The 69,508-nt window shown below is 46.1% G+C and overlaps 4 protein-coding genes and 1 long non-coding RNA gene across 9 annotated transcripts in view; 3 read left to right on the forward strand and 2 right to left on the reverse strand.

The window, feature by feature from the left end:
• The first annotated feature begins 4,789 nt into the window (after positions 1-4,789).
• LOC310903524 (uncharacterized protein) lies at positions 4,790-18,531 on the forward strand. The gene is made up of 5 exons (XM_083846949.1): positions 4,790-4,946; positions 13,499-13,966; positions 15,019-15,345; positions 15,510-15,676; positions 16,334-18,531. The coding sequence occupies exons 1-5, from the start codon at positions 4,880-4,882 to the stop codon at positions 16,376-16,378; spliced, it is 1,074 nt and encodes a 357-aa protein (XP_083703075.1). The 5' UTR covers positions 4,790-4,879; the 3' UTR covers positions 16,379-18,531.
• A 244-nt stretch (positions 18,532-18,775) lies between these two features.
• Positions 18,776-30,984, reverse strand: LOC310903537. Its single transcript, XR_014587603.1, has 2 exons — positions 19,846-30,984; positions 18,776-19,728 (listed from the first exon to the last, which is right to left on the reverse strand). It is a non-coding gene; the product is annotated as an uncharacterized lncRNA (long non-coding RNA).
• Positions 30,985-31,751: 767 nt separating this feature from the next.
• Positions 31,752-38,248, forward strand: MMACHC (metabolism of cobalamin associated C). The gene is made up of 4 exons (XM_083846974.1): positions 31,752-31,977; positions 34,779-34,973; positions 35,306-35,458; positions 35,898-38,248. The coding sequence occupies exons 1-4, from the start codon at positions 31,906-31,908 to the stop codon at positions 36,192-36,194; spliced, it is 717 nt and encodes a 238-aa protein (XP_083703100.1). The 5' UTR covers positions 31,752-31,905; the 3' UTR covers positions 36,195-38,248.
• A 6,936-nt stretch (positions 38,249-45,184) lies between these two features.
• Positions 45,185-51,437, reverse strand: PRDX1 (peroxiredoxin 1). Its single transcript, XM_083846975.1, has 6 exons — positions 51,252-51,437; positions 48,505-48,621; positions 47,843-47,996; positions 47,444-47,566; positions 46,489-46,619; positions 45,185-45,566 (listed from the first exon to the last, which is right to left on the reverse strand). Exons 2-6 carry the CDS (start codon positions 48,608-48,610, stop codon positions 45,481-45,483), a joined length of 600 nt encoding a protein of 199 aa, XP_083703101.1. The 5' UTR covers positions 48,611-48,621; positions 51,252-51,437; the 3' UTR covers positions 45,185-45,480.
• A 3,686-nt stretch (positions 51,438-55,123) lies between these two features.
• AKR1A1 (aldo-keto reductase family 1 member A1) overlaps positions 55,124-69,508 on the forward strand; it is a 21,263-nt gene continuing 6,878 nt past the window's right edge. The window contains exons 1-5 of one of the 5 annotated variants that reach the window (XM_083846955.1): positions 55,124-55,420; positions 55,912-55,967; positions 58,860-58,955; positions 65,667-65,786; positions 67,451-67,602. In XM_083846955.1, the coding sequence (XP_083703081.1) occupies positions 58,866-58,955; positions 65,667-65,786; positions 67,451-67,602 (362 nt within the window). In that variant the 5' untranslated portion in view covers positions 55,124-55,420; positions 55,912-55,967; positions 58,860-58,865. Of the gene's footprint in view, positions 55,421-55,911; positions 55,968-56,671; positions 56,782-58,430; positions 58,471-58,591; positions 58,741-58,859; positions 58,956-65,666; positions 65,787-67,450; positions 67,603-69,508 lie in introns of those variants that run through there. The other 4 variants (XM_083846956.1, XM_083846957.1, XM_083846958.1 and 1 more) reach the window with 4 other exon arrangements.

Here is a 69,508-nt window from a genome sequence, read left to right on the forward strand (position 1 = left end):
CAGGGCAGGAAGCTCAGCTCCGAGCAGGTATTCCTCTCTCCTCCCCCTGCCCTGGGCTGGCTGCCCCACGCGGAGATCAACTATGCCAAAAAGCAGCTCTGTGGCTTGCAGTTTGCTCCACTGCTTTCTCGGTCTGACTCTTCCTCAGACAGATCACTTTGGCCTTATAAATATAACCGGTTTGGCAAAAGAACAGCCAAGGATTTTACTGCCACTCACAGGGTGGCAATAAAAACAGGCATCAGAGGTGGATGAGAGCATGGGAGGGGGAATTCCCTTCCACTGGGCTTTGGAAATGCCCCGGAGGCAGAGAAGTTTGGGAGGTTTCTCCTTCCCAAGGAGAAAGATGTTGCAATGAAGCCACACAAGTTTGCTTCCACAGCAGCAGAGCAGGTGTTGTCCCCAGCAGGGAGGTTTTGTGGGGGGCAAAATGAAAGAAGTATCAAGCAAAGGGGACTGCCTTTCTGCCTTCCCAGAGGAACAAGGTAGTGGGTAACTTCACAGCACTGTGATGAGAGCAGGCATTTTAGTGACTTAACCCATGAAGCATTTTATGTGATGAAGCCCCTCAAGGAATAACATCCTCTTTAGACACCAGCAGAAATCTGAAGTCATTTCATGGGAGCCAGATGAGAGAGTCCCAGAGGGACTGCCTGGAATTTGCCCCTTGCCTAATGTCAACACTGTCCCTTTTCCTGCCCTGTGCTAGGCGGACATTTCATGGGACAGCCGCAAGTAACGAACCCCGTAGGCTCACAGTCACACACCAAACCCCTGAGATTTCAAAAAGCATCCCAACCGGCTGCCCTGCAGGAGCATCCTCCCACCCTTCCCTGCCTTGCAGATGGCCTTTGCAGACCGAGGCGAGGCTCATTCATGGATGAGAGGGCATTTCCCACCGCTCCGAGCAGGGCAGCGTGCGGCAGGGGATGTGTTTGGACCATGCACTCCTCGCCGTGTCCCAGCCATCCTCATGGCTGCAGGGAGGGCTCTGTGGGGATGCTTGCACGCTGTCCTCTGCACGAGGGTTTAAATGTGTGGTAAAGAAGAGTACAGTGATGCTGTCCCACCGCCCATGAGGACAAGGCAACCAGCACATCCTCATGTACAAAGCCGTGCTGCAGCATCCCCTGTCAGAGCATCCTCCACTCTTCTCTTCCATGAGGCTGCCAGCACAGGAGGCTGACAGCAGCACAAGGAACCGAAGAGAGCTCGTTTTGGGACAGATGGGTACTCCCTGCTAGGCAGATGCCGTGCTGTGACCGGTGCCGCAGCCTTGTCCTCCCAGCCTGCTCGTCGTGGCCATCTGCTGCCTTGGCTGGGGCTCAGGGCCCGTCACGTTGCGGCAGTGCCGTAGCAGGGCTCCAGCCAAGCTGCCGGTGGTGCTGAGGTTATGGAGTGGCGCTGAGCTGGATGGCCACAAGGACGTGCAAACAACGGGGCGGGGGGACAAGACTGACCCCGAGCCTGGGAGAGCCCCTCAGACCTTGCAAAAATACAGGCTTAAATTCTAGGTTGCTCTGTGGTGGGGTCCCAAAGAGACCACAAAGGCCCGGTAAGCACCGAGGGCAGGGCAGAGCTCTTCAGTTCATCACCCCCGGCCCCCTGGGCTCAGGCACCTCCTTGTTCCCCCTGCCTGAGCTTCCTGCAGAGCTCCACAATGTGCATGCATCCAGACCCCTGCTCAGCTCCCTTAGATGCCGCTCAGCTCAGCAAGCCCCGAGCCAGCAAAGTCCCACTGTTTATCGTTCCTCTCCCCAAACAGTTCTCTATCTCTGGAGCTTTGCTCTCCGATCTACTTTTTTGTACCCATTTTGCTTTCCCCTTCTTCCTCTGCCGGGGTGCGGAGCAGCGCAGGGCCATCGGAGAGGAGATGAGTCAGGACAGATGCGCAGGGGAAGGACAAAAAGCTCCCAGCCTTGAAGTCAGGTTCACTGCCTGTGTCACTGTTATTAAAAATAGATGAATGGCAGCGCTCTGTGCAGCGGAGGAGTGGCAGAGGAGATGTACTCTCCTGGGCTGCCGAGCAAATGCTCCTTCTGTCTGCCTGCGAGTCACCCAGCAGCATCTTCTGCTCTGGCAAATTTTTTTTTTTTTTTCTCTGACTCATGAGATTTAATTTTCCTTTGATTAAAAAAAAGCGGTTTTAATGTTTCAGGCTTGGAGAGGAGGAGTGACTCACCTTGGCTTCTCTCTTCTGCACCAGGCAGTCAGCTCCCAGCGAGCTGAAACCCGCTCCCTTAAGGGTCGTTTCCCTTTGGGAGCAGCCCCTCTCAGCCCCGCAGCACTTCTGGAGCGGGGAGCAGCCGTCCGGGGCTGCTGCTCCAGTCCCTCTACCCCAGCCCAACACCAATCATGCCCAACCATCCCCAAAAAGCAGGTTTGCCAGGTGACACAGGGCAAGGCCAGCACAAGATGTGCACCATTAGTGCCCCACAGAGACCCAGCCCCAGCACCGAGCTGGTGCCTCTCTCCCAGGCCAGCATCTCTCCTCCTCCTCCTCCCCGTGCCCTTTCCTCCCCCCAGCCCCTTTGCTCCCACTATTTTGTACTCACTTATTTTCTGTTACCCTCTTCTTCCTATTGAATGAAGATAATCAGAGTTACCATCCCTGGCCTGCTCCCTGCTTTGGCTGCCAGCCGGAAGCAAAAGGACAGGAGCTAAATGAAGCCTCTGCAAAGAGAGTGAGACGGGGGCAGAAATCAGTGCCGCGGGTTTTGAGCGTGAAACTTTCATTCAGGAAATATTCCAAGTCCTCAGCTCTCTTTGCTACTCAGACCTGGCTGCTCTACGTGCTGATCAGTTTTGCACGAGTGTCTTTGATCCTTGAGAACATCCCAGGGGACTAACCCTGAGCAAACCACAGCCCCTGCGTGATCCACGCGCAGAGGACTGCCACCCGCCGTCTAAGGGGAATATTTCTCTCCGTTCATGAGAAATCGGCAGTGCTCCAGCAGGACATTACAAAGTGCTCCCTCGTTTTGTTCCCCTCTCTGCGGTGGGGAAAGCATCACGCCGACACTGACACATTTCTCGCTCCCAGCCGCCCCATCCCTGCTATGGGGAGCCCAAGGTGTCTCATTAATGTGTTAATCATAACCCTAATGAGGAGTGCCGAGATCAGCTAAAGTAATAGCGTTGGCCTGCAGGGGGGCTCATCTGCACGGGTTTATCGTGCTGCTCACCAACCCCTTTGGGGAACGCCAGCCCAACGCTCTCCTTGTCACCCAGCTGTTGAAAATCCCCCGTGTCACATACACACGCTTAATTAAAGCGGAGGGACCCGCAACCTTGACGACTGAGAGCCGCTGTCTAGAAGCCAGCTGAGACAGGTATAGCTTCGGTGTCTCCGGAGAGAGACCAGAGAAGCGACGTGAGTCAGAAGCACGCGGGCGTTGGACGTGTGCGTGGGTCGCATCCAGCCGAGGTCCCCGGGGTGCGCACCGCGAGGAGCGGAGGTGCCCCGGCCCCGCACACGGGGCTGGGTGGTGCCCGGTGCCCGGCAGCAGAAGGCTCCTGCAACTTTCCCAAATGTTGTAAATGCGCTTCAAATAATTCCCCTTAAGGACTGGGAAGTTTGTAAAGGCCCGATTACTTCTGCCTTAACGGGATGCCAGAAAACAGCGCGTCTACTTTGGGTGGCAGTAAGAGGTTAGAAATACATTTCCAAGAAGTGGGGGGAGATTTCATGGGCTTTTTGAAAGAGCCCATAGAAGACCGCGATCAGCACTGCTCTGGCACGGTCAGATCGCCCCCGCTCTCTTCTGCCTGCCCCCAAAATGGAGGCAGAGCTACTGAGAAGCCGTGTTGGAGGGGGAAGGTGACCGCTGGTGGAACAAAATGACCTATTTCCACCTTCCTCTCCTGCACCACAGTGCTGCAGGCACATATACCCAGGTGGGGGAAGGGACCCAAAGCCCCCCTCGAGCAAGGCAGCCCAAGAAAGGGTCAGCAAGGACTGTGCCGTGGCCAAAAGGCACCTTCCCAAATCAGAGGAGCCCAAAACCTTCCTTACTGGTTTCTGTGAGTGCTGACGGGCAGGACGGGAGGGCTCACACCAGCTGGGGCTGGAGGGGAAGCAGAGTGGCCGAGGGATTTGCAGGGGGATTTTTGGTCCTTCCAGAAAACAGCCCAGGTTGCAGGGCGCCTCGCCACAGCCGGCTTCGTACTGGGGCTGCTTCTTCAGAAATGCCAACCAGACGAACGCGGTCAGACTTGCCAAAGGAAGGAAAGGCCGACCCAGCCGCTGTCTGGGTTTGCGCTCAGGCTGGGATTTCCTTCACCCAGCAAGTATCTGGGGAAAGGGCCTGGCCTTTGCAGTGCCCAGACGGGGCTGGCCAGACCCCAAGAGGCCGGGTGGGACAGGGCTGCGGGATGCCCCGAGGAACCAGTCGTGGCACCCCCACTGCCCACCCAGGGCAGCATCCAGGGACACCTGGGGCACCCCGCTCCCAGCCCAGGCACCCCAAAGTGGCACAGGGACCCCAGGGGGACGCTGCCTGTTGTGCTTGGCCATCAACAACGCATGGGGCAGAAACGGGGGTGTTGGGCTCAACCGGGGGGTACCAGAGGGGATGAGGAACCAGAGTGGGGGATGCTGAGGAGGGACCGGACCGGGGGTACCTGGACCGCACCGGGGGCGGGGGGGGGAACACGGGACAAGGCAGGGGATGCCCGGGACGGGGACGCCCGGGCTCGGGGGTGCCAAGACCCAAACGGGGCCGGTTCAAGCATGGGGTTGGTGTCAGCATCCCCCCTCCCCGCACACCCACCACCGGGGCCGCCCCGCTTACCGGCCCGCCCCGCCCCGGCCCCGCCGCCGGTCCCGCCCCGCTCCCGCCCCGGTGCCGCCGGCGGAGGCAGCGCGGCTCGGCCCAGCATGGAGGGGACGCGGGGCGCCCTGCTCCGCCTCGCCGCCGCCTGCTGCCTGCTCTGCGCCCTGCCAGGTACCGGGGGCGGCCACCGGGATGGGGGGGGGGGGGAGAAATAAAGGGGGAGGATGACGGGGGTCCCGCCGGGCTCGCAGCACCGGGGGGTGCTGGGGGGCGCCGTCGGGGCTGGGGGCTCCGCCGCCCGCAGCCGGGACCCTGCGGGGCGCGCCCCGAAATTTGGGCAAACCCCGAGCGCTGGGGGGAGGGGGGGCGAGGAGGGGGTGCCCGGGGGGGGTCGCCCCGAGGAGCCGAGCTCCGGTCCCCGGCCCGAGCCTCGGAGCCGGCACCGAGGGGACCGGGCACAAAGCGGGAGGGGAGGTGGCCGCGACCCCCGGAGCCGCATGGGGGGAGCCCCGCCGGTAGCCCGGGGAGCCCCCTCCCGGTAGCCCCGTCCCCACGTGGGCTCGCAGCGTCGCGCTGGCGGCCACGCGGCGGGGCAGGAGCCGTCGCCATCCCCTGGCCGTGGCAGTGACAAAGCGGGCGGGGGGGGGGGGGGCTCGGCGAGCAAGCGTGGTCCCTGTGCTTTGCTGCTAAGAGAAAAGGAAAAAGAAAAAAAAACTCAGCCAGACCCCGATCGGGTCACAGCGCGGCGAAGGGCAGCGGTTGGGGATGAAGGGAGACGCTATTTTTATTTTTTTTTTGATGCATTTCTGCCTCTAATAACCAGCCGGCTGGTACGAGCCCCCCCGTGGGTGCCCGGCACTGGGAGCGGCTGAGGTTTTGAGCAGGAGCTCAGGCTGAGGTTTCGCGCCCCGGATGCGGTTTGTCTGGGTTTGAGGCTGAGCACGGTGAAGCGGTCCCAAACCGGACCCCGTTATGTTGGCAAAGCCCTGGGTAATGCCGTGCTGCCCGTGCGAGGGCGGCCGTGCCGTTACGGGGTGCAGCACTGCAGGAGCTCGGGGCTGCTGCTGCCTGAGCTGGCCCCGTCTCGCACGCCGGGGTACCCCAGGGAGCTGCCTTCCTCTGCTGGCTCGTAGGAGCCCTCTTGCTGCAACGTCCAAGACTCGAAGTGCTGGGACGTGCCAGAATTAACATTGCGCTGGACTTTTCCTGGGTTGTTTCGTGCCTAATATCCCAATCCCAGTGTCCCTTGGTGGCTTCAGGAAATGGCACCTATGCGGCTGGCCTGGCCCTCGTCTTCGCAGCTTTTGGAACTGCTAGCTAGTCCCAGCCCCAGCTTGGGAGAGCAAATATTTTGTGAAATAGATGGCACGGAAGAGCTGCCTCCAGTAACGAAAACCACATGGCAAGCTCAGTCCTCAACGAGACAGCAGAGAATCCCAACAGGACAGTGATGGTGGAAAGGGGTCACCCTGAGGTTGGCCCCAAGGCCAGCAGCCACCCCACAAACCTGCCCAAAACCAGGCACCCAGACGGGTCTCTGCCCTGCTCCCAGTGCCGATCCTCTTTGCCCCCCTCTGGCCGCGTTTGCCGTGGGGCCAGGCAGGGGCTGGTGCTGCCGTGTCCCCTGTGCTCTGCCCACCCCAGCTCTCAATGCAGCCTTTCTTTGCTGCCTGCGGAAATCCACTTCCTCCGGCACCATTAGCCTTAAAAATAAACCCCTGGCGTAGCTTTGGGCTGGGCATTTTGCTGCCTCCCCTCTTCACGCTGAGCTGCCTCGCAAGCGGAGGGGACAGCGCAGGGCTGTGGGCAGCACAAGTGGAGGGAGCCCCGCTTGTGGGTGCCTGGGGTTGTGCGTGCAGGCAACGTGCCCCGCAGACGTGCCATGGGTGCCATTTACACACGCGCTCTCTCCTCCCCATTCATCAGGACCCTGATGGCACATGCTTGAAGCACTCGCCTCCTTCAGCTCCCTTGGCCCCATCCCTCCACGGCAAGGGGAGCCAGGAAGAGCCGAAGGACGGACACAGTCACTACTGGGGTTTCTGTGGGGCTGCCACGCGGTGATGCCGTGCTCTGCAGGGCAGCTCTCATAAGGTCTGGGGCCCAAGCAGCCCTGCAGGCTCTCCTCCAGCTCATAGCACGCTGTCTAGGCTCCCTGCTGACATGGGGCTGCTATTAAGGCAACCGGCTAATTAATTTTCTCCTAATGACATGAGTGCTTCCTCCACTGCAGCTGTGGCTCCTGAAGTAATCAGGGCTGGGGCCGGCTGATGCCAGATCTCCCTGCTGTTGCTGTGTTTATTGGGGTCTGCAGCCCCAGACGAGGGCAGGCGTTGGGTGCTGGCCGTGCTCCCAGCAGTCCTGGGCAAAGGCATCTTCATCGCAGCTCAGTCCTCGTCCTCGGGTACGGAGCAACCAGCGTGGGAGCCTCCCGGACACCTTCCTGCCAAGCAGGGTGCTCTGTAGCTGCATGCGGCCAGTGGAAAATAACTGGCTGGGGAGATGGTGGTGGCCAGGCAAAGCCACGACTTGCACCTCCCCGGCACAGGCTCCGGCACTGCTGCATGCCCTGGGCATGTCTGTGCCGTGGGTTTTTTGTTTTTTTTTTTTTTTTGGCTTTTCCTGGTATTGAAGAACTCGCGCTTGGCATTTTTGTCGCTGTTCCCAGGTCTGCTCATCTCTGCTCTCGCAGCTCTCCCTCTGCCCATCTCTGCCGTGCCACCGTGGTCCGGTGCCCCCATCCCAAATGCGGTGCCACCACGCTCCTGCCTCCCCTTTTTGCTCCCCAGGGGCTCACACCTCAGGCCCGGCATCTGCAGATGCCCTGGGGAAGCATCCTCCTGCCTGCCCAGGCAGGTTGGGCGCTGAGCTGTCCTTCCCCGGCGCCGCACTCGCTCAGCACCCTGTATCTAATCTGAGCCCCGTCTCGTGCTCAGCTCGAGGCCGTCTGCCTATCGGGCTGGAAGGAGCTTCTCGGTCAGGAGACCTGGTTTCTATTCCTGTCCCTTACACCACAGCCCTCGTTTTGCAACGCGCCTGGCCTGGCCAGCTTCCAGAGCCGCGCTGGGCGCTCAGCACCTCTAGCTGAGCTCCCTCGGTTCTGCTGCCTGCGCAACGGGGCATGGCACGGCACGGCTCAGCTCGCAGGGGCCCTGTGGGTGGTGTGAATTAACTTGTGATGTGCAAGGGCGCCTCTGCGGTCCCCAGGTGGGCTGCAAGGACGGATCCGTCCCTGTGCCCCACGCCTGGACTCCCTGCGGCACCCAGAGCCTGTTCAGCCCCTCTCTGCTGCGACACAGACAGGGACAGTCCCGGCATCAGCCCTGGTAGGGATCCTGCTGGAACCTGCTGCAAATTCAGCCTGGTGGCATCCCACCTCCACCAAGGTCCTGCGGGGGATCAGACTGGGACCGAGTGTACAAAGCAGCTGCCCTTTGCTCCGAGTCTGTGTCCGTGAGCCTCGTGTTGCCATGGGGAGGGTGTTTGCTCTGCGGCATCCCTGGGCGCATCCGGCACCCACCCGAAGGGCTCCCGACACCTCCGCCACCCGGGTTCCTTAATTCTGGGCTCTGAGGTCAGGCTGGGCTGCTATCTGATCAGCAGACGCTCCGGTTCTGCTTTTAAATGAAATTAAGAGCCTTGGTTTTAAATCCCACTTATATGGCTTTATGTGCATTTGTGCTTAAGCTCCTTTTCCTTGAAGAGGTTGTTTAATTACCCTTGGTTGGTAACCATCAAGATGTAATAACTGGCAACAAAAGATAATTTCTGCACTTAATGGAGTACTTTGCTAAGCAAGAAGATATAATTGCTTAAATACATATAGGTTACAGCTTAGGCTGTTACTCTTTAAATATTATCTTAATTTTGCATTTTACTATATCGTTTGTGACCTGAGCTGTTACGCTTAAATGGAAACTGGATTCAGTTAGTGCACAAAAATAGCGTTTTGGAAGGTTTTGGGTGCCTTCTCTGTGAATCAGAGTAGTGGTTTGACAGTCATTCCGTAGGAAGCTGATTCAAGTGAGTGCCATCCGCAGTGACAGCCTGCGTGGGGGGATAGATACATCAGCACCAGGGAGCCCTGCTCCGATCGGCACTTTTAGTCAAATCCTGGGTGGATTCTTTCTCTTCTTTGCTCTCGGCTCTTGTCTGTGTCTCCGTGGGCCCCTTCCAGCGGTGACTGCGGGCTGCACCCCGGTGCTCTGCCCTCTCAAGCCCCTGCAACCAGCCTGCCACTGGCTTCCCTACCCTACGCGACTCCTACATCTCACCCTGGGCTCGCTCTAAGAGGGATTTTAGAAACGGTGGTAAAGCCTGTGAATTGGAGCTGGATTTATGTTGACCCTTGGGGAGCTCAGGCTGCTGTTTCTGGCTGAGAGGAGGGTGCAGAAGACACCTCTGAGACTTGGACAGGTTTGTGGACACGCTTGTCCACAGGCTGGTCCAGCTGTGGTCCCCACTCTGTCTCGCTGCCCTGTTTTATTCTGAGAGACAAATACAGGGTGGGGTGGCTGCCGTGGCAGAGGTGAGACCTGGCTGGACGGAGGAGACATCCCCGCTCTGCGCGCTGCCCTGAGAGCAGCAGTGCCCTGTCCTGGTTGTATGTGCTCGTACAAACCTTCCTCGGCCCCTCGCTTGGCCCCAGCCCCGAAGCTCGGGCAGGGAGTGCAAAGCAGGAACAGCCCCGTCTCCTGCAGAGCTGGCTTCCTTCACTCTGGCATATTTATACCACGTCTGCTGCAGAGCTGGTGGGAGCACGGCTGATGTGTGGAGGTCCGTCAGTGTTGTCGTTGCAGCCCTGGAGAGGGGCTGGAGCCGGGGGCTGATGCTCAGAGCCCTCCCTTCCCTTGCAAAGCAGGGAGAGTTTCCCACCCCTCTCCAAGACAGGGGCTTCTTGGCTGGCTGCAGCCCTCCTCCCTCAGGGCCTCTCTCTTCCTTCGCCCCTCTCGGTTCCCAGACAGAGGTCACTGCAGTCAGCACTATCTGATGGGAGCTGCCGCTCCGTTTCCACCAGCCCTGCCCCGATGTGGTCTGAGATCGCTGGTTCTCACCAAACACACTGAGCCTGGTGGTGAGCACAGACCCAGGGGCAGGACAGCCAGAGGCCAGCCAGCCAGCTCTGTGTTAGCAGGAACTGCAGCATGACCGACGCAAACCTCCCCGTGGTTCCCCATCAGGGAAACAGAGATGCTGGTATTATCGGAGCTCGCGCAGCTGGTCTGGCTTCTTCACTCGCAGTGCGGCTGTTGTTGCTTCGTTATGATCCGAGGGTGACTGCGCCTTCACCAGCTGTCTTGGTGTGCTGCAACTGTGGGGCCTTGGAGGATCCCAGGGAGGGTGAAGTGTCTGCACTAACTCCTTCCCTTCCCATCTGAGAGAAGGGCCTGGTTCCCTCGTCCGCAGGAGGTGATGAGGACGATGCCGTAGGCAATGCAGCCGCAGCCTCCCTGGCATCTGGTGCAGGAAGCAGAGCTCCTCCAGGAAGATGCCAGAGTAACGAGCTCTGACCTGCATCCCTGTAAGTAGCTAATAAACATCTGAAATCATCATCACTTAGCGACTGGAGCAGCAGCCACGCTGCTGGAGCTGGGGATTTTCAGAATTAGAGGGCACCGAGGATCCAGAGCGGAGCAGTGGTTGGATCCCGGAGGATCACAGCTGGCGTGGAGTTTGCTGGGTCTCATCCAGCGCAGCCAGCCTCTGTGGCTTCGCAGCAGAGCCGTGCTCTGCCCCGCTGCACTGCACGCTTTGCGCCAGAGCTGGGGGGGAGTGGGTTGCAGTTGGTGCCTGTTTCCATGATAAAACTGGGGGAATCGAAGCTGGGACATCAAACCAACAACGTCGCAAATCTTGATGCAAAACCCTGGAGGGGTATTTTTAATTTAAAACAAAACTAAAGAAAAACACACTGGTGCTTGTGCTCTTTAGCATCCACGTGCTGACAAGCTCCGAATTGCAGGTAACAGGTACTTCCCCTGGTGTTTGGCTTGGTGGCTTGTGCTGGCTTTGGATGTGCCCTTACTCTTAGAAGCTGATAGACAGTGACGGCGATCTTTTGTCTGTCTGTCCCTGAGTGACCAGGATTTACTCCCTGTCTTTTGTCTGTTTGTCCATATTATGGCTTTTGCCTTGTTCACTATCTTCTCACAGTCATCTCCTAATGGCTTGAGTTTTTGTGTTAGCTTGGTTTAGGCTCTCCTTTTTTTTCAGGCTCTCCTTTGTTTCCTGAACTGGGTGTGCTGATTTGTGCTGGGCTCGGTGACATGCTAATCCAGGTGCCATCAACTCCTGCGGTGCTCAAAGGCCCCCGAGGGCATCCCTGCTGCCCAAGCTGTTCCCATTCCTGTTCCATACCTGCCAATTTTAACATTTCTACCGCAATTCTCTGCAAACTGGGTTTTACATGTTGTCGTGTTACAGCGCACCCATTCAGGCTGCTGCTATAGCACAAACCTTCCTGAAAGGGTCCCGCTACGTTCCTGTTGGATGCGGGGCCGGAGCAGTGTGTGCTACTGGGCACCACTTCCCTGGCAGTCACGGGCACCGGGCAATTCCGTGAGAAGGAGCCGTGTGGCTCCTTGTGGAGAAAAGTTTAGGGAAATATTCCTCCCATCAGCATTTCTTGTCACAGACAGCAGGGAGCTGTGTTACAGCAGGACCAGGGTAGTGTTGTTAGCAGGATGAGGGGAGCTGCTTGGCCCCACAAACCCTCCTGCCCCGCAGCACCTCCCGGCAGGGATGCCAGCTCCTGCACAGGGCCCAGACTCATCCTCCTTCCCCCTGCTTTTCCTTTCCGAGCCAGAAAAGCAGCACAGCCATTTCAGAGTTGCTAGCTCTTGTCCAAGACAGCTCTCCCCAGATCCTTCCTCTGCATGACCCCGATCGCAGCTTGCCCACCCCGTGGGAGGCTGGCCCAGGCACAGGCCAGCGATTCAAAGCAGCATGTAGCCAGGCTCGCTGCTGGCCGGGCACCTGGCCACCGCCTTTCCTGTTTACTCCGCAGCAACAGCACAGCTCTGTGTGCGCCTCGCCGCCCGGGAGCAGGTAGCCACGTGTTTACTGAGCATCTGCCTCTGCCCGGCCAAGGGCCTTCAGCGCTGCCCAGCCCGGGCTCCAGAGCTGCTGGGATCTCGCCTAGTTGGCAGCTCACCGAATAAGCAGTGCTGGCTTTCGGGCTGGAAATTGTCACATGAAGAGCTGTGATCCCGGGGCATGCGGTGCCCAGCTCTTTTCTTTCCAGGTGTTACTATGTCCTATACCTTCCTCCATTTCAGAGAGCAGCTCGCTTTGTTTAGGAGCGTGTTCTGCATGGCCACAGCCAACAGGCAACACCAAAGGGAGCGTCACTTACACCTTTGGCCCTTCATGTTCAAGTTGCCCCAACTGGGGCTCCTCTCGAGAGCCTGTTCTCCGAATGTGCCGAGCGGGGCCGAGCTCCTCGTGCTTCCCCCACGGGAGCCCTCATGGGACTGGGGCCCGGGCCGGGGAAGCGCAGCTCTGTCAGGCTGCTCCTAGGTTTTGAATTCTCCAGCTGGTTGGGGTACTGCGAAAGCCTCTCTCTCTCGAGATGCATTGTGTCTTTTTTTAGGGCCTGTTAAGTGCTGGAGCTGGAGAAGAGCTCTGATAACTGTGTCTGTTCTGAAGAGCTTTTAAAAACTGCTGTGCTTTTCGCAAGGCCTTTGTACTAGAGTGGGCTGCTTTGTCCGTGGGTGAACGTCTCTTGGTTACGGCATCTGCCTTGGATGCTTCTCCGCTATGGAGAGCATGGGCACGAAGGTAGATTTCCTTCAGTACCCTTACATTTTTCTGCAGTTGGCTCATCGTGCCTCAGTGGCTTAGGTAGAAACATGGGACAGAAATAGTGAAAATATTGGCCATGCGATGTTCTTAACTGGTCTGGAAAGTCCATCCTGATGTGACTGTATTCCTCTGTGCGTTTTTTTTCCTGTTTACACGCCTCAAAAACCCTCACAGGGTCCATGTTTGTGAACGGCAGTGTAAGAGCTTTGTGGCTTCCCTCCTCCGGCGTGCTGTCACCCCGTCTAGGGGATCCTTGCTCGCTGCAGGTCCCTGCCTGCTGTAGGGGGAGGCTGAGCAGCTCCCCAGTCCTGTGACAGCAGAACACTGTCACACTTTATGGTGTTGATACGTTCATAAATAGCTCGTGAAGGCAGCTCCCAAAGCACACCACCAGCTGCTTTACAGCTCTGTCGTACTCTTTAGCTCTGCATTTTACCTTTCCCTCCAACAGCAAGCCCACACTTCTACTCAGATGACTAGCAATATACTCCTTACCCTCACCAGACACAAACTTTTTAAACATCAGTTTTCTACAATTCCTCTAGCAAGGGGAGATAGAGGATCTACTTCTACTTTTTCCCCATTTGTATTTTTTCTACACCACTTCTGACTCGTCTTTACTTTCTCAATCAAATCCTCTAAAAAGGTTCCAAATGTGCTCTGGGGCAGAAGGGGTAGAGATGGTGACCCCACAGAGCGGGAACACAGGATGGAGAGGGAGGAGGGTAGAGACAGGTTCCCTAGAGCAGGGAGGCCAGGAGGGCAGGGAGGCTCTTTGAACCCCTTCCCCAAGTACAAATCTGTGCTGGATTTGGAGTTAACAAGACGGAAAGATTCAGTCCCTGGCTTCCCCCTCTGTTTCTTCTTTCAGTGTGGGATCTCTGTAACACTTCTCAGCATTTCTTAACTCTCTTCCCTAGGAGAAGGAGAGAACACAACAGAGACATCGGTGACAACACCTTTTCTTAGCACCACGCCAACCTCTCATCAGCTCAGGGAAACCTCTGACCTCAGTCCAGACACTACTGCTGTTCCAGAGACAAGTTTGGGGAAAAACGTGACTGCTGCAACACTCAATGTCACTGGAGTCACCAATGCGGAGGCGGAGGATGCCTCTATCTCTGCCACCACCGTGGCAGGAACCGAGGGAGAGAGACTGCAGGCTTCCGCTACTGCCAGCCCCGCAGACATCCCAGTTACGCAACATGAGCACCACAACGTGAGCTCGTCAGATAACAGCAGCACTGAAATCCCCTCCCCTGCCTCGACAGCCAGTACTCTGGAAGAAAATCAGCCTGACCGTGAAGTGACGGAGCCTTTCAGCACAACCGAAGAAATGGATGATGCCAGCAGTGCAACCCCAACGACGCCTCTGAACAACGTGCTCGGTGAGGTTTTGCCTTTCCTGACTGTGCAGAAAGTCCTGCCCCAAAGATGCACAACCCAGGAGCTTACGGTGCTGAACGTCCTTCTGCTTCTGTGAATGAACTCTTGTGGGAACTGGAGAGGGGGGCGGAATTGGGAAGAGCCATTAGGCCTGTCCCGTTCAGCGGGACTGACTTGCAGAGTTGCTGTGAGTTCAGCATCCTCCTTGCAAACCCTGTTACTTGTGGCATTAATTCTGTTGGCTGCTTGCTGATGAGGATGTTGATGGTGTGTGGGGAAGGCCTTTGTATATCTTTTCCTGACCAGTGCTCCTCAGCTGGGCTGGGGGCCTGACAGGAGCCTTCCCTGCTGCCTCCTCTGTCATAAGGCATGGAGATGGGCAGGCACGAGCGGCAGCCCACCCTCCCTGGGCTATCATGGGAACCCATACTTTAAATTCAGATCTCCCTGGGCAGCCTGCGGGTTGGCTCTGAGGGGCTGGGATCCCATTCTCAGCCACTTCGGGGTTGTCACCCCCCCGATGCATGGCACATATTGATTGACCATTGATTTGCATGGTGTTTGTGCGCAAGGGTATCCTTCGCCCTGGTTGTGTCACGGGGTCCCCCTGCGCTGTGGCACAGCCTCAGGGGATGCTGCTACCCAGTTGCTGGGCAGCCCCTTTGTGCTCCCCATAAGGAGGGATGACAGACATTTCCCGGTTTCTTGCTCCGGGGTGATCTCCAGCTCTGTGCAGAACTGTTAGAGGTTTCCCTACTTGTCCTTTGTCCACAGAGGACAGGACTAGCAGGGCCGGATGAGGTTGACTGACATTGCAGACTGGCACAGAGGAAAACTAAGAGAACTTTCTAGCACTGTGCCCCATAGTGTGGCTCTGCTGTGTCTGCACTCTGTGTCTGCTTGTTTTCTGAAGGGTTGTCAGAAAGCTGCTTTTCCTATAGTCCCCATCTGCCTTCTTTACAGCCTTGCTTCTGTTTTGTCCAGTCCCACAGCACTTGTAGTCTATCCTTTGAAATGATCATTTGTCCCTATTTTGTTTTTCCCTATTTTGCAGCAACCACCAACAGCTGTCAGCTGGGGCCTTCAGACAGACAGACCGTGGGGCCCACAGAGGCAAGGTCTGAAACCAGGCCAGGAACAAGCCCTGTGGGTGCCACAGAGGTGAGCACCATGGAGCCCAGAACCTCCTCTGCTCCCGTCTCCACTGTAGAGAGTACATCCTCTGCTACTGCCTCTGGTACTGTCACAGCGAGACCCCCTGTGACCAGCTCCGCCACAAGCATAGCCGCCAGCCCCACCAGCACATCTCCACCGGAGCACCCCTTAGAGCCCATGCATGAGAAAGCTTCTGTGTTGGATGTTGGTGATGATGAAAACCCAGGTAAATGCTCTGCTTTTGTCCCTGCTCTCACAAAACACGGCAAAGGGTTGGGCGTACCTCAGATTTCCTCTCAGTCGCACTGAGCAGAACGAGAAAAGAGAGGGCTTTGCTACTCCGGCCTGTGAAGGCTTTCCTTTGGCCTCATTGCCTTGGTGTCCTTGCAGAGCTACCTAGTTCTCCTTTGGCTGATACAACGAGGGCTGATCCCTTGGTAATCGCAGTGATCTCCGTCTTCATCGTCATGGTGGGCATCCTCGGCCTGGTGGGCTTCCTGCGATACCGCCAGCACAACAGCCGCATGGAGTTCCGGCGCCTCCAGGACCTCCCCATGGTGAGCGATGCCTTCAGCGCAGCCTGACGTGGTCTGGCTTCGTACTGGCTTTTGTCTTCTAAGCAGTTCCCCTATTAGCAATGTTTTGGGGTATTTGGGGAAAGGATGCTGATCACAACCCCTGCTCCCTCTTAGGTCCCTCTCCTTCCCACCAGGGTTTGCTTTGAGGTGACAGATCTCAAGGGTGACAGCTAACGAAGCAATCTGCCTTCCCCTCACTCTGCAGGAGAACACTAAGAGGTTAAACAGAGAGGAAGGGGAGCACCATCCAAACTTCCCCTGAAACACCTTCCTAGCCTCTTCCCCTGTGTTCTGATGTATTTGCCTTGTGACTATGACGAAGCAGGCTCTGTGCTCTGCTCCAGGGGTGGGACAGGTTTACTGCTGCTGTCCTGCAGCTAGCAAGCAAGCTGATGCTGTCACAGCTTGAGTAGAGTTCTCCACAGCCAGGGTTTTCCACATCCTCTCCCTGCATGCACCTCTTCTCTCCCAGAGCTTCATTAAAATGGAAGAGTGACTGTCCAAAGACCCGGGAACTGCACAGGGACAACATTTGTGTTGATGGCTGGGCAAATATCCCTGCTGTGACAGTGTGGATGGCGAGGCTGGGGCTGTATGCCATCATGCACGTTAAAACACGCTTTTCTCTGCTTCCAGGATGACATGATGGAGGACACTCCCCTCTCACTCTACAGCTACTAGGCACCCAGGCTGTCCTCCGCCTGGCAGGCTGAACTTCCCAGAGGAGAAGGCCTTGAGGACTTGGTCCCAGACAATCTGCTGACAAATGAGGGGGCTCTGACTTGCACACAACTGAAAGAATATTGTTTTTTCAGGCGGCTTTTGGTTTTAGATTTTTTAAATAGTTTGTTGTTGAAGTTTTTATGTTGGGAATCAGAGCCCAGGTCTGGCTTACTCCTCCAGGCTCTCCTCAAAAAGGCGCCCCGAAGAGGTGCCTCCTCCTTTTTGTGTGGTGACCGATTAGCCAAGACAACTTTGACCATCACATTCTGCATGGAGTTCTTCTGTCCATCTTTGCAGCTGCTGCTTTCAAAGGAGATGGGCAAGTGATCCATGCAAAAGCTGTTACACTGATGGGGTCAGCAAAGTGCTAGCAAAGGAGACTGCTGTTTTCTGAGGGATCCAAGGATGAGAAGATCAGTTCTCTTAGGCTCCCTCTTGTTCTGTGTTTTTAAGTATTTTTTTTTCTTGCACTTTTTTTTGCTCCTGTTTCAGCTTTAGTCCTGGGCTTGACACTGCACATCCTGAAACACCTGCTGGGAGCGTGACAGACTACTCTGCTTCCTTCCTACATGCACACCTTTTCTCTTTTAGGGAAAACAGTTGTGTGGCCACTAGAGAAGCACCCTCGCTACCTATGTTGCTTTGAAGTCGCTGGAAGGAAACGAGCATGATTTTAGCTCAACAGGGCTTGACAGAACTCAGTCTATTGCCAACTAGACACACTAATTTGGTCTCACCAAACTTAGGAAACTGGGTCTCCCATACTTGACATTTTTAGCATATGCATAACTCCTTGCTCAGGCTCCGTAAGTGCTTTAGTCCACTTTCCTGTCTGGAGTAACACGTGCCTTTCCTCAGGTACCTGCCATTTTGCTGCTAGCATCTGGTTTCTGAAAATTGTTGTACAAATCTAGCTCTGCACTGTCCCTCCTCTGTCAGTGCAAGGCCAAAGCTTCTTTACCTTTTAATGTTGTTTTTTGAGCCAGTTAGTGTCATGAGGACATATGCTGGATGTAGGTGCCTTCTTCCCCTTCCCTTTCTAGGTGTTAGGCTGATTAGATTCTGCATTTTTGCCTCAAAATATCACTGCTGTAAACTGCAAGACTTCTAAGGTCCTTCAAAGAAACCCAGAGACCAGAGCCTCTGAGTGCAAGTCAGGATCTTCAGATGCCCTCACTTCAAAAAGACCTGATAGTGCATGACATGGAAGTATTCATGTAATTAGTACCTGCTCCTGTTTTTTAATTCACATGTGACTGCAGGTAAAGAGAAACACATGCCTTCTCTAGGGTGTTTGATTTTTGACTAAGGTAGTTGTTCCCTTGGGATACAGCAAGGACTAGAAGTTATCTACCACATTGCTCTTAGAAGCCTCTGTCTCTCCTCTCCTTTCAGTAGCAACACGTGGACCCCACAAAGGACGGATAGACTCACAAAGTACCTATTTTTTTCCAGTTCTGTTATTGCTTTTCTTAGCAGGGAAAGGGGAATTTGCCCATCAGCAGGGCTCAAATTATCTGCAAGGCTCAAAGGTGGAGCAGAACTGGTCTGGGCCAAATAGATGAACTGGGTAAAGCAGCAGTTCCTCCTTCCTGCGGTACTACTTCCGAAGTGGCTGACAAGTGGCTGCGGAGCATTTCAGATTCAGCTGTTGGCTTTGGCCTTGCATCTGTTTATTGTAAGGATGCCCAGTACAATAGGGAAGAACGGTTGGTTCTCTCCCTACTATTATTGCATGAAAACTAAAGGGCAATTGTCACAGCTCCAAAGCTTTTGTATCAAGCATTGTCTGCACAGAGCAATCTCCCTAGCTACAGACTTGTTTCCCCTGCCGGAGGGCAGGGTGCTACTGGTTTTTCGCACAAAGAGAGGCAAGTTAGTGGTGGAAAATAGAACTCCATCCTGGCTGGAACTGGTGCAGGCTGGCATAGCTGGAAATTGTCTCTGCACAAAACCAAAAGGGCAGGGGCTGGCTGTTCTGGCTTCCCACAGGTTGCTGTCCAGGGGAAAGGGGTGAGGAGGAAAACTCACCCAACACCAAAGTGCAACTTTCTTTGTAAAATATGTTTATAGTGGATTTTTTTTTCTGCAATAAAGTTACAAATGCCAAAGGTGCCCCTGGTTCTCATATTTTCATATGGTCAAATTAGTTATAATCTGTCTTAGAGGGACACACTAGACCAAATAATCTAACATACGCTCTTTTAGACTGTCCCTTGCCTCTAACTGAAGCTACCCTTATTGTCATCTGTTGTCAACTGCAACCCTGAACTCTATTTACAGAAATATTTTCAAAGCCAGTCTAATCCAAGCCTAAGTAGCATCATCTGTCATACTTCTTTCTATAGTACAGAAATCAAAGCAAACTGAAATGAACATACTTCTTGTTTAGCTTCCTAGCTGTCTTGAGCCCCTTGGGAGCTCAGACCCCCAGGGAGGCAAGTGCTCAGGGTTGGTTCCAAAAGTCCTGATCTTGCTGCAGAACTGACAGAGTCCCTCCCCAGCTAATAGTCTACTCTAACTGTTAGAGTAATTGTGCAAAATCATCCAGCTTGTGCCACAGACTCTATGCTACAGGAGCTTCTCCTGGAAAAGCAAAATATGGTAGGTAAAAATACTTGGTCATCGGGCTTACGTGGTTTCTGAAAGAGTTCCCACAGCAAATCTAGAAAAGCAAACCCCTGGAAGATCTAGAGGATGTGGGGAGATAACAAACACTTCTTAGGTCAGCAAAGTGCTTGCTGAGTAATCTGAATAGACTCAGGGCTGAACACCCAAGCCTGCAGAGATTTCAGTACTGTCCCAACAATACAACTGTACAGAACAGAAGAACTAAGTAACGGAACAAACATGCTACAACTAAGCCAGTCTTTTCAAGTCTGAAGTCAGCATTATGCTTGTGGTTTATGTTGGAGTTTCCTCTGTTCTATCACCGACATTGCTTGGAGCCAGTTCGTTCTCAGAGCAAACTGGTGAGCTGCCCTGTTGGAGAGCTAGCACAGAGCAGATCTGCATTAGCTGGAGATGCAGCAGCAGGACAGGATTCTGCAGGCAGCCACCCTCAGGAGGAACGAAGCTTACTGCCTTTGCCCAGCCCGGTTTGACCTCCCAGCCAGGTGGTGCAATCTCTGAGGCAGCCAGGTTTGCAGGTGGACCGTGGGCCAGTTGCGTGGGCTTCATCTTCCCAATCCAGCAAAGCAGACTTTGTCAGAACCAGAAAAAAAACTGTTGCCAATTTCCACATGTCCCCTTGAACACAGCACTTGCTTTTGGTGGTCCCTCGGTGCTTAGTTTTAATGCCTCCTAGGCTAAGGCACAATTATAATTAATTAGTACAGGGACAAGAATCAATCAAATCACTTACATTTGAAGCTAAATGGGAGGGAAAGAAACCCAGATAAAAGAAAGCAGAGTTTAAGACCCACCTGTTTTCTCTACCCTGCCCTCTTTCCCTCTCTAGGTTCATGTTTTGAAGGGAAGGGGATTTGAGCAGCTGTTTTGAAGGGAAGCTGGATTGAGCAGCTGAAGAATGACAGTATTAAGAGCTCCTGCACCACAGGCAGGACTACCTGGGCCAAACACCAGTTCTCTACCCACTCAGTTGTCCGGGTTTAGTTTTGACAATGTGTATCTTCTCCACCATGTCACACTGCAAGTCTGTACATAAGGCTACAGTGTGCAGAGAGGCAGAGAAACCGCTATGAAAAGCTCTGGAGTGGACAAGGCAGCATGTGGAACTGGTAAGACCAATAACGCCATGAGGTTCTCCCATGGATAACAGTCCTGTGCTTGTGACCATTTAAAGCAGAATGCAGGAAGCATCGCACTGATCCAGGGAGCAGGAGTGCAGAAGCAAGCCAGGGAGGCACAGCAGAAAACTTTCAGTAATGAAGGCTATGAAATTATATATAACCCTTGAAACTTTTAGCCAGTAGCCAAGCAATGTTCTTCTCATACCTTCTCATTCTGGGGAGAACAGAGAATGCCTATTGTCATTTTCCAGATACCTAGGAAGGAAACAGGAGGCTACGTCTCCAAATTATTCATATTTAATTTCCGATGACTATATTCAATTCTGTAAAAATACAGATTTCTCATGGGAGAAGAGGGAAAGTTTTTTCTTATTGTACCTCCTGAACCTCTGCCAGGGATGCTCACGTCTAATTGCTACCTCTGCATTATTGCACAGCAGAAAGTGAGATAGGGATCTTCTCTCCAATCTTCCCTCCCATCGACCACAAAGAAAAAAGAAGTCATGCATTTCCCAGCCATGAAAGAGCCAAATATGTGGTCCTACTGATATGTCGCCAAGTGATAGGCAAAGCTGGAGGACCATGACTGCTAACAAAAGTCTCTGTCAGTATTAGGCCTCCAAAACTGTTTGTTTGTTTGTTTAATTCCCCAGAATTTTGTAAGATGATCAAGGTCTTCAAAATTCTCCATCAAATCACGTTTGAATGAAGACACTTCCACACACCAATGCTGTTTCCTCACAGATCTGAGAAAAATCAGCTCTTACGCAAAGCACAACTTCAGACCAGTCTCAGAAAGTAAAGCACTTAAATCTGCCCTGGAGGGGACTTTTCAATTGTGGCTGGGGATGCATAGGTTGCAAACTAGATCCTGTGCCATATCAGATTCTGTAACATCAGTAAGCTCTTATAAGCAGTCATTAACTATTATATGAAGGAAACATAGAGAGGATGCTAGCCAGTGTCAAACTTGATAGATTTGTGCATTTTGAAGACAAAGGGATCAATGTACTTATCTGCATGGCAGCCTGCACAGCCTTCTGTGGAGTTATTCCCACTTCCTGTCTAATAAATGCACTTGAAAGGCATCCTTAACGCAGGTCTGCTTCTCATGCACTAGCAGTTTAACAATGGTTAGCCTCAGTTCCTCTGTAATAATTTTTCTTTTGAAAGACCCATCAGCCAAATAACTCCCTGAACCACAAAACCAGCATGATCTTGATCAGAGGGGCAGTGGTCACAGCTGCAAGAAAATAAGCGTGTTTTTGTTCCTACTGTTCAACTCCCTCTCTGTTTACAGGTAGACCCAATCCCCCACCCACAGTTCAAATAAAGAAAGAGCTAAGTAAGTTACCAGAGGTATCCTCCCAGCCATAAAACAGGTCTCCCTGTGATGAACTGCCCAGAATTAATACATCCCTGCAGCAGAAGCCTTTTGCTAACGCTCTTTGAACTATAATGGAACATCTGTTGACAATCTCCCGCAGGGTAACTTCTCCCCTCCCCTGTTTTAATCCTCTCTCCTTCAGAAGTACTTTTGCTCTGAAATTAGACACATCAGTTGCCACAGAACGGCTCTCACAAGCATGAAAGTGTTTCCTTCACACTGGTCTTTCCCGAGAGCTGCAACGAGAGGGATGAGCAGCTAGGCCTCCTTGGTATTTTCTTTAAAATCTTGCTGTTATATCCGAGTAACAGAAGCTCTCGATGCTAAATTATAGGTTCTGCTTGGAACAAGACAAGGCTCATGGTTTCTGGAACATGCCTTTCAGCCAGACTTAGGGATTCATTTAATTCAGACTGAGAAGGGTTTTGCTGGAGACCACTGCAAAATTAGCGGTTTTCCTTTGTGCTGATCCTGACTATGCCATCTGATCACCCAAGGGGACCAAGCCTGATCATTTCTTCCATTTCCTTACTGATGAGCTTGGGTGAAGGATAAGTGTTTTCACCTTTTTTTTTTAAAGGATCTCAAGTCTTTTCGGTGGAATTGTGCACAACGTTATTTGTGGCTGGCTAGCAGAACCTCTCTTTTTTTCTTCTCTTTTTTTTTTTTTTTTCAAAAAGGGCTGAGAGAAGCATTGGGAAAACAGCTCCCTTTGTTTTAGAGTCTCACCTGGTGGCCCACACCGAGTGACAGAGAATTGTTCACTTACATTCAAGCCATCCAAGCGGGCCTTTATACCCTGACCATGATCTGCTAATGGCTGTTCACACATTCAGATCCGCCATAAGATGCGGAGTCGAACTCTGGGAAGCAGCTGTTCCCTGATGAGGGAAAACTAACTGATCTCAGATTAACCTTCAAAGCAAAAGCCACAGCTCATAGAGCTGACTGAGATGAAGATCACAGGAGCAGCCTCTGCCTCTGTGTCCAGTCTTGGTCTGTGCTCAAGCCCCCACTCGACGACTACTACTGCTGCTGCTCTCAGACTAGCACCACCATTCTCTGCCTGCTCTTCAGACCAGTCCTAACCAGGCTCTGCTGTGTCCCCTTCGCAGGATTCCGAAATCTGTGCCACATCCCAAGGTCCTTTATATTGACTGAGAAGTATACATCAAAGCAAATGCTACAGATCTGTCTCCGGCATTATCCCATGTGCTAGACTACGCAGCTTTCACCGTTAAATAGGCAGTTCTCCCCCCTCCCCATCTTCTAAGGCTTTTTGAAGTGCCATCCTTTGTCTCTTCCCTTCTCGTTCACCAGCCAGCAATTCTAAAATTAAATTCTCTCAGAAGAAAACGGGCGAAAAAATTCAAACCGTATTAAGAAATTTCACAAGGCCCTTTTTTTTTTTTTTTTTCTCCCCACTATTGCACTCTCTTCATATAAAACAAACTTATCAGTCCCTCCTTTATGGTGCTCATGGAAGTTTCTGTTCAAAGAATAAGATTTCTGAGCCTGTTTTGAGACACAGAAGAGGAAGGAATTTACCAACACCTGTCAAGTCAGTTATTCCATATTGGGTCTCGTCAGACAGGGTAAATTTAAGATCAGTTTGTATCTGTTCTGTTCTTGCTACGTACAGTCTCCCTAAATGGCACAATCTATGTATCCCATTTAAACAAGACCCAATCTAATCCAAAATTTGCAATATATTTTGGAAAAAAAACATTTGAAGGCACTAATAGAGGCAGCACACAAAATTCTCTCAATTTGTTCTGGCTCAGCGAGTGGGAGGTCAGAAGACAGGATCATATATCCCACCCCATGACAGGGGAGAGGGCTGAAGCAAAAGGCTGCAGAAGGAATTCTCTGACCTTGGAGGAAACCCCCCACTGCAAACAGGCACCACAGCATCTCTCCCTCTGCAAGCCAGTAGGCAACTGCAAAAGCAGATCAATGCACCAGAAATCAGGCCCTCCACCAGTGTGTCACCTGGGGTGAGAGAAGAGAATACACAGAGCGGTGTTGTAAATGTATAGGGTATAGGTCTAAGCTAAAGAACGTTAACATTTTAGGTCTCAGGTACAGGTAGGGAGACGTGGTGGGTCTGTGATGACTGTTATCAAAATGCCTGTTTCTCTTCCTTGAATTGCCTCTCTTAGGTCTGCCCCACACCTCATAGCTTCCAGTTCTGGTAAGTCCAACAAACCAACCAAGTCCAGAAGAAGAGCTTGCCTGCTTTGGGAAGTCAATATTCTCTACATGTGTTATTTGTTCCATGTAGTAAATAGAGCATCTTTTGATTAACATTAAAGGTCATGCAGATTTAGTTCAGGCAGGCTGTTAGGTCACTGCTGGGGTCATTTGCTTCAGCATATTTCTGTCCTCTTTTCCAGTATCACTCTCCTCCAGCTCAAAACACAGTGTGGAGATATCTTTACTGCGTCAGAACAAGGAATTGGCCTTCCCCAGACTCCTTACCCCATACGCCAGCCCTAAGAACAAATGACAGCCTATGTCTAGCCTCTCCAGCACTGCTGGTTCACTGTGGACTGCAATTCATGTAAAATTCTAATACAAAAACATCCTCATCCATCATACCGAAGCAGAGAAATACCAAAAAGCATCCTCACAAGCTATACAAGTTCAAATTAAAATAGGTGCCCATGTGTCAACACAGCTCCTGGGTGTTCCTGCTCTCGTATTGGTCAGGGTTTCTGATGCTACTATGATATAAATATTTACTGCTAATGCTAAGTGACAGATAACTAGGTTCATGTTAAATGAAGGACACTGCATCGGCATCTGTTTGGCAAAGATCTATATAGGAGCCCATACCTGGCACATGCCTCAGAATAAAATGTTAAAGAGAAGAACTTAACCCCTTAATGGGACATGAAGGCTCCTTAGGAGTTGTCCCAACAACGACCTGACATGTTACAACGGCACCTACAAATTGTAGCAGGTTTGCTAGTAAAGTCTGAATCAGCAGGATTTGTGAATTGGAAGAACAGAATACAGGGCAGTTTAATATGCCTTACAGCCTCCATTCACAAGAATCTTAAGCATCTTACTAAAGTAGGGCATGAATTTTTTCTTTTAAAGGAACATTAGCCCTTTGTTCCCGATTTCCTTTAATGCTAAGTGTTAATGCAAACGCAAGGGTTTTTTTGTATCCTAAAAGCAAGGCAGAAATCCAAAAGGATAAAGAGGCTGAGAGATGAACCTTCTTGAAGTGAGCAATTTTCACCTGCCTAATCTCGCTGGCTGTGTGTCAGCACCAAAACAAAGATGGAGCCACATTAAAAAGGGGGTATCTTGGCGCTGTCAGGGGAAGTGATAAGTATCATAATTGGCCCTCACATGCAGCTTTACATTACCCTGACACCAGACGGGGGGGAGGATGAAAGAGCAGGCAGGCACACACACATTAACTCTGTCGTTTGCATAGCAATAGTGCTCTCAGAGCAAAGTTTTAACTGTGGCCTAAGTGCTCCAAATCCTACTGCCTCCACACCTTTACATGCCTTTTACTCACCCCGATCAGAAAAACTGGGCACAGCAAGTGTCTCTGATCAAATTATCGGTATGAACTCTGGAGTGGCCTGAACAGCAGACATAAATAGGTTCTGCAGACTCTACCATTTGCATTATCGTGGAAAACCTAGCTAGGCTCTTCAGATCCTGAGGGCACAGGAACCAGCCACACTTCACTAATTACCTTCAGGCGCTTTGGTCTCTGTGGTGCTAGAAGCTTTATGGGATCTGACGCCTTTGAGATTGAACCCTGAGGTAGAAATCCTCACCCAGAGATGGAGAAAACCACTCTGCCTCTCTCAACAAGTTCCTGCTTCTCTCTAAAAGAAATGAAGCAACCAGCAGGTTAGGTCAAAAGTTCAGGAATGAAGTTGCCGAGCCTAAGCCTCCACCAGCTTTTGTGATACCTCTTACATCATGGAAAAACTGCTGCTATTCTTATTTAATATCATTTTATTTATTCTTTCAGGAATTCAATCAGTGGCATAAGGTAGGAGGTTCTATGATACACAAACCTCGTTCAGGCATTGGATTTCGTATGTTCTTTGACACCCATGGCTCCAACCAACACTAAATCACGCGGGATTAAAACATACAGAGTGGCCAGCTCATTTCTGCTCAAAGCCACAGCCACAACGCCAAACCCTCCCAGTGCAGGGGTAGGTCTGTGTTCGAAGGGACAACGGGATGCCTCACCTGACCGCCAGATCTATAAGCCAAAAGGAGGCTGGAATACCACATCCCAAAATGTTAGTGACATAGAAACTATTCCTCACGTACTCCAACGACCTCTGCCTTTCCGTACAGACTCAATGAGCGGTACCTCCTTCAAGAAGAGACTTTTCAATTCATCTTTCAGATGGTAGATTTGATTGAAGCAAAAGGGTAGCGCTAACGGTTCCTTAAGCTCAGCCTACTGGAACAACTATTACTGGGCGTAGAGATGGTGAGAGAACATCTTTGACAGGATTTCTGACAAATTCATGCCACGCAGCAGCAGAAGGCACTGCTGCTGAGCAACTCGTGTTTTCAGCAGATCAAGTGTCAAGCAGCAGAACATCTGCCTCCCCACCTAGCCCTGTCGTCTCAGTTGTGCCAGCACAATTTTTTTCCTGCAGCAACGCTGTAAGACACACCGCTTAAAATAATAACAATTAACAAAAATACAAAACAAAACACAATGATGCACTTGTTAGGCTCCCTGATCGGATTTACAGCACAACTTCAGGGGCAGAATCTCACGAGGCAGTGTGCTGTGAGGCCAGTGCAGGAAAAAGCAGAGGAGTGGGCACATTTTATGCCGATATTGACAGCAAAGACCCATCATAGCCTGACAGTAGGTAGGAGAGTGACACAATCAGGGAAGGCCTTAGGCTTTTCTAGAAAGATACAGGGAATCAATATTTAATTATAGGAGAACTGCGATGAAGTTTCCGTTATTGGAAACATCTCACCAAGTTGATACAATACCCTTTATTGAAGAAAACCTAATAATAATAGAGCTGTGCTGACCTCCACACTCAGTGTACTTCCCTACTAATAAAGACAGACATTAATATGCCTGTGGTCAAGAGTGACAAAGATCAGAAGAGCAGACAAGGAACTAAGATACTCTTTAACTCCATTTCAAGCATGAAACCGCCATGAGTCTTCAAACACTTTGTGTGTCTGTCTGCCTTGTGCCCCTACCTAATGCAGGGCAATGGTCCCTTAACCAGGTCAGAAAAGGTTTCAAGAGCTCTGGATGGAAAGCAGAAGGAAAATCCCTTACGTTACAGGCAATACAACACTGGGGCTTGGTGATATTTATTTACTGTTCCGGAGAACACAGAGAATGAAAGATCCTTCTGTGTGCTGTGTGAGCATTTCATGATGACAAAAAATCGTGCTGTAGCCCGTGTGGTGTCAGCACTAGCCTGAGGGAGATGAACGGGTGGCTGTGGTTTTCCCAATAAATAAATAAATATATATACACACACACACATCTGTGCCCCGGACACCTCAAAAGGACATCACTGCTTTCCCCCTGAGGACTGATGCATGTTCTCTGGCTGCTGTTTTACTGTAACACAGGGCTGTATGGGAAAGCAAAGGCTGGGGACAGTGACACGAACCTCCAGCTAAACCTGTGACAGTTAGGACATCTGGCAGCTGTCCCAGGGCAGCTGGGGTTGGACAGAGAAGGAGACAGTGAAACAGAGCCAGAAAGATCTAAGGATCCTCAGCAGGGAAGCTCCGACGTCTCTTCTCTCCAGGGAGCAGGTCAGAGCCAAGCAAGCAGGGGCTAGAGGCACGAACAAATCTAGTTCCCAGCAGCAGAGCACGGTGAGAAAGGAAAGTGAAGGGGGGCTGGGGAACCGGGAAAAAGTTAGAGCATAGGCAATTCACATGAGCACCTCTTCTTGCTGTCATTTCAGCAAAAAGTCAGATACTGTCTAACTAGCAACCAGGAGAGCGTGTGGAGTCAGCTACTGCCCTGACAGAGGGCTCGGGGAGGAGGCAGCAGCACTCCTGATTAAGCAAGGAGGATCAGGGGGCTCAGGGAAGCAGGGAGCTAACTCAGAGCCTGTCAGCTCGGTTCCAAGGACAGCCAGGAAGGGAACAGCAGGTACTCATTCACAACACCCACATGGGATTAGCTGAAGGTGCTGACTCTCAGGACACAAATGCCTCTGTTGGTGACGGTCTGACATTTCACCCCCTTCACTAGCTGTCCCAGGACCAAATACATTGCCTGCATCTAGCCAGAGGTCCTCTCCAGGACAGGACAGACACTTCATTCATACCTGCTTCAAGCTTTGCCAGTTCAGGAAGACCTTCCCTCACAAGGCTGACGAATCTTCCACCTTCAGCATCAGCAAAAACGGTTCTATGGAAATAAATTGTGCCCACAAGACAAACACTATATCCAAGCAGGTACAAAGGACAGCATATGGAAAGACAGAGAACAAGAACAATATAATGAGAGATCAGTCCCCACCATCTCTCAGCTTGCCAGTGCAGGCCCTGTGAGAGCTAGCTGCTAGCTGTGAACAACAACCAGCCAGTAGCACCCTCCTGTGACACACTCCTGCAGCTCCCATTACTCCCCTTCAAACCCCAGAGCTCCACTTGCCCCTGCAGCAGTTTTCATGGCAAGCACAAATTTGAGCATCCCCAAAAATTCCCTGAAGGTGTAGCCCCTCTATCTGACGTGCCAAGCTTCTGCTGGGTGCTCCACACTTCCATCCTGAGTTTGTCTGAACTAGAAGACTGTGTTTTGTGCCTGCTCAGCAGATCTAGCACCTGTGAGAAAGATGGGACAATCACTTCCAAGCATTTCTGAGAGGCAGCCTATGATCCGTGCTATTAAACTCTGCATAAAAATCATGTCCAGATGAGGCTGGAACGAATGAGAAAAGTAGACAGCTGGACATATAACATGACACCATTAGTGAACACTTTCCCAGCACCTCTTTTTCTTCTTGTCTTCTGGGTTCAGTCCACAATAGCACCCTACCTGCCATAATCTGTAATCTTTTCTTCATGCTAGCCCTCCTCAGCAGGAATTAAGTTTTGCTACATGCAGAAAAGCAGTGTTCTGCCCACAGTGATCACCTTACTCTACAGAGAATTTGAGGGCATGCCTTCATCTCCCCTTGGAAAGCAAATTAGCCCAAAATGGCTGTGCAAATATCCTCCTGCAGCAGGAGATTTCCAAAGGAATAGTAACCTGCTGCTTGGTGCAAAAGATACCGTCCAACTGTTGGCCCCCAGCTGTCCTTTCCCTATTCTTCTCCCATCACGTCTTTTCTGATTCTTCCTTTTTCAAAGGTCATCCACTTCTGCAACAATACCTGCTTCATTGTGGCTGCAGTAGGAACTGTTGTATCAGAGTACATACACGTGTTTATTTTTTCCCCAGTTATACATGTTTTGAAGACACGCCTTTTTAACTGCCCTCCATCATTCAACAATGGAAAGGGAAGGCTTCTTCTTGCTGTTTCAGCAAGCTTGTTAAGCAAGAAAGTTGCCTGTAGAACACCTTGCACACCAGCTTTCTCAATCACAGCCTTCTGGTAGCACTACAGCATTTAATAAAAATACTTCCTCTTCTGCCAGCAGCAACAGCATTTGCAGCCTGGCTACTATTTACAGTAAACTCTCCATAGATAAGTTTCAACACTCAGTTCTTCTCCACAGATCGCACTTGCAAAGCTAGCCCATCCCAACAGTAGGTCTGCCAGAGGTCATCAAACCGTCCAGTGCTACATTTTGGATGGAAGGCATGACTATAAAGCAGCACACTTTGCAGTGTCAACTTTGACTTCTCTTCATTTCACCAGTCGTAGACATCTGGTTCAATAGTTCTTCCTGTAGTTGACCTGTGCAGCAAAGCAACTTGACTTCACACAGACCAAGAAAAAGGCCAAGGCTAAACTAAATTCTGTATCTGATTTTCTGTCTCTGTTGCCAGGCAAAACCTTGCAAAACCTTACAAAACTATATCCACCCACAGCTCTCCCAAGGCAAGGGATGGACTCAAGGGTGCAGGCAAGCTGCCTTTTCTCCTCCCACAGCTCTCCCAGAGCACAGCATGGAGTCACAAATCACCAGCCCTGTGTATCCTTCTCTACTTCTCCTCAAGTGCTGTCTGTTCACCACTGTTCCCTGGTTTCATTGGCATGAACAGAGATTCACAACTAAAACATTACAGTGCTTCCTACTGAGGGCTGTTTCTGGTAGACCATTTGGGCAGTAAGAAGTTGTTAAACTCAGATTCGGATTTCAGACCACTGCCAGGAGCAGAACACGACAACACTCACTGACTTTATGCTGCAGTTGCTCCAACTCTTTCCTCAAACAGTCATTATTTTGTAGCTTTTTGCTGCTTAAAGAAAGGGTGACAAGTTACGGGTTTTCCTTGAGTACCTTCCCTGCACTATCCCTGAATCTACAAAGGTCTTAGATCTGGGATACAGATAAGATGAATAATCACCACACAGCTAGTGAAGCAATTGCTAGTTATGGCATTCACACTTCAACCCCTCTGTCCTCCTTGGCAAGGCCTCCAAGCTACAGAGAGTGCCAATCACAGAATGTCCTCTGTAACAGCAAACGGGAAAGGCAGAAGGTGTTAAGGTCCCAACCTAGCCCTTCAGGTGCTGGGACACATGGAATAAGAATAGGATCAAGGAACACCCGGTAAGATGGTTTCAAAGTTGTCCCATACCAATCCCCGACAGGCAGAGCACAGCACTAACGCATGAATTCCCCTCTGCCACCATGCTGTATGCTCTGCAGACTACAGAAGCCCTGTCCTCCTGGTCCAATTGGGACAGCCAATATATTTGGATAGAAAAGTAGGCAAGATGCACATTAAGAATTCAAATATCTGAACTAATATCTGCACCTACAAAGGCAACTTGGTGAGCTGACTAAATATTGTGAGTTAAAAGGGCTTCAGCAAAGGACTTCGTGTGAGGACACCCAACTCGAAAACAAGGTTGGTCACGGACCTCTGGAAAATCATTTTAATTTTGTTTTCCATTGTCCATTTCCTCTCCTGAGAAGTAGATGTACTCAGAGTTTTGGATCACTGAAGAAAAGGCAAAGGAAGAAATCACAAATTCAAAAAGCCCTTTCTGCCTCGTATCCAGCACATTGTGCTCAGTTGTTTAGCACAGAGATGGAGCTGCATTGTGCCAGGCTATATTCACAGGCTGCTGTTTCTTCACTGGGATTTCAGCAACCTAGACAAGAAGTGATCTGTGTAAGAGGTTTACAGGCTCTGTACCATCCCATATTGCTTCAGTTGCAGTGGTTGCAGTGCCTTTACCTTCACTACTTTCTAGCTTATTATGCAGCTGCTGGAAGTCCTGCTCCTGCTCAGTCAATTCACAGACTGAATTGATGATCTGAGGGGAAGGGCAGGAACTTATTTTGTATGAAAATAACTTAGTCCAGGAAAGAACACAGGTTGTAAGCTGGTTCAATTTCAGAAGCTGGAAATACAGAAAGAAGTATATAGAGGAAAAAAAAAAAAAGATGCGATCCTTCTGTCCTCCTCCTACAGAGGGCATGGATACAATAAGAAACAGCTTTTGGGGTTCTAGAAGGTAAAGGGAACTCCAGAAGGAAGGAAATTTGTAAAACCGAAGCAGTTCTGTCCTAAAGAACTGGCAGGTCTGATGTCCTGACATTTCACAAAACTCAGGATTAACAGTGGGAAAAGGTTGCAGAACTAACCATAAGGATTATGGCAAGCTGCTATAAAGGTTATGGTAAAAAAGTCCAAATCTGAGGCTTGGTCTCTGATGTGGCAAATGTGCTGACAGGTTATAGGGAGCTGCAAAGAATATGTGCTTTCAGATAGGGAAAGTTTTAACGTGGAGGCTTTGTTAACTGTTTTAGTAAGCATCGTTCACCACACAGTGACAGGGGGCTTTCAAACAGCGCACGATGAAAAACAAGCGCACAATACAGCGTGTTATAGTATGGGTGGACACACGGCGCGACTGTGAGGAAAATTAGCTCTAAACAGAGGCAATGCCCCTCTTGGACGCACAACAGCACACCGGGCAGAAATGGCGGGTCCCTGCTGAGGCGGTAACCCAACCGCCAGTAAGACACGGAGCCCCTGCCCCGCCCCGCGCGCGGAACCCTGGGACATGGAGTCCGCGCCAGGTAACCCAGCGCGGCGGGGATGGAGGCGCGCACTACAACTCCCATGATGCTTTGAGGGGCGGACCGTCTCCTAGGAGACGCGGCGCCTCGCGTTCCCGGCGGCCAGAACTACCCTTCCCGTGAGGCCCCGCGCGGCGGGCGGCATGGAGGGCCGCGTGGCGGAGCGGCTCCGCGGCGCGCTGGGCCCTTTCGGCTTCGAGGTGCACGCCTTCAAGGTACTGACGTCATGCCGGGAGGGAGGGGGGGACCGTCGTGACGTCACCCGCGGTGACGTCACCACCCGGCGGCTGCTCGGCGGCAGGGGGCGCCGCCAGACCGGGAGCCGGGAGGAGGAGGAGGAGGAGGAGGAGGAGGAGGAGGAGGAGGGGGGGGGGAGGAGGAGGAGGAGGGGGGGAGGGGGAGGGGGGGGGGAAGGGCACGGGGCTGAGGGGGGCGCTGGGGTAAAGGTGCCCCGGGCAGCCCGTCCGGCCCGGCTGAGGAAGGGGGCTAAAGAAGGGTACGGGTGGCCCCGGGGAGAGTAAAGTCCTCTTTAAAAAAACCCTCCAGCGGGTTTAAAATTTAATCTAAACGCTGAGCCGGCTCCGCATTTCAGCGCCAATTTCGGCCCCTTGTGTGCTCCACGGTGGGGCTGTTCCTTGATTAACCCACGAACCCTCTTTGCCCCTGCTTAAAAGTCTTTCAAACCTCTCGCACCGTTATTAAATCAAATACTGGTTTGTTTCCTCAGCCGTCAGCCAGTCAAGACATTGAGTCAGTTGTACAAGGTCACTGCTCTTGCCTCAAAAAGGTCGTTGCTGCTGCCTTATTCTGCTTATCCGTGATGCTTGGGTTTTCCATGATGACAGGCCACCGCTCCTCTGTATTATTCGGCCATTACAAGGGGAAGATTACGTTGTCAACATTAATCTAGTAGGAAAGAGACCTTCAATGAAAAAATTATAATCTATCTAGAACAAACATGACCTTCCCCTCCTCAGGGAAAGTCGTATTTGTCACCCAAAATAATAGTATCTTCCGTGGTGTATTCGTTATCTGGCGGAAAGTAAAAGGGAATGAGGCTCTGAGAGAAAGGAAATGTCCAAAATGTGGAGGAGAATTTAATAATACTGCTTTCGCAACGCATGGCAGCAGAATTATAGGCAGAACCCAGACAAAAAAAAAAGGCTGCAGCTGCCAGAGGGAAAGCTTATGGCACTGTGTCTTTCTAGATTGAATTTTCTTACAGCTTGCCCTGGTGTATTGACTGATGTAAAACGGGAAATTAGCAAACCTTAGATTCACATCTCTGTAATTTCTTTAGCATCTCAATTCAGCATCTTCAACAAGAGCCACAAAACTGATTACACTTCGGGGTTGACGTAAGAATGCATCTTTATAGTAAACTGAGTTTACTCTTGCTTACGTATGTGCGGGTCTGGCTGCTACTGTCACCTCGAAAGTCACTTTCACATTAATTTCACTGATACTTAGAGGTGATCAGTACCTCGCACCTTCAGGCTCAATATTAGCGTTACACCAGACATCTTTCTGAGTGTTAGACTTGGTCCTTAGGGCATCCCAGGAGAGTGGGAGTCGTCATAACCCAGAGACTGGTGTTATTGTGCAATACGTTAGTGGTGGAGCGTGAGGCTTTCAGTCATTACCTCCTCGTGTTCGGCAGTTGCTGGTCTTGTCCCTGTCCTCCTGGTCATGTCCTCCTGCCACCCTGGCATGACCCCTCTGGACTGTGTTACATCCAGCCCCGAAAAACAGCTTCAGACTGTGGCTGTGTCACGATCCATGCACTACAGCTGATGTTCTGAGGGATTCTAGTGCTGCTAGGAGCTTCACATCCTTCATTTTCACACAGAAATGTTTCCTGCTGAAGCGGTATATCATGCAGCTTGTCATATGAGCAAAACAGAAGTACCAGTTTCTTCCTGGCTGAGACAGAAAATTTAAACAAAACATAAGAAATAAACTCACAAAATGATAGACTTCTTCCAACTAGTGAGAGGCATCACAAGAATCAACTGATCAGCAAAACCAGAAGGCACGAAGTAGCACAGGGACAGATTACAGGGTCTTATAAGGACCTTACTTTCAGTCAGTGAACTCCAGCGAATGGCTCTGCACCAGGAATAACTGAGGAGTGAATGTGCTCTTGGAAAAGAGCATTAAACTGATACAGGGAGATTTCAGAGCACGCCGCTATTCAGCTTTCTGCTGTGTCAGTGACAGCTGGATGCCCCTCCTCCACGTGACACAGCTAATTGTGACTTGCACCACCTCACTCCAATGCACTGGCTTTAAGCAGAAAAAGACTTTGGATGCTTCAGCTCTTGAGCTGATTATAAACTGTAGTCCGTGCTTTATTTCCTGTGTGGTCTCCTGCAGTTAAAAGCCCTTTGAGGTCTTTTGCATCTTTGTCTAGTCAGAGAGGTCTGCTTTTCTGGCATATAGGTTCTGTGAGTTCTTTGTTATAGGCAGGGACATTTGTATGCGGGATTTTAATTCATAATGAACCTGCTTCCACTGGCACAATAGGCACTTGCTGTGAAAGTGAGTCATGTTAAATCAGATCACTGAGGTTTCAGGTGACAGAGGGGCTGTGACCTGACTAACTCCTACTAAGAAGCAACACAAGTAGTAGGAAACTTGTCTAAGGAAGGATCCAAGGGAGAAGCAGAGAAAACAACTGTAAAAGCTTTATCTAAACCCAAACATCTGATTTGCATTGGCAAGGCTGGTTGCTGGTACTTCCGTCTGTGGTTTCTGAGCAGAGCTGGATAAAGGGCAGTCTTGAGCTGAATGTGGGAGATCACTCTTATCTCTCACATCAAGTACACCTTTCAGAAACTCTAAATCCCAGTATGCAAAAGAACCTGGTTTGAATGGAAGGCACTCAGGCAGGCTGCATATCTGGGTTGCAAATGAAGGTGGCTACACTTCTTTCTAGCATTTTAAATTCCTGCATGCCCACTAGCAAAAGCATGGGGTCCCTGTTTTAATGGAGATTTGTTTTTCTTTGCCAAAGGTTGGATGGTACAATGCTGTTCTCCAGCCGGCCTTTCATCTCCCCTACCCAGATGACACACTGGCCTTCGTTGTCCTCAGCACGCCTTCGATGTTTGACAAAGCCCTTAAACCTTTTGTGAACAAAGAACGGTTAAAAATAATCCGGGATCCTGTGGATCAGTGTGTTTCTCATCATTTGTCAGGCGTGAAGGAGGTAAGAGCCTGAAATACTCTTTTTACTACTGTGGCATATAAACAAACAGGTGGATTGAGCAGTAGGCAAAGCCTTCCAGGTCCCTGCACTTTCTCCTTAGAAGGATGAAGCATTATTCGTATTCTGTCTCTGCCATTACAAGCTGTAGCTATGTGGAGTGCTTTACAGTCACAATTTGAAAATCCAAGGCTGCAAGCTCGCTGATAAGATTTCAGTAGCAGGATGTGGAAATTTACAGGCTTCTCACAGTGCCTAATTTGCTAGGATCTAGCATTTCCGTGGTGGCAAGTCGTTTCCCATGAGTCTGGGCTGATGTTTTTGTCTTTTCACAGAAATTCCCTGACCAGAAAGTGGATATCATCTTTGATTATGAGATCCTGCCGAGCCGAAAGCCCAAGTTCTTGGCACAAACAGCTGCCCATGTTGCTGGAGCTGCATATTACTACCAGAGAAAGGATGTGAAGCTTGATCCTTGGGGGAAAAAGGTGAGGCAAAATCACAGTCTGGGAAGAAAAAAACACCAAAATGCAATCACTGAACTGTACAACATTTTTTTACCCACTAGTTCTTCCCGCAGATAAACAGAGAGGAATATCTTGATCTCTTAAATCTTCTTAGGTGAATAAAGTTCAATGTAAAAGACCTATTGGTTGTAACATTATAAATAGGGGAAAAAAACACGCTGTAGTTAATTCCTATGTTAAAGTTTCAAAAAGAAACCCCTCTACATTACAGTATGGTGTGGGGGGCACAGGAAAATGGAAATTCAGTGCCAAACGTTCAGGAAAGAGCTTTCCTTTCTTGCCTTTATAGCACTCCAGTAGGGGGCTAGGAGTGAGAAATTGCGTCAAAACTTGATGTTTGAACTCCAACCATTACTAGAGACCACATGAAACATGCTAGATCTTTCTTTTTTACTTTCAGAAGATCTATGGCGTGTGTATTCATCCCAAGTATGGCGGTTGGTTTGCTATCCGAGGTCTCCTCCTGTTCCCAGATATTCAGGTCCCATTCCTGCAACAGTCTGCCCCTGTTGACTGTGTGAGCACAGAGGAGAAGAGAACTGAATTGCTGGAGCAGTTCAATTTCCACTGGCAGGACGGCTGCTACAGGGACATAATTGAAGTGAAGGAAAGGTACTCAGAGGAGCAGAAAGCCTACTTTGCCACTCCCCCAGCAGAGAGATTCAGACTGCTAGGGCTGACACGTTTCACAGAGTAAAACGGTTCCACGAAGGGGCTGGGGACAAGCAAAGCGTAACTCCCCAGCACCTACTTATCCGTGGTGCTGAGGAGGAAGGTGTGCTGATACAGAGAGTGCAAATCCAAGCATTGCAGACCGTGTCTCAGTCCAAACATCAGCTTCTCAGGGTTGAGAGGGAGCACTGCATCGTAGCTCTTAAGGTCTCGAGGAAGGTGGAAGCAGTCTGTTCCCTGCTGTTGCTGAGTTGGTAGGTATTTTTGGGAGCCTGGTTAAGATACCCACTAGTCGTTCGTTGGGCAAAGTTCAGAAACCTTGGCAATTAGGAAACTCATGCCGCTCATTGGAAAAGTTATGATTTTCTCAAGAATTTTCTTTCCTAATATTTTGGTTTTACTCTGTATAAGAGTGAAAAAGTTTATTTCAGAACACAACAAATAAAATTATTTCTTTTGGTCTGAACACAGAGCAGATACTTTTAGATGCATCCAGGATTTTCTTACCCTGTGTCATATCTCTCCCTAGAGAATACATGTTCAGTCCTCAGAAAAAAAGTTTTTTTTCTACATTCCTTCACTTGTAATGAATCTGGCTTAATTCAGTTAAGAAAACTTTTCTGAATTCCTTAACCTGGAAAGAAAATTCTCCAGAGATAGTTTCACTGAGTGGCATGGTCCTGTGCAGGAAGCAGAAGTAAGCAAAACACAGCCAACAGCAGCCTCCTTTTTCACGTAGTTATGAAAGGGAAAGGGACAGTGTAAAGGTCGTAGCTTGAGTCTGATACATTTCCTCTTCACTCAGGGTCAGCTTCTCAGAACAAGGTGGAGTCCTTAGGTCAATTTTGAAGCACTTACCATACAACAGCCTACTAAAAACCTGGAAAAGATACTGAATAATGGCTATGAGTGGAATTTTTACTCACATTAAGATAACTAACTGAAAAAGTCAGTTCTCATGACCTTTTCCTAAGGTAGATGAGGCTTGAATTTAAAATATTTTCCAGTGCTATGCCAGCAACACCACAGTTTTAAAGCTCTAGTTTCCTGTTGTAGTTTCTATATGAAGGAGATCATAAACTTGCACACATCTGAAAGCCGCTGCACAAAGCATTGTTGCGCTCAGAGACAAGCAGATAAAAGGGGAAAATATTCATGACTTTCACATTACATACATTGCTGGTTAATACAGCTTCAGAGAGCAACAACTTCTTTAGATGACTGTTCTGTTAAATTTGTTCATAGGTCACAGTGGCAGGGGAGTTTGGGAATTAATTTACCTTTTAGCATGCACTTTGAGGCTTACACCTCATTAAAATAATGCATTATAATAAATGAAAAGAATGTTTTGTGGAAGTTCTGTTACTTGACTGTAGTGCAGTGTTGCAAATTGCTAAGCACTTTTTCCCTTTCCCTGATACCAACATAATTATAGAAAACTATTCACTTCGCAGAACTGAGCCCTTTCTTTCTATTGTGTTGTGGTTCTTCATCCCTTTTGGAGACCCAAACGCTGAAGTTGCCCTAACAGTAAATCGCTGCTTGATTCAAAATCAAGATTCAGCATAACAAGTTTGTTTTTCTCTAAACAGAGTAGTGAGCATGTGATCACCGATTGTTCAGTGTATTTGCTGTTACAAAAATGTTTGTTATTTTCCATGCTTTGTTCACCGCAACTGGCTAAGGCATGCAGCTGCCTTACTGCGTGATAGTGGTACTGTGATTTTTAAGTCAGACAAATTAATTGTTTAAATTATTGTTTAAAATAATTAAATTGTTTAAATTCTGTTCATTATAGAATTACTGCTGGTTGAAATGTTGGTTAACCTTCCAGAACTTCCAAAAATCATTACAAAGTACTGAATCTCTTAGAAGGATAAATACAAAACAGAATTGGATTTTTCTTTTCACATGACAATTTAAAGTAAAATTGGGGGTTGATTTCTTACAAATATTTAGTATTTTGTCTTAGTTCACGCCTTAAATATTACCATAGTCATTTCATTACAATTTTTTTGTAATTTATTTCTCTTCATATGGTATTTTGGTTAATAAAATGTACAATAAATTTGTAAGTAATCCTGAGAACTGAGTATTTTTATTTAAGCTAGGCAATGATTAATTTGTGGAGAGCTGAGGATGTTAAAGTGAGAATTGATCACCATGTTTTTAACATACTGAAAGTATTGATCTACCTAGGACAGACAAAAGCCAGCATTTGAAAACAAAAGAAAAACTTAGTGATCTTAGCAGAAGCTTGTAAACTATTAAGGCAGGCTCACCTGGGATACTGCAACATAAAACACACAGTGTAGTAGGAATTAAGTCTAAAAATGTTTATCTTCAGTAGGTCATTTGAGCAAGATTATTTAACAACAAGCACATGACGAGGCACTTTGATTTTCTTCCTCTATTCTAGCAGTGACAAAAGTTCAAGGTGTCCAGCAATACATAACTCATGCTTGAGGGATTTTCCCTCAGTAACTTGCAATTACTGAAATTCTTATATGTTAAAACATATAAATACTGACTCAGATAAAGGCAAATCTGTGTTCTTTGTGCTTCTAGCAGTTACCTCAGAGCTGGTGTATATATACATAGTATATATACTTTCTTTTAGCCAGGTCACTAATCGCCAGAGCTGCAGCTAGTAGTTTGCTTTCCTTACTGGTCTTTGTGTTATAAAAAGAGAGTTTGAGAACCTGTTTAACTTCTCACTTCTTGAGACAAGACCAGACATGGTCAGAAACGGATCATTCTTGGATACTGAGGCATCATGAAGACATTCTTATCTTAGGCAGTTGCAAGTATCATACAAGTAATTACAAATCTTTGGGTATTTTTTCAGCTACTACATTTTACATACATTTTCGCTAAATCCTAATTTTTAAACGTTTATTAAGTACCATTTTTTCCTCAATATAACCAGTAGGGTGAGTATGCAAGAGCTGAGCAGTAAAGAAAATTAGAAGCTCCTTGAATTTAAATTCAGTTTTAGCAAGATATTCCATATATTTCAAGCTCATAAAAGATTTTGTGGGGAAATAACAGTTCTGTGATGTTTTCATGCCTCTAACGCTTATCATTTAACCCTTCCTTCTGTGACACTTTCAATTTTTACACTTTCGTTTTTACTTCATCATTAACCTTAAAAATAACTGACATTTGTATTAAAAGATGTGACACAAAATACTGATCAGATGCCAAGTACTATCTAATCTGGTGACAAGCAACCATTATGATTATTGTTCAGAAAGGGAAAAACCCTTGAGGGCCTGTTTTTTTCCTACCAGCTACACCAATTACCTGTCCTTGATCTCAGTGGTGCAAGAATAGACACTCATGTTTGACTGGGGTATGAACTTCCTTAGGTTGCTTTATTTCCTTCTATGAACAGGACCGGTCTTCCTCTAAATCATGGAAGACTATACACAGTTTGCTGTTTTGCAGTGCTAATGTGTCAGACAAAAATAGCCTGAAAAAATACATAAGTACTATTCACTGACATTATATATCCACAATTACATTTCTCATTTTATTTTGTGGATGCTCATAGGTAATTCATTGAACAGAATTTCATTTTTAATAACTGAAGATATTTATTTTCCCAAAATACTTTCTAAAAGAAAATTTAAAAGAGAATTAGAATTTTTTAAATCTCCAAAGTTTCTAGAAATCATGCACCTCTACACTAAGTTACCCTGTATTTTTTTCTCATGCAAAACGAAGCATCAGATGGGCAACTTCCTGTAGCTAAATTAAAGCTGGAGGGGGAGGAGGATGTCTGGGTTGAAAAATACCTCACACAACCTTAAATTCATGCTGAAAAGTTTTTCAATGTTTGCATAAAAACTCATTTCTTTTAGAAAAAATAGTTTAAAATTCTCATTTCATGTCATAACCTTTTTTTCCAGTATCGTTATGACTAGTCTTTCTGAATCATTCCCTGTTACTTCAAAGTTTTTAACAGGCTTTTCTAAAACATCAAAAACTACAGGAATAAAAATGAAAAAGAAATTCACCCTGTATTTGTGAAAAATGAATTTGATTAAGTTTTAACTTTAAATTACATTAAATTGTATTAATTGTAGATTAAAGACTCTTCTTTCTCCTGACAAAGGACATTAATCTTATTTGTCAGTGTAGATAACTCAAACATATGTTGCTATAGAACACAGAACACAATCCTTATGGACTATCAGTTTCAGAGGGCAGTACAGACATAATATTAAAAAAAGACTTCATATAGATATATGGTCAAGTGGTATCTTGCACAGAAACATTACGAACTCAATCACATGTCCCACGATATATTTAATGACTTCAGTTTCAGGTAAAAGAGCCAAGTTTCACATTGAAGTCCAAACCCATCTCTAGGTGTGGTGAGACGAGCTTACCACAGGCACTCCGCTTGTGCAGAAACAAAGCAAACAATTCACAGCGTGATCACAACCTGCTCTCCTGCAGCCACCGAATGTGCAGTGCAGATTAGCTGTGTGATCGCAAAGCCCTTCCACATGCACAGACTTTGGCCTGTAAAGTGCTGATTCTACACAGACTATTAACGTACTTTTCAGTATTTATCAATACATTTATCTACAGCCCCTGGTTGTTCAAGTTCTAAAACTGTGTTAGTTCAAATTCTGATTGTATTAAAACTTGTGTCTTTATTATGTTCTTCACTAGCACTTACCCATTAGTGTAATATCATACTCCTATATTCTGTGAGGTGTTTAAATTATATCTATGTAGAGGAGAAGACACTGGCTAGTGACCTGAGATAAAGACAGAAATATGGACAGTCAAAGTAAATTCAGTTCTAACTGTACTTTAAAGTGAAAATCTACTATGTTTTATCTTATAATATTAAAAGTAGAAGCTAATGTACTTGTAATTAAGAAGAACAGGTATTTTTTTTTGATTTCCGAGCACAGTGTTTATTATGTGCTATTAATTTTTATCCAAAAAAGACCATGACAGCTTTAGCACAGTTTCTGAACTGGTATCTAAATGTGCTGTATTCCTACTGGTACTGGCTGGACAGAGACGTCTAACTGCAGCCACTTCTATTTTCCCTTTGCAAAGAAGAACCAAGAAAGTTTGTTTTAACTCCTCTGTAGCTTATCTGTATCGAGATACTTCAGAATATGTATTTATACAGACTAACATAATACTGAACATCAGACTTGCTTAACACCTCATAGAGAACATATTTTTCAAACTACGAATATGGTAAAACCCACGTATTTTAACAAAATCTTCACAAAACTGTTGTTTTGATGTATATTACTAAACAGTACAATCATGGGGCTTTTGTAAACATAATTTTCTAACCAAAGTGCATTGTTTTGCAATACCCATGAGACGTAACCTACTGGCTTATAAGTTCTTTGAACTGTCTATATTGATTTGTTGGAGAAGCTGATAAAAAATTAATCAAATGCCTGAAAAAAAGGCTGGAGCACTTGTTAAGAAAAAAATACTTTTAAAATTTAGTAACTTTTAAAGAGTATTTTTCAAAAACAATGAGAAACTCATTTTCTAACAAAGTGCTAATTCTTTAGATACTCTTTAGCTATTCTTTAGCTATCAAAATATCTTATACACATCTGAAAATAAATACTCAATTGTTAATTTTGAGATAACAAACATTAAAATGTACAAAATCTACTAAAGGTTAGGTTTTGTATGTCTAATATAAAAATGTATATATTTAACTACAAACATATAATGTATAGAATTATATATACCAAAAAAATCTTCGTTGATGTTCTTACACAGATGTCATTCTTGTTGAAAACCGGTGCACAAAAGTTCAGCCCTCAAAAACAATAATGTAAATACATTAAAATACAGCTAACTTCATTATATTGCCAGTAGATGTCTGACTTGGAAATTCCAAGCTATATCTGAAACAATATCGAGTTTGAGCACAGAAACAAACTCAGATTCTTCTTGATTTGAAGAAGTTTGGGTCTGACCACCATTTTGTGTGTTACAGAGATATTCAAATGCGTGTGGCAAGTGCTCCCACGAATGTGTCACATGGCCAAAGAATGAATAAAAAATGATTTAATTGCATTAATTTCCTCAGTTATGCATTTGGTACAAATGTATAATAGCAGTAAATATATAATACAAGTTCCTGCCCCACTGGTATTTTATTTCTGGGCTTTTTTGAGCTTCTACTTGTCATCGTTGTCTGGCGAGTCACTATGATGTTTGAATACACACTTTGTATTGTCTTAGTTTGCCAACTGCAAGTGAATGGCAACAGGCCAATTGCAAATGAAACATTTTTCTCCATCACAGATTTAAAAATGATAGCTAATAAGGTAGCCACTGAGATTAACTACTTACTTTTCAAAATGAGGAAATTAACACATGAAAACAACTACTGTTACTGGTACACCTGAAGAAGGGAGTTATTTATAACTACATTTTAGTACAGTATCAGAGATCATTAAAAGCAGAAGCGAATATGTAACCGTATGAGCAGGGAGGGTAAACAGCAAAGGTTAATAAAACCTTCCTGTCAGAACCCGAGCCTCCGCATGACTGGAATTCAAAGGAAATACCGTACCTAACGCAGCCCGTAAACGTCAGACGAGCAGGCTAAGCAAGTCACAAGGGGCATTTCACGGGATTTCCCCACACGACTTCCCGCGGAGGCGATCCCGCTCCTCTCCCCGCCTCACGACGCCCGCCCGCCACCATGCGGCCCCGGGCGCCCGCCCTCAGAAAAGCGCGGGCGGCGCGGCGCCTCCTGGCGGGGCGAGAGAGCCCGGCCCGGGCGGCTGAGGAGCGGGGCCGCCGGGCTCAGGGCTTCCGCCTGACGGAGGAGGAGCGGCCGCAAGGAGCCGGCGGCTTCTTCCTCCCGAGGGCATGCCGTGAGGAGCGAGGGCTCCCTCTGCCTCCCTGGAGGCAGCTCCATGATCAAAAAAAATTGCACCCAGCAAGTCTGTCCCCTCCAAAATGCCATTTTAACTTTCGAATAATACACCAAATGAAGTTATGAAAGGCTCTTTATGTCATGGTGAGGTGCAGAGAGTAGTTATTAACACAAAGGCTCTTAGTCTGGGCACAGAGCAGGCTTATTTGTCACATTATCAGGACTTCATATAGCACTGTATGATATAATGGCCAAGTGTAGAAGCAGTTGCATTGGGAAAGACCTTCAAGATCATCAAGCCCAACCATCAACCTGACCAGCTGTGTGTCATCCCTAAAGCACATTCCCCAGTGCCACATCCACATATCTCTGAAATGTCTGCAGGGATGGGGACTCCACCACCCCCCAGGCAGCCCATTCCAACACTTGGCCACAGGTCCCATTTCACTTCTGAATAAGAGCAGAAAACATTCTAGTCACAGCAAGAAAAGAGATGCACATTCCACTGGAGTAGACCACACAGAGACCACCTAGGAAGTGCTGTTGTCATTTCTGTGACATTTCAAAGTGAATGGAGCTAGCTACAACTAAAGTAAGTTTTACAATAGACTAGCCCTGACTTTCCTCCTTTTCATATGCTAGGATAAGAAAGTTTGATATCAGATAACTTCATGTTCAACCACATTGCATTAGTATTCATTCACTTATCTTGAATCAGTTATTTATATGCAACTCCCATATAACCACGGGGTTATTTGCAAGGGTTTGCTTAGGGCCTGGAAGCATCCTGACACTCCTGTTACTGATCCAACAACCCCAGGATGTTAACCTAATTTGTTATCTTCATGAGAAGAACATAGATTTTAATCACTAAGCAAAATGATTTTAACTAAGCATCACTTCCACAATTCCTCAGGAATATTTGTTAGAGTTAAGCAAGACCAAGAGATTAACTTTTTTTTTAATATTTAGTGCAGTAAGCCTTCTGCAAGAAACCTGTTTCACCACACACACTTCACAGGTTTACTACTCAAGGCATGTGACATTCACTCTTGACTCATCTAAATAGCCCTGGGCCTCAACTTTGCTACTATTCATTTTAACAGGATAGAACTTGTTTACTAATTGAGGAGTTAAAGGCAGGCTTTTAGGCATTTATGCTTTTTAAAGTTTATATTAACCTTTACAGGTTCATAAAGATCACAAAGCTCTAACATACTTGTATCACAAAGCAATAGCACCTTCCCCAAATCTGAAGGTCACGACTTTATTACAAGGCACCTGTAACCATGAAGCTACACAGCTGTAATGTAACTTAAGGCCATAGCCATATGTTTTGAGTTTCATAGTTTGCACATAATCAATTGTAGTACAAAGATGAAAGGCAAGGCTGAGCAAATCAGAGTACCATGGTTTATAGTGCCACCCTTTTGATCTTATCCATTAGCTTTAAGTCTTATGATCAACTGGCATATTCTCAATCCTCCCAAGACTCCCACTCCACATAATGGGAGAGGTTAGGAATGAATCTTGTGTATCCAAGGAATTTTGCTTTCCAGAAGGCCCAGTCTTCTCTAGAGTTTCCAAATTGGATGTTAAGGTTCCTAGAAGGTTTGCATATGCAATCAGTTTTGACTAAAAGAGATGCAGAAACAAGTTTACACTACATATGAAAACACACCTAGCCTTCAGTCATATTTGTGTTTCATGATCTGGACACTGCATTACTGCTAAAGTCTGACAGAATCTGATCCAGCCATGTTCCTCTACCTATACTCAAGACTCCTCTAACAAGAACTTCACTACTGCAACATAAGAACTGTTAGTACCTCCAATCTAAAGTGTTAGTACCTCCAATCTAAAGGAGCTGTCTAAGGACTCTGGGAATTGAGTTATCTACAGGCAGCTCAGCAGACCGAGCTTTTAACTAGCAATCTTTGCTGCTATTTAAAAGTTGTGTTACTGAACCAGAGGATTACACCACAGCTCATGTTATTGTTCCCATTGTCCCCTCTACAGGGATCAACACAGATTTTATATTCTAGTGAATGAATCTGACCACTACTGACCAGCAAAATGGAAGCACTTTCAGCTCGTTGACTACACAAGACCAATACACAGCATGCTTTTTCCACAAGTTTAATAGTTACAAAAGAATACCACTGCTCTATATGCAACACATGGCTAACCACATACAATGCATTGTCACTAAAGTCAATAGGGCATGATGTACAGATATTGATCATTAGGATTTTCTATGAAGGTACTATCAACAGAACACACTTTCCTTCAAGTAAAAAAGTTACTGTTTATACCTATAGCATGATCCCTTGACTCAAACACAATGATTTAGTCAAAGTTCAGTAACTGATACTTGCTCTTTCTGTAAGGCATACTAGTTTCCACTCAGACTGAAAGTTTACTTCTGCTTGGAGAAATATTCTTTGCTTTTCTGAACATCAGGCTTGATTGTGTCACTGCCAGGCTTCCAGCCAGCTGGGCACACTGAAATGATAAGAACATGCAAGTCTTATTCCACAGAAGTAGTTAGTGTTTCATACAAAGCATACTAACAACTCAAAACCTGTAACAATTTCGCAACGTACATCAATCAGTTTCATCACATCAGTTATTTTTAATCCTTTTCATTTGCTTACTAGGTAGAAGCACCCAAGGAACCCAACGTCTGTCCATGCAACAGTGGGCCCTCTACACATGCACACCTTCCCATCTTTCATGGAAGTTTCACAGCAAGGGAACATCAACTCCAGCAGTCTGGGTCAGGAGGCATCTTTACAACTACTACAATGTACTTCCCTGGAGCCAATCAAGCCTACTTCTCCCCCACCTTAATCAATTAATCCTGCTCCCATCCTCCAGTTTAATGGAGGAAGGGGAAGAAGAGTTAAACTGTCTCTAATCCCACTCTGTGGGCATCAGGAGACAACCACAATGCAGAGGTAGCACAGCCTCAAAACAGTGACACTCAAGCAGCATTCTTTGGAGTCTTCCTTTTACGCAGCTAAGGAAGGCTTGATGCTTGCTTTATGCACACCTGGCCATTAAAGCTGTGACATCTCAGCTTCTGAGTGCCATTATACACTTCTGGTCTAGCCTGGTTTAGATGAGACAGCAGCCCTAGTTCTGCAGGAAAAGCTTCTGCCAGCTTCTGACTACTCCAGAGAAGTAGCAACCTCCACCCTTCCACTTCAACATTTGACAAATACTCAATGGACCATGAATTGGAGTAGGATTATGCAGTGACAAATAGCTTTACAGAACCAGCTTCACTACAAGAGGCACAATCAATCACTTACTGTGAACAAATCTATACATGTACTTAGTACCTTTCAGTAAAGGTATTAAACCTGTTTAGTTAATACTCTTCTCTTGAGAGCTATTTAGGATTAGATGCAAGAACCCTTACCTTCTCCATGTTTGTCTGTAAATTGGAAAGCCTGCACAAGCCTGAGGGTTTCATCAACAGAACGGCCAACAGGAAGATCGTTGATTGTTATCTGTCTCAAGATCCCCTTCTCATCAATTATGAACAGACCCCTACAAAGACAGACCTGGGTTAAACAGGTTCTGAAAGATTTGTCTGAAGTGAGTTGCAAAACCAAGCTGAATATTCTATCACACCAATAAGTTGTGTAACGTAGTATTACTGATCTCTTCCTTTCCCCAAAAGGGAAAACCTTGTGTATACTCAGTACTGACGCATTAACAGTTGAAATCCTTACATTCAACAGTAGCTAGAAGACAGGAGGTAACTTGCTTTCCTGCATTTGTTTTGATTTAAAGAAGACAGTAGTGGAAAGACGAAATGGAAGAGAAAGAAAAAGGGAACTAAGAGACATTGCTGTATTCAGAGAAAAATATATGCAGTTCTTAAAAATACTGCAGACTAACTGGCCACTGCTGAAGTCAAACTAAGAGTTAACAGAAGTTCAGCTCCCTCAGCAACTTTAACTGAACAGTTGACTGAAAGATAAGGCTTGCTTTTTAATTCTACTGTACTTTAATCACCAATTACCTGTAATCACTTTCATGACAAGGTAGGACTTGCATTAGCCATGTTTATATAAGCTCACCTGCATGAGACTCCTGCTTCATGTAGATATGTAACACTCCAAGTAATACAGTTATCAAAGGGAAGCAGCAGGCCTTTATCTAGCTTACCAAAACCATAAGAAGTCTAAACACTAAGGAGAACCAAGTAACATCTCCTCTGGTAGGAGTGTTTGATAGCTTAAAGCAGTTTACATGTAGAATAGCTAAGAACTTCAGTTTGTTTTAAGTGTTCAAGTACACACATGTTCTGTGTTAATCTGTATTGCAACATACAACCTTAACAAGGAGTTCACCTTACTGCATATTACCTGTATGCAATACCTTCATCCTCTTTAAGCACTCCATAGTCTTTGGCAATGACACGTTTTGTGTCAGAAACCAATGGAATTTTCATAGTTCCCAAACCACCTTGTTTCTTGGGAGTGTTGATCCTAAAAAGCAGAAGTTAAATATTTAAGAAAAAATGGACAGTTCAAAGCATGAAGTACAACAGAAGCTGATCTTAAGTGTAGCATTGCACTTAGTCTACCATGAAGGAACAAAGGAACTGACCAATATTCTCCATTCTGTTCAGAAGTACCTGACACTACCAGTACTTCCTAAGCACCTTTAGTTCTTCAGTAAAGATAGTTTGAATACTCAGGATTCAGTTCCTGTAAGGACAGGCAGAACATTCTATTTGATTAAAATAAAAGGCTGATTCTTACCATGCAAGGTGACAGAAGTGAGAGTCAACAGAAGCTCCAATTATTTCACAGTTGATTTTCTTGAATTCATCAGCTCTGTCACTGTACGCAATAATTTCAGTTGGACAGACAAAAGTGAAGTCCAGAGGGTAGAAGAAGAATACAACGTATTTTCCTAGAAGAGCAGTGTCACCAGTTAAAGTCTTTTACCTTAGGTTTTATAGTAGTTGTAATATTCAGTATCAAACATTCAAGTATCAACAGAAGAGAACATTTTGCTAATACTCTAGAGAAAGGAACTTCACTGCCTATAGGAAAGTCTACTTTCCACTGACAGGAAAAAAACACTACATGGCAAGATTTTGCTGTTCCGTGTAGCACATTGGAGATGTTACATCAGTCTCAAACTGAGAGAACAAATAAGCCTGACCCCAGATTATACTTCAGAGGAATTTTAGGCTGATAACCAACAATTATCATAGCCAGAACATTCAGCCATACTGCCAACAGCTTCCCAAGCATACTCCAGCCATCAACTGACAAAAATACAAGTTGTCTAGTAGAGTCTACCATCAGGTGGTCACTATTACTTTGAAACCAAACTAAAGACTTCTACTTAGATGCCCTCTGACTCCCACATATGGCCAGATTGCATTTGTGTAATTAGAGAGGCACAAACTTACCTTTATAGTCAGAGAGTTTGATGTCTTTGAATTGCCCATCTGGCATCACAGCTGTGGCAGTGAAGTCAGGGGCTGGTTTTCCAATGAAAGCCTTTCCTGAAGACATCTTGATTTCCTCTAGAAAAGAGTAAACAGTACAGCTTAGGTAACAGTATGTTTGCACCCAGAAATAACTATTCAAAAGACCTCACCCATTTACATCAAGCATCAATAGGAACAGTTCATCACCATTTGGTCTTGCAACACAAGGCTTAAGAATAAGATTAGTTTCAAGTTTGTTACCTGGGTAGTCAGGTATCCAAACCAAGGTACTAAGCAGATGCCTAACACTGAGATCTACAGCTCATTAGTCTCCTAATGAAACGTAATTGTTATCTTTGACTAGTAACAGCTTATTACAGAAAAGAGCTAGCCTTCTCGAGTTTTAGCAGTAGTCAGTAAGACTTCTAGTTCCACTAATTAGGTAAGTTAGAGAATCTCTTCCTACCTTTTGATGAGGAAACCCTTTTTTAAGTTTACAAGAGAATTTAAGACCTCAAACCTTTTCTTGGTTATTCAAGCAGGGTTTTGTTCATCTCCCAAGATAACAATGGAGAAGTTCTCTACATAATTACACTTTAGCCTTGCAAACAAAGCCGCCTTGTTTCATTTGTGAACAGAAGACTCATGGTATACTTGGTAATCACATTTTATGTTAGCAAGTAAAATTTCACCATGTCTTAAACCAGTAAGGCCAGGTTGTTCCCCCTGAATACTTCAGTCTACTAAAAAAGAGTAAGAGGGTACACAAGGACAACAGAGCTTAACTTCTGGCTGCCTGGCCTAACACCATGTCATTTGCAACATGTCCTGGCGAGTATTTTTGCTCTGTCTGGGAATGCAGAATTTGTGCATCACTTCTTGAATTCCAGTTACTTTCACTTTCAGAGAATAATTTTTCAGACAGCTTGTGAACCTTGTTTCTTTGGCTCAGTCTTTTTGACGTGATCTCACTGAAGACATTCTATATACTGTACAGGCACTAGCTGACTTGGAGATACAAACCTCTGTAAGGTTAGTACGAGTCTCATATCGCTAAAGAAAGGTAAGATTCAAAGATCTTTATAAATTCTGCCTGCAAGGCACAAAGTCCATTCCAGAACAGGTCAGAAACACCTTACTTCTTGGCTCCTTCCTCCTTGCCACATACTTTCTGGAGAACTAGTCCAGAAGCTGTAAGAAGTATTTACCTTTCAGTCAAATTTAAACTTATCAGTTTAGAACCTTTTCATTATAAGTTTTACATTTGAAGGCTCCTCCTACACACCCTGAGAATACAGAAACAATAACCTGCTACCTCAGTTTGGTTTGAAAAGCACCACCTTACTCAGTGTTTCTAACTGCCTTGTGCCACAAGCAAGCTCTTCTTCATCCCTGTGTTCATCCAAGGGATTTGTCTTCAAATTCAGCAGGCTAGGAAGTAATCTTATGAATGATGGTGGCCAAAACTGCCAGGCATTCATAAGATTGTACTGAAACAGCCTAGTAGGATGACATTAATAAACCCTCTGAACTCTTCACGTAGCCATGAATACAGATACAATCCTGAAACTGCAGTTCTGTGAGAGGGGACAAGGGGACAACCATTGCACAATATTTCTCTGAGATATTGCCAACTAATTAATTTTGTCTTCTGAACAATACCTGTGTTTTATCCGGAGTGCATGACCCCACAGTTTGTCACTGAATTACATTATTTTACAGTACTCAAGCTCAAGGTCATCCTTTTACTCAGTACGATGCCAATCCTTCTATATTTGTTCCACCGACAGTCCCTGGAGTGTATTACTGGGGATTCAGTGTCAAATAAACACTGTCAGACTGCTCTCTGGCACTTCTCCTTTCTAAAGCAGGGGGTTATTGTCCCCTTTTTAGGTAACTCGAAGGTCTTTAACATCAGATTAGGAGGTTTAGTTGCATTGCACTGCAATCCAACTGCTTTCCACTGCAACCCGCCGCCGCCTGCTCTTCTTGGCGAGAGCAGCACGCATTCCCACCTTCTGCCTGGATTTTAGCCGCAGCGTTTCCTAACCCGCACAGGCACAGACCACAGCCTCAGCACGGCAGTTCCTTTCCCTCGAGAGGAAAGGCGAGCAGGCGCTGCAAATGCAGCGCAGTTTAATGGAGTCAGAGCACCTTCCAGTTGCTCACAGCTACGGCACAGCCTCAATTATCTCTAAATTGCAGCTACACCAAGCCAGGCCTGCGCTCTAGCGAAGAATTCATACCTTTAGGACACCTAAGGCCGTTGCACAACACCCCAGCCTTCCTCCCCGCTACCCCCAGCACTGCGGTTAAAGCCTCCGAGCTGCGGTCAGAGGAGACCGACCCGCCGGGCTGCAGCACGCCGCAGCCGGCTGCTCGCACACCGCCCGACGCCGCTTCGCGTAGGGCGGGCTCCGGAGTGACTCCGGAGCGACTGCGGAGCGGGGACGGGAGGCGGTGGCCGAGCCCAGCACCGGCGGTGATGGGGGCGGGGGAGGTCCTTGCCATCCCTCCGTTAGAAGGAGGGGGAGGGAAAAGGGAGAAGAAAAAAAGAAAGAGATGAAGAAAAGAACCCCATCTGCGCAGAGGGGGAGGGGAGAACAAAACCAAATTAAAAAAAAAAGGAAAAAAAAGGAAAAAAAAACTCCCTCCGAAAAAAAAAATAAATCACGACCACCCCAGTCGCTGCAAGCGCAGCCCCACGCAGCTCCCCCAGCACTCACCAAAACACCTCCTCACCTCGACGAGACCCCGAAACAGCCCCGACCCCAGCAGGAAGCCGCGAATGCGGCAGCCCCCGCCGCCCCGCCGCTTTATAGCGGCCCCGATCTCGCGAGGAGACGGGCGAGGCCCTCCCGGCCTCCTTCCCGCCCTCCGCCCGGCCTCCCCTCACGGCCTCCGCCCGCCCCTCACGGGCCGCCGGGGCCGAGCGGGAGGCTTGCAAGGGCAGCATGACTCGGCACAATGCTGGCCGGCTCCCCCCGGTTGATAGCCTTATCTGAGCGGGGACACGGCCCCCGGCTGCTGAAAGCAGAAAAATATATATATATGTGAATAAATGGAGGTGGTTGGATAGCGTCCTGGGAGGTGCCGAGGGAATGCTCGGTGTGGGGATATTCAGAAGGTGATTCAGGTGGCTCGCTGCAAGAAGTGGCTTTTTAATACCTCAGTAGAAGCAAGTCGTAATTGTTAGGAGACATAAGAGAAGCAGAGAATGCACTGGGTGTTGAGGAAAAGTGAGATGTGGCTGGCATGCCGTTTAGGTGAATGGGAGTTTGCCATTGACTTCAACATCAATAAAATCTGACCTTTTCAACAAAGCAAAATGCGTTCGCAGTATTGTATAGGTGCGGGGTCAAATCTTCTATCTTCTTCCCCTGTATTATCAACCGCCTCCTCAACCTGGTTCTAATTCTCAGGGCTTCCAGTGATACTTCCCTGTTAATGGCAAGACCGATCCAAGTCACACAAGTCATGAAAAAAGCTGAAAACTCCATTAACTGTAACCTCGAAGCTTCGGGGTTAGGATGGAAACTCTTGGTCAACACACTCACTCATTTCACAGAGTTCTGTGAAGCCTCTCTGAGGGATGTTTAGCCTGAGTGAATTCCCACGTGCATCGTGTTTGCATCCAAGAGAGCTGAAACAGTCCTTTTACTTTTTGATTGAGGACCAAAACCTGAGTGTACACATAAAAGTTTTATTAAATAATGAATGCTAAAGGCTATAAAGGGCCCATGACAAAAGGGTCAATGACAAAACTGCTCACTTTAGTCAAAAGTGATAAACTTGTTTACCAACTGATTTTTACTCCTTGTCTGTCTTCCATTTTACAGTTGTGTTTCTTATACCGGTTAAAACTTGATTATAAATTGTAATGAGGAGAAAACCACAAAGGATTAGCAAACTTTAATTGTTTACAATCTACAACAATGTGCAGTGTTGCTGGGTGACTATACCTGTGTAGTGAATCACCCAAGACATGACTGGTTTCAGTACCAGATGAAGTTACTCCCTCAAATAATAAAAGCAATGTAACATTAATATGTGTGCTCAATAAAAAAAAAAAGAGCTCACCTTAATTCAAATAATATATCTACTGCTATTTCTGTTGTTACAGCATGCTTAATCTTTTCAAGAAAGAAGTTTGTCACTTTCTTAATATCAATATTTTGAGGACAATTGGGGTCTATAAATTGAGATGTGTATATAACTTGGTATCAGCTCAGGCCATGTACCTGTGAACAGGTTAACCCCTGAAAGGTCAGGCTGTCCTAATTAATACCTCTACAAGAATGTAGTCTCCCTGCAACTCTAGCATATTAACCAGTGGACAACGCAGTAATGACTTTCTCATGGTTTCAGTGCTTGCTATGCTCATTTCTCACACTTTCAGATGCATAACATACCCATTTTGCTTAGCTACTGCAATACAGTTTGTTCCGGGTTTGTGCCTTTAGCATTGCATTTCCATTCATATGTCCATGGCCTCATTATTTTTTGATTAGTTTCTGAACTAATCTTTCCAAACATCAGTTTCTGGATGTTTGGGAGAGAGAAATTGTCAGGGCTGCTCCTTGTTCAGTGAGCAGATAGGTTTCTGTGGCCTGTTTCGGTATTTAGGTACATGATGCTATTTAGAAAAAAAAAAAAAAAGTAGTTTTTCAAGAAGGAAAGGGCATGTCTACCCAAACAGGTGCTGGGAGGACACTTTGTTTCTCCACGCTCTGCTCTGGATTAGCCCTGATGTTGTGCTCTGTTAAAATAGCTGCTAGACAGGATCAGCCCGTACCTGATTAGCACAGAGCATCAGGAGCCACTTTGCGCCCATCCATACGGCTATGGCCATAATAAGTAGTCTATGCATTAGCAAAGCAGAGATGGCTGGCCCTGCCATGTTGGAGCACTGAAGCTACCCAAAGATTTCCAAATCAGTAACTGCAACAGATTTTACATCTATCTTTTTGATCACAGTATCTCCCAGACATCTTGGTTAGTAATTGGACCTTGGTGTGCCGAGAACTGTAAAAATAAAGGCATTGGTCCTATTTCAGGACACAACCACATCTGAGTTTCCATCTATTTTGTTGGGGCAGAATTTGATTTTTTTATATAAGTGTATCCAGGAGTAAGATGAATCTAGCCAGAACAATACTGGGAGCTGGGCTTGGGTGGTGGCTGCCCTGGGCATGCCCCCCAAGCAGATAAAAGTCAGTTCTGCAGCAGAGAAAATCCCTGAATGCCCTCTAAAGCCAGCACATTGGGACATCATTGTGTATATTCTGTAGAGCTGATCTCTGCACATGCAGAAAGCCAGCTGAATCCCGAACATACTGAACTTACTGTATACACACATTGCCATCAGGGACATAGTAAGAGTGAAGTCCTGATCACGTGAGGACATTTCAATATAACATATGCAAAAAGACAACTCAAAAGTCAACAACTGAGATGTTCCCAGGCCCTGGGGCATTTATGCTTAAACAGCTGGTGCACAGTAGTTTTAATGAAAACAATTACATATCATTTAAATATACAGGGCACATATTTGGTTTTCATTGCTTTGCTCAAGTGAAGACTATGTTTCTAGGTCAAAATGTCCTGCATAACCTCTTCCTTCTTACACGCCTTGTTATGAAGAAACTTCATTACTGTATGTCTGGATAATCACTACTTTTTGATGACAAAACATTTCACTCTTCCTTACCTTTTCCCTTTTACTCCCCGTTACATCATTGGAAACTGAGGTTTAAGTTTTCATATGTGACATTAATATAAATCAGGCATTTTCTATTTCATTAAGATTGCTGATTTCCAATGGGATTTTTGATTGGCAAGGGCTCCAAAAATAAATCAAACCCAGCAGTTTTTCCTTCTCCTTTATTCTTTCCTCTTCACAATTTTGTATTTCCTGTCATTTTTATTGCCTTGTGTTTTCCATGTGCTCTCTTTCTACGTTCCTGCGTTTTGTCAGAACAGGCTACACCACAGAAAAATCTGGTCATGTGAACGCCCAAGAGATTAATTAACCTTTGTGCCTATAAACCTCCTGAGCAGCTGAAATCAGAACAGCAATGAAAGAGTCTGCGGCAGGATGATCTTTCTGGAAATATAAACAGGAGGCTCTTCGAAGCCTTGTCAGATATGTACTTTCCCTAATTGCTGACACAATGTTAAAAAAATCTTTGTATTTACATACTTTATAGTTTATAAATGGAGGCCTGAAGTTAAAGACAAAGCTGGTTACAGCTTTCTTTAGGTGTAGTTATAATGAGGTACGCATCCTACCAGCCTTGAGTGTTCGTCTCAGTCACTGGCACAGTTCTGTTACCTCCAAAAGCGGTGCCTGGCTGGGTGCACCCAGAGGTAATCCCTGTCCTGAAATCGCTGCTTTAATGGCACTTTTGATCTTCTTGTACAGCCTTAGTTTTTGTGCCACTGAGGAGGCACATTCCTGCACACCTGCACCAGCGGAGACCCGGTCTCCTCAGGAGCCACCACTTCTCCACACACCTTTTGGCACAATAGCTAGGGCCGGACAAGCCTAACTGCGCATTCCCTTGATTCCTGCTATTTAGGGCTGCACATAAAGCAGAGAAAACGCCGTTTCCCTTCTCGCAGGAACACAGCTTTCCGCGGACAACCTCCGACCCGAGCGCGGAGGCCCCAGCAGCCGTGAGGCGGGCCCGCCATTTCCTCGCCCGCCCGCCGCGCCGGCCCCCTCAGCGCTCCGCGGTCCCGATGGAGCCGTGAGGAGCGGGGCTGACCCCGAGCCCTTCCCGCAGGGCACCGGCCACGGGACGGAGCCACCGGGGCCCGCTGCCCGCCTCCGGAAGCGGAAACATCGAGGGACGGAGCCACCGGGGCGAGCAGCAGCGGCTGGCGGCGTGTGGTGAGTGCAGAGCTGCGGGCAGGAGCAGCCGCTGCCCCTGCTCCGGCTTCGATATGCCCGCGCGCGTTAATTTAATGCGCGTTTTACGGGTGCGCGGCTCGTTGCTGTGGGCTGAGGATGGGCTGTGGCTTGGCGGACAGGTGTGGTGTGTGTGGGCGCCTCTCTGAGCGCTGATGCATCCTCCCAGGCAGGCTGCTAACGCTGCCTCTGTTAGCCCGAGCTCCGCTCTTCCCTGTGAGCGTGGCGGTAGGAGGGTGGGCGTTGTGAACTCAAAGCCGCGTCTTACTTGTCAGGGATTACGTTGCTTTGATGTTAATTTTTGTTTTTGCCCTTCCAAGAAGAGCCTTGCTGCTTTTTAATGAGCAAACTTAACAGCTAGTGGACACCAGTTTTCTTACACCTCCTCCTTAAGGGAAGAATCTGAGTGGAAAGTATGAATTAGTGTGTTTTTTTCCAGCGTCCCTAATTCTCGTGTGTTTCCATTCCAACAGAGTCTGTCGTTCTGCTCACTGCAACGTTAATATACAACAGGATCATACGAACTAAGGTACTTCTTACCAAACGCTAGTTATCGATTAAATGGCGTGTACCTTGTCTTCTGGACCGAAGTGTCGCGTTAAGGTGATTGTGTAACACGGCTGTGTGAAGCATGCGGCTGGTTGGTGTTGTAGGCCAGTGTGAGTGAAAAAGCCCTAATTCTTTAGTTGTACCTCATGATGTAACAAGATACCTTTATTTAGGTGACTTAGTCCAGGTAAATTGCACCCACTTGCATGTAGCTGGCAAGAAAATTGCTATGCAAACCTCAGAAGAGAATGCTGTTGTCAGGATCATATTCTGGATCATATTCTGCCTTTCTTAGCACCCTGCCCCAAAATGGATGTACACCCACAGTTCAGTTCACTGAAGACTGCCTTCAGCACCAATGTGTGGACTTAGTGTATCTCAGTGCAAATCCAGAATGATTTATTTAACTGCTGTTTTGTACTGGGAGGTGCTGGACCATTGCAATCCCAGCAAGAAAGACACTCAAGAGTCTGTAGAACATCATCTCGAATGTTATTTGTTACAGCTAGCCCTATAAAGACAGAGAATAGTGTAGGTAATCACACATCCCTTCATGTGCTGTGGACCCTAAGTTGTACAGCATCAAACAGAGCTCTGTAGCACAAGTGGTGTGCTGTGTAGACCCGGCCTGTTAGAAAGGGTTACCCCATTTTGGTCACTTGAGCTATTATTGGACTCTCTTACAGGAAAACAACTGTGTTCATCACTTCTACTGCCAAACAGAGAGGATGCTCACATGAGAACTTCCTGCTCTTTTAGATAAAAGCAAGGACATGCAGGTGGCCTAATCACAGGTACCAAGTGGGAGCTGCCTGCACGCTCACTGCTCTAGTCAGTTAGTTGCTGAGCTTATCCTGCAGCCATGCAATGTGCACATCCCAGGCCCGAAGGCCACGCAGTATGTGAAGTACAGCACAGCACCAGCCTGGACCTACTCACGTTAACTGTTCTGGGGACCTCCAGCTCGTTGGTGTGTAATGGCCTGGTCAGGATCACTCCAACTGCTGTGTTAATGTCTCTATGTAAAACAAGTGTGCTGTCTGCTGTAAATCTACAAAAACATGGTGTGAGAAATTGAAAATATAAACTTTCTGTGTGAACACATCCATCAGTAGGCACTTATTTATAGGAGGAAAATGATAACAATGTTGTGAAGAAAGCAGAACTGTTTTGGGACAGTATGCTGCCTGAAGGCTCTACTTTGAAAATACACATTCCTCCTACATATTCAGCCATTTAACCAACATTGCATGCTTTCACTCTTGTTTGTGTGTGTGTTTTTTTTTTTCTTTCTTTTTAAAAATAACTCATGAGTTTGGACACAGCTGAGCTTGGGAAGTAACTTCCTCATCTTTTGCTGAAATCAGCTAGCTGGCTTTGGAGCTCATCCTGAACGTGGTTTGTTTTTAATAGTTTGCCCAGGAAAATAGGTTGTGAGGATGTTGGGACGCACTGTAAAACTTTTTTTTTTTTTTGGCAAACCTTCCTTTGCCACTGTGAGCGGATTACTGTTTGCAGCAGCTATAAAGCCAGCAACAGGTAGTGGAAGATCCTGCTGGACCTTTGTTCTGTTGGATTTCACACGGAAAACGTGTGTATATCATAGCATTAATTATAAGACAGAAGCCCAGGCTCAAAGTGACCTTTACTTTGTGTAATATTTTTTGCATTCTTCCTTTAGTAACAGAAGAATGCTGCTAATCTGTGGATTTGTGCAAAATCAGGTGTATTACACCTTCTGTGATAGCAATATTAGTTATTACATTGTCTGCACTTTAATTTTTTTCACGTGGTTATCTATAGTTCTATATCAGAATGATTTAAAAATATATATATATTTAAAGGTTTTATATGATCTGTATTATGAGGTATATTTTGTAGTGTCCGCCTTTATAAGTGCCTCCATTTTGTCCTTTCCTTTAGCCCTCACTTCACAGCAGTGCTTTTTATTTTTTAAAAAAAAAAAGGAAAAAGGTGGTATTCTCAATGAGCAGCATTTGCCCTTTGATGTATAGTAATTAATAAAGAAATATACTAGTTGCAAAGGAAGCTAGAAAAGTCCTTAGTTTTCTTCACAGTGTCAGACCGAGTTAGCCTCGATAATGAGCTGTAGTTAAACTCTCAGTTAGTAAATATTGGAGATCAAGGGTGACAAAGTACATATCTCATAGAGGTAGAACTGATCCTCCAGAGGTGAAGTTCTTTAGAGTATTATTTTCTGTCTTTTGTGTCTCTGGGCTGCCCTCATAAATGCTTTTGCTGTTCACTCCTAATCAAAAGTCTGCCTGTATCACATCGTCAAACCTCCATGTGCAGCAGCTGTTTTTGATGAAAATGTGTTTATCCCCACCTGCCGCAGTAATTAGAGCATTGGTTCCTAAGCCAGCTAGTAGAAAGTCTGTAAAAGAGGAAGAGCTAGTGCAGTAGTCTGAAGGACTTGCTTCTTTCCATTTCATCAATACTTACAGCTGACTTGGAAGGGGGTAAAAACAAACAAACAAAAAACAAACAAAAACGTTTTCACCTGAGTTGCTGTATTAATTGTATGTTATTGGAGGCTGCTGCTTTTTGTATGTCTCAACTCTGCAAAAACTTAAACCTATGCATTTTGAAGGAACAGAGAATAAGAAGGAAGAGGAAGAAAAAGAGCTCCTTTTCTTGTCTCTTCTATAGCTGTAAAGCTATAAATCTGCTTCATACCACTAAAAGTTGCAAAGACCTTGCTTCAGCTTCATTCCAGTGTAACAACAAAAGCATTCTCATTACTTTTATGGCTTTATTTATCTATTTTTGTATAGAAAAGTTTTTTTCTTTTTTTTTTTCCCCTATTCTACTGAAGTGTTGCAGAAACTCTGCTCTTTTTCTTCTTCAGGCAAAAATGTCTGCAGCATGTGACTTTGTTACACTCTGCACTGGGCAGAAGATGCCTCTCATAGGACTGGGAACCTGGAAAAGTGAACCTGGCCAGGTAAGTAAGGAGCAAACTATCCGACATTCTTCTGTGCTCTCACCTAGTATTTGCATTTTTTAAGCCTTTTCTGAAAGTCCTAGATCTGAGACTTGGATGGATCCACTTGCATGGATTTGGTCTTAGGCCCACAGAAGTGTGACTGAGGCTTAAGACAAAAGCAGCAGCAGCAGCAGATCACCTAGGACTCGTTACTCCAGGCCTCAGGCAATGGTGCTCTGGGAGAGGAATCCATGAAGAGACCAATTAGTGAGGTGAAGAGCTCAGACAGTGAAAATGGTGTTATTATTTTGCACATGACTCTTCCACTGAGTAATCTTCAGGCTGCCAGTCTGACCAGGCATCCCTCTGGCTTGAACTGATGACTTGGCTGAAAGGATTATTTTGGGAGGCAAGAGCTCTAGTTGTAATAAGTCCTGTTCCTCTGGTTGGCCTATGTTTAGCAGAGAAACGAAGAACTTGTTTGAGTTACCTTTATTTTAGACCGGAATGCCTGATGTGTCATTGGAGATTCACTCTGGTTCTAAATGTAATGCATTGGCAAATGCCAGACTAGGAAACAATTCTGCATTTTACTACAGACTGGGAATATTTGCATGCTATGGACTGTGCCTCCTGTTGTAATACTTTCCCCCTTGTCTATCTTTTCCTTTCCCTTTTGTTTAGTGAAAAGATAAATTCCTGAGTGCAGAGATTGGCTTTCGCGCAGGTACATGCAGTGTCCAGTAGGAGTGTCCTCTTTTTGGTGGAATTCTTAATTGGTATTCTTGTTTTAATGCCTTTTGGACTTTGTGTACCGCTGCACGTCAGTAAGTGTGTCTTGCTGCTATTCTGGCATTAGCTTCATGATAGTTATGGGAGTAAGTCAGATGAAATTGTGCTTGTGACCGAGGGGGAAAGTTTAAAAAACCTTTCTTGAGATGACCCTGTTCTTTCTTGTCAGGTGGAAGAAAAGGTGAGAAATAAGCTATGCAAACAAAATCTATCCATTGTTATTTTCTTGTTAGGCTTCCTTGTTGTCAGGACAGTAGATGTGTTGGGAACAGAAGCTATACTAATGTGGAAGCTAAGCTGGTGTGAGAGCTCAGTCAACCTTGTAACTGAGGACAAGGGTGAACGTTCAGCTCTGTCACTTGAAACATCATCTGCCCACTGAATTAGGTTTATTAATATGCAGGAACGTAATTAATGGATTTCTGCAGACCCAGGGCAGTTTAATGCACGTTGTACTAAAATGCTTGAAATGAACAAACAAAATATCAGTGCATTGTTTATTTTGTGCACTAACTATCCTGAGGAAAGTGCGGTTTTATAACCTGGAAACCTATTTCAGATGGATTTTGCCGTAGTCTGCAGCACTTCGAGCAGCTGAACCCAGCATGGATCTTACTTCAGGTCTAGGTGGGGTCCTAGAAGGGGGGTCCAGAAGTCAATCTGGAGGTCCAGAAGTCAATCTCGGTGGAACAATCACTTTCTTTAAAGTCAGTGTTCCTTGACTGTTTTGAAGACATGATTTTGAAAAACAGCCAGCATTACAGAAATTGCTGCTGTTCCTGTGGAATAAATAAATTCATATTTATCACTCTTCGTTAAAAAACGCAAAAGATGCAAACAATTGTGGAGATTTATCAGATTCGGAGGCATAGCAGCACTTTGGCAGAGCATCCAAATAATTTACCCTTAAAAGGGCATAATGTTGTTCAGGGAGAATAACTAATTACAAATTAAAAGCCAGGGACTAAAGACCTAGACAAGTGGAATAATAATCATTGACCATGTTTAATGTAGCTGCTGCCCAAATACAGGCTATTTATCAAAAGCCCCTTCATCAAGGGCTACATTAGAAGCAAGAGTAGATGTGGACTGCTTTTCAATTATTGCAGATAAATACTTCACAAGTTGTAGTTATTGTTGCCAAGCTGTTCTTCAGTCTTGACCTTAGTCTGAATAATTTCTTTATTATTGCCATTCTTATTTCCGATCCTAAACAAGCCTTTGACTTGTAGCCAGATCTCAGCAGGCCAGTACAAAGGTGCCATTGCAGCCCTAGTTTCGTGGGAGGTAAGGATAGAGAAAAAAGAATTACTGAATCTAAACCCTCATTGGCAGGTAATTTAGAATAACATGATGTTTTCTGCCTTACATGATCAAACGCTAGAAGATAAATTAGGTTTACATGTTACCATAGGAACATGATGGAGGGCTATTGAGAGGAAGCGAATACAGTACAGGAGCTCATGAGCTGGTAGCATGAATGGGTTCAAAGACAAAAGTCCGTTCAGACAAGAGCATCAAGAGTATCAGTAGCATGAGCTTTTAGTACTGGAGCTGTGATCCTTTAATGCTTTGGTCTTCTCTCTCAAGTGGGCCATGCTTCATGCTTTCAAACTGGAGGATTGATCCCTATCAGATGAACAGTCTAACCTGCTGTGGCAGAGGCTGGTTCTTTGGGGAAGAGACATGGGGAGCTGAGGGAAGCTGTACTTCTGTGCGAACGTTCAGGAAAGATGGAAGAGGAAATATGTGCCTTGGAAAACCAATCAGACTGGGTGCCTTGTGATAGGACTGCAGCTATGGAGGGGACTAAGCCATGAAAACTTAGCCAGGATTCTCTAGATTGTCTGACAATGTGAACAAAAATGCGCTATTACTGACATGTAATGGGAAGAACATGAATTCAATGTCTGAAGGATAGGAGGCAAAGCTCGTTTTAGGAATATTAACTGTAAGTTACTGTTTATATGGTGGTCTGAGCTCCTTCTTTTACAGCAAACTATTTTAGTGCATTATATAGAAGCTGCGATACAGCAACATGTGTTCTGCTCATACTGCATCTGAATATCGTGTGGCCTGACGGTCTGTGTTTTTTTTTTCCTGCTTCCCATCAGCAAGTGCACCTGGACTGCTTAACTGTGACCAACTCTCAGGCTAAAAGGGAGGTTGTCAATTTGTCAAAGCTGTCATCTCCAGCCTCTCTTTCTTTCCCGGTGTTACTGGCTGGCAGTGTTAGAATGATAATGTAGGAAAGCAGATGTTTCTTTGTCTGTGATTTTTTTTTTTTATTATTATTTTTTACTTTGAAAGCCTGTTCATAATGGCTTGGGGCCGTGCAGAAGAGGCTTCCTAGTCGTTTAGACTCTGTGTTGCTTGGAAGTATAAAGATAGCTTGTTAGTTTTTCACCTTGTGATGAGCAAATTGAAGAACCTTAGAAGGGGAAAACGGGGGGTGGGGATGGGGACAGGCAAAAGTCCTTGTTAGTATATATAAATGTGAATGTATATCCTAGGACTTTGCTATAATAGAGAGTAAGGCTTCAGCTGCAATGCTGTCTGTTTTGGGGCAAACTATTTCAAAAAAGCATGAACTGATGAGACAGCAGCAACAATGATGCAAGTTCTGGTAAAGATGAGTTGTGGTGAAAGACCGAGGCATCTACATTAACCCAGCAGGCAGCTCAGCACCACACAGCTGTTTGCTCACTCACCCCACCCAGTGGGATGGGGAAGAAGATCAGGGGGGAAAAAAAGGTAAAACTCATGGGTTGAGATAAAGACATCATTTTCCCTTCCTTTTCTGTCCTGCTAAACTAGTAATAATAATTGGTGTGTGTGTGTACATATGTGTGTATATATATATGCACAATTACTCACCACCAGCTAACTGATGCCCAGCTAGTCCCTAGGCAGAAGTTGCCCCCATCCCCAGCCAACCCTCCCCATTTTTACTGTTCCACATGGCACACACGGTATGGGACATCCCTCTGGCCAGCCTGGGCCAACTGTCCCAGCTGTGTCCCCTCCCAGCTCCTTGGGCACCCCCAGCCCCTCGCTGGCAGGGCGCTGTGAGAAGCTGGAAAGTCCTTGGCTCTGTGCAAGCACTGCTCTGCAACGACTGAGACATCGGTGCGGTATCAGCGTTATTTTTCTCCGAAATTCAAAACACAGAACATACCAGCCACTATGAAGAAAATTAACTCTATCCCAGCCAAAACCAGGAGAGATATGCTGACGACTAAAGGTGTAAAAACCCTTTTCAAAGGGTTTTTGAATTTCACGTCTGTGAGGAATAGGATGTGGTATCAGGGCCTTGCATCTTGGTTAGACTTCTAAAAAGGCTTTGCACATAAAGATATCTAAGCATTGGAGTAGACTGCCTGTTACTTATAAAAAAGGGTTTTGGCAAATGTGTGTGGGAGTGGTTTAGACTTAGTTGGCCTTGCTATGGGGCATGAGAATAGACTAAATGATTTCTGAAGATTCTTTCAGACCTACTTTCTGGAATTATACGATGCTAGGTTAATTATTTAAGCTGTCTGACTCAACTTGACCAATGGAAAATTAACTCAGTAACTTGGTAATTGCTCCTTCCACAGCAGTGTTGACAGGCTAAACTAAAAAATATATGGAAAATTTGAAGGATCTTTTGGCAGTTTTTACTATATAACACCAAATTTCCCAAGGCATTTAAATATCCAGCTGCTTGTGTTGAGTCTTCCCTCCTCACCCCAGAAAATGCATGTACCTGTCTGAACGTAATGTCAAAAATACAACTCTCACCTGAAGCAAAGTACTCTTCTTGTATTTACATCTGCCTGTTAGGGTTTTTTTTTTGCCTCCAAGAAATCCTTATTTGCATGTTTTTCTCTTGGTTATTTGCCTTTTGCATGGAACAGGATCTCTCAATTCACCTTGGAATGTCTTAGTAGGCTGAGAATTTTGCCTGAATCTGAACTTTATTTAAATGATCAGTTCTAGTTTTTCAGTGCTAGAAATATATGTAAACACTCTGATAAACAAATATGGACTCTTATTTTATCACTTTGCAGAGATGTGTTTGAAGTGCCTTATCCCTATTTTTCTGCAAGTGGTGCTTACTTCCATTTTATGGCAATTTTTGTGCGTTTGGATTTAAAAAAAAAATCCTGATAGAGGAAATGGGAGATTAGTTCAGACAAACACCACGTTTGCTTTCTTTTCTTCTGCTATGCTTTAAAAAGAAAGGAGAATGTGCTGCTGCTCCTCAACTGCCACCTTTTTGGAGGGTGGATATTCAGCCTTAAAAATGTTTAATGTGTCTCAAGTGATTTCAAAATCACTATGACCTTGACTTCATAGCGACCTTCTGAGAAATGCCTTTCCTCAAAGTGAAATGAGGATTGTAAATACCATCCTGCTGTTGAAAGGAAGACCTTATTTCACTGTTGTAATAGAAGTGCTTTGTCATTCTGGCTAAGGGGAACTGGTCTGAGTTCCAGTTTTCCTTTCAAAATGCCAAAGAATGCAGTCAGAATATTCTGTGTTTGCTTTTACTGCAGTTCTTGACAGGAGAAACAAATGAAATTCAGCAGCAGAAGAGACATCTCTTTCACATTTGATTCCCTCTTTTTCTGTCGCATCTGAAAGCAAGACTGTGCATGTCTTTAATTGGTGTTAATCATTTTGCCAGCTTTAAATTTGAAAATGCTGGTACTTAAGTTGAAAGAATTCAATCACTCTCTAGCCTCTGTTGACACGTTTTTAATCTCTTAACAAGAGAGACATAATCTCCGAATAGATTAGGGCCTTATTGCATCAAACCTCAGACAAGGAGTAACTTAATCTCCCGAGGTCTCACGAGACAAGTCAGTGAAGAGCAATGTACAGAAATCACTGTACAGAGATGTTGCTCTGACTGTAGCACTTAAGAGATGGACAGAGACTGTGTGCTCACTGACCACTGGAAGTTAAATAAAATGGATTTTACTTGATGCCCAACCATCTAATGGAAGGTGGTGATGCTGAAGTCTGGTAATCCCTTTGTTCTTATACAATCAGTTATGGTAAGTCTTTATTCAAAAGCCACTTAAGAATTCTGGAAGAGACACCATTCTGTGTTTCCCTCGATGGTTTCTAGACTTGCCCCATGTCTAATGCCAGCATGTGGCTATATGTGCTGTGCTTGTGCTTCAGTAGAGCTTTCAAAAGCAGAAACAGATGCAAAGTATAGTGCCTTGGTTCCCAGCCATTCTGGCTTGTGTAACAGCATGGAGCGAGGGACATTTGCTGTTGGCAGTACCTTCTTTGTCAGAAATGTGGGAAGCAAAATGTGAAATCGTGAGCATCATCAGGAGATCCCCAGCAGGCCGTGGGTTAATAATCACCCGTAGAGTGACTTGTCACTATGCTGCTGCTGTTGTGCAATCAGTGAGAATGAGACGTGGAGGAAAAATGTGCCATAAAGTATCCTTATCATAAAAATGTAATGTGAACAGTTGAACCAAACCTGAACTCTGGCAAGTATGACATTAGAAACTTGGCTTTTCTTCTACTGGGGGAGAGGTTGTGTCTTCCAGGCTTGGCTAACATTGATTGATTGGACAGTTAGTTCCACTAAATTTGTCTTCCTAAACCATGATTTATTTCTTACAGCTCATCTTATATTCAAGAAAAGCACAGCAACTGTAGTTAAAAAGGAATTTCTATTCTGTCTAGTGAGTTCTTGCATACTTGGCTTGTGTGCATAGTCTGTTTTCATGTTACTCTTGGAGTGCCTGCTAGCACTTAGCTCTTTGCTCTTGAACGCTATACAATGGAGGACTGGTTTCTGCTCTTCTTGGGTATCCTGACCTTATCTAAGTCTGTACTTTGGCAGTGTTCCTCATTAAGCACATAGCAACTTTTTCAGTTGTCTCTTTCCACTGATTTCATTGTGTAATCTGTTTCTGACTACAGGTGAAAGAAGCTGTGAAATATGCCCTTAGTGTGGGTTATCGCCACATTGATTGTGCAGCAGCTTACAGCAACGAAGCTGAGATCGGTGAGGCTTTCCAGGAAAGCGTTGGACCCAACAAGGTAAAACCACAAGAACTGCTATGCTAACTGTATCTTGCAACAGAATTTACAACTGTGACCTGAAAGTGGGCTGTAAATTAACATATGTGGTTTTTCCTTCTATCAATCCCAGCTGTTTGTTATTAATCAGGACCAGGCATGAAAGAAGGCTTTCTCTCCTCTGGAACCATCCTGACTGTCAGGAGGAGAAAAGATTGCCTGGAACAGTTGCGTGGAAGCTACAGAAAATGCTTTTATGAATTCCTTCTTAAACACCCCCCAGCCAATATCCTAATTTGGGTATTCAAAAGTTAGAGGTTGCCGGAGTCGCTAGTTATAATGGAAAATATATTCCATGATTTATATGAAAAGTTACTCTAGTTTGCAAGTCTAGAATGGTATGCAGTGTTGGGTACTCACAGCAAATTCAGCAACTGTATTTTTTTTAGTGATAGATCAAATATGAGTGAGTGAGTAAATGCATGCTCTTTTATTAAACAGTGATTGAGTTTGAAGGTTTGGTAACTGTGACTAGGGTTTGCACTGACAGTTCATGGCCTTAATGTAACATAACAGACATTCCTGTGGATGACCTCAGGTGTAATCTTAAATTCATCCCCTTGTTCTGGTTGGCCCAAGGGGGCAGAAGAATTAGGTGTATGGCCTGAGAGCCCCTGGAAAGAAAGCTCACATGTTCTTGCTTTTCTGCTCTCTTCCCCTTTGCTGTAGGGCAATCTCTTTGTTATGTGATTAGCTCGAGAGAGGCTGTTTTCAGCTCGCCCCAGGGATTCCTTCGCACTGTTTAGCTACTGGCAACTAATATGGGGAAGCGTAAGACTATTTTTATTCAGCTTGTGTTGGCTAACTAACTTATAACAAGATTTTTTAGAACATTTTTCTCTTTGAACACAACAGCTAGCATGCGAAACACAAATAACTGAATGGCTGGAGAAATTAATCATTCCAGCTTCCAGAAGGTGTAGACTTGAGTGAAATTTGGTACTGCATATGTCAATGAGAATTGCCTTCTGATAGTGTTCTATGCTTCAGCATGCCAAGTATGATCTCTCTTACATTTTATACTTCATAAATACCTACGTTTATATTTGTTTAATTTCTGGGTCTTACCCTTCCGATACCTGGTGCTCAATTCTTAATGCATTCCTCCCAGAACTTAGAAATTCAAGTGCAGAGGTTCGGTGAAGCTTCTTTGGTTTATTTTCCTGCATTCTTTCTATGAGAAACATTCTTAGTTTATAACATGATGGGTGTAGTAAGTTAGCTGGTTGTACCTTGACAGAAATGGCAAAATTTGTCAATGAATGAACTCAGTAATAATTTATTTGGCCGTATTACATTTAGTAGTGGCTTTAACCCTGGCATTAGAGTTTGGAAAAGTGGTGGGTTTTGGTTTTTTGTTTATTGTTTTTATTTTTTTTCTTCCCCAAAGTTTCTAGTGAATTGCAAAGTTTTTGGTGTACTTTAGGATGGGTCAATAGAAGTGTGTATTTCTCTTGCTGTTCTCTATCCAGCACATTTTTGGAAGGTTTAATTTGTAGGTTCCATGTGTTAACTTTTTTTTTTTAAACCTTGAATTTTTTTTATTTTAAATCTAGCTCGGGGGTTGCTGCAGTTCTCTTTCCGAGCTTGGTCCAGTAAATTGTGCTCTCCTTCCTTTCTTAAAGGTTATTAAAAGGGAGGACCTGTTTGTAACATCAAAGCTCTGGAATACCAAGCACCACCCAGAAGATGTAGAGCCAGCACTAAGGAAAACACTTGGAGATTTGAAACTGGATTACTTGGACCTGTACCTCATGCACTGGCCTCATGCCTTTGAGTAAGTCCTATATGGAAAGGGCACAGAATGCAGAAACCCTGGCTTTATGTAAGTGGCTGGTCTTGTGTCCTGAGGAGCTTCTTTTTGAGCTGTAAATTTCTTTCTGTGTAAACTGCCTGCAAGATATTTTTAAGAGTGATTTAAAGCGTAGTCCTACAGGCTGTGGTGTAGACACTTCTCTACTTGTAACCTGTACATTCATTTGTATTTCATGGATATGTTTGCAGAAACAGTTGTTCCCATTTAATTCTTCTTTGAATTGGCTCAGAATTTATTTAGATTTGTAGCAGGTATGGAAACAGTAGAGGAGACAATTTCTGGTACTGTACAGAGATTATAAATAGAAAAGGGATAATTGCTGTTATTACTTAGAAGTCATGAGGCTGCAAAAATGGGTATAAGGTCTTAATTTAAAATCCTTAAGTAGCTGCTGATTTTTTTTAATAGTGAAAACAACTTGGTAATGAAATTAAGATCACTAAATGCATGACAGTTTGGCATGGGTGCCAAAGTTAGGTAACTGGAAGTAGTCTGACTGGGAGAAAGTAAACAAGCTTTATTGAGTGAGTTTCTCTTCTGAGGCTTGTCATCTTATACCAGCTGAAAACTTGTCTTGCTGTGAGGTAAAATCTTTGTCAAGTTTAACATGCATCTGAAGCTTAAAAGTAGTTTAGCCTATTCACCTCAGCACTGGGAAAACATGCTGTTATTCTTGGTTCTGCCATAGAAGTACTTGGTGATCTTGGGGAAATCCTGCTGTTATTTGTGCCTGAGTTGTACTTATCTGTAAAATGAAAATTAGGTGCTTTGTTTAAAAAAAAAAAAAATAGTAACGCTTTTCACTAATGGTTACATGCTGCCGGAGTGGTCAAGCACATACAGTATTACATCGGTGTCTGTATGAAAAGGAAATGACGATGATCTCATGACACTTTAGTTGCAGTAATTCTAAGATTTGAGGAAATATGGGAAGAGAAGGTTCTCCAGTTAAATGCTAGATTTATTTATCCTACAACCCTACCAGACGCAGAGTTACTTAGTTTATTTTATCGTAACTGTGGATGCAGTTCCTTGTCCTGCTTAAGCAATCAGCAAAAAGAGGAGGAAAAAAAGTCTCCTGCCCAGCTGTTTGCATGGACACTTCACTAAATGGGGGAAACTTAAAAACACTTTTCCCATTCTAGTCACATGAACGGAGTTTTGCAAAGCATACAACGGTGATATGAAAGACAGTCAAATTCTAACTATCCCTCAGCGTAACAGAATGAGGAAGTGTTTTCAGCTAGGGCCAGTTTGGAGGAAGAACTTCTGTTAAAAATTCCCCCTGTTTTGAAATAGATTTGCTTTTCAGTTGGTTGTGGGGGGGACGGCACAACATTTAAACACTGCTTTGGTAGTAACATTGAACACAATCAACGATGTATATTTAGTTATTATTAATGTTATTTTAAACTGCTTGTTGTTGTGGAAAATGTTGACAAAACTGACGTTACAATCTCCATGCTTTCTCACAGGAAACAATTCATTCCTAGTATTCTATCAGCTCTACTTTAACTGTTTTAGTGCCTGATTACCCACAGTGCCTGCAGTGTTTTGGGACGCTAATCAGAAGAATGTTATTTAAATGGAAATTAAAATAGATTTCCAGATGAAAATCACAGTGACCCTAGGTCTTGTATATTAAGTGAGGGATTAATTTTCTACTCTTGACACATGAGGCTGCTTTTCAGAGTTGGGAGTTCACTCATAACGTTTTCAAAGTTATCGACAGATCTAGAACCAAAAATGCTGTGCACAAGAGCCATGTCCCCAGCTGCTGTTATCTTGCACAGCATTTACTGCTTAGTTAGAGCAATGTCAGACAGTCTCAGAGATCTGGGTTGGCAGTGTCCTGCGGTGGTTACGA

The sequence above is a fragment of the Anser anser genome (assembly GCF_964211835.1).
Source record: "Anser anser genome assembly, chromosome: 8".
In the NCBI taxonomy this organism is placed as follows: domain Eukaryota; kingdom Metazoa; phylum Chordata; class Aves; order Anseriformes; family Anatidae; genus Anser; species Anser anser.

Bases quoted from the DNA above. Each gene is read 5' to 3' on its own strand.
- PRDX1 (XM_083846975.1), bottom strand. From the start codon at position 48,610: ATGTCTTCAGGAAAGGCTTTCATTGGAAAACCAGCCCCTGACTTCACT. The intron at 47,997-48,504 runs GTAAGTTTGTGC...CTGCTCTTCTAG, and splicing joins CAAACTCTCTGACTATAAAG to GAAAATACGTTGTATTCTTC. The intron at 46,620-47,443 runs GTAATATGCAGT...CTGTCTTTGTAG, and splicing joins GATGAAGGTATTGCATACAG to GGGTCTGTTCATAATTGATG.
- LOC310903524 (XM_083846949.1), top strand. From the start codon at position 4,880: ATGGAGGGGACGCGGGGCGCCCTGCTCCGCCTCGCCGCCGCCTGCTGC. The intron at 13,967-15,018 runs GTGAGGTTTTGC...CCTATTTTGCAG, and splicing joins GCCTCTGAACAACGTGCTCG to CAACCACCAACAGCTGTCAG. The intron at 15,346-15,509 runs GTAAATGCTCTG...GTGTCCTTGCAG, and splicing joins TGGTGATGATGAAAACCCAG to AGCTACCTAGTTCTCCTTTG.
- MMACHC (XM_083846974.1), top strand. From the start codon at position 31,906: ATGGAGGGCCGCGTGGCGGAGCGGCTCCGCGGCGCGCTGGGCCCTTTC. The intron at 31,978-34,778 runs GTACTGACGTCA...TCTTTGCCAAAG, and splicing joins TCGAGGTGCACGCCTTCAAG to GTTGGATGGTACAATGCTGT. The intron at 34,974-35,305 runs GTAAGAGCCTGA...GTCTTTTCACAG, and splicing joins ATTTGTCAGGCGTGAAGGAG to AAATTCCCTGACCAGAAAGT.